Consider the following 69,239-nt stretch of genomic DNA (forward strand, 5'->3'; position numbering starts at 1 on the left):
ATGATGACCATTTTGACTCCACCCTTAAAGTGATCCCCAGCCTCCAAGACAGTGAAGACAACGATAGACTCCACAATATATTTGGCACCAGCATCACCCTATTTGGTGTTAGTTGGATCTCACTCCTGGACGATGGAGATGGGCCTTCCATTGATGATAAGCTTTGCATTCTCATCTTTCTGCCATTGAACTTGCCATGGTTGGAATCATACTGGAACATGTAGACCATGTAGTTGAGGTCAATGAAGGGGTCATTGATGGAGACATTATCCACTTTGCCAAAGGTAACAGTAGTCCTGGTGACCAGGCACGCAATACAGTCAAATCCATTTATTCCAGCCTTCCCCATCCTGTCTCAGGGACATGGCTGGCACTGCACAAGAAGATGCAGCTGTCTTGGAAACTCTCTGGTGGTCCAGTGGTTAGGACTCTGTGCTTTCACTGCTGAGGGCCTGGGTTCAATCCTTGGTCTCTCTTGAGATACGGCTTTCTGTTGGATGGGGAAGACCAGAGAGCTTGGTATAGTTTCTTTATGTTTATTGTGCTTGGGGTTAATTAAGTATCTTAGATCTATGGATTTATAGTTTTATCAAATTTAGAAATGTTTCAGTTGTTTTATTCCTTCAAATATTTTTTCCTCTCTTCTTTCCTTCAGTTACATATGTAGAAATATTAGGTCACTTGAAGTTTTTTCACAGCTCACTGATGCCATATTATTATTGTTTCTTTTGTTAGCCTTTTTTCTCTAGGTGTTTTATTTTGGATAGTTTCTATTACTATGTATTAAAATTCTCTAATTTTCTTCCATGTCTAATGTTCCATTAATACATCTAGTGTTTTGTTTTTTAAACAGTATCTCATTTTTTTTAAATAAATTTACTTATTTATTGGCTGCATTGGGTCTTTGTTGTGGCACACAGGCTTTCTCTAATTGTGGCAAGTGGGGCTACTCTTCGTTGCGGTTCTCCGGCTTCTCAGTGCAGTGGCTTCTCTTGTTGCAGAGCATGGGCTCTAGGCGTGCAGTAGTTGTGGCACACAGGCTCAGTTGCTCTGTGGAATCTTCCGGACCCGTGTCCTCTAACCCGTGTCCCCTGCATTGGCAGGCGGATTCTTAACCACTGCACCACCAGGGAAGTCCCTAGAATAACTTTTAATGTTTGTGATAGGGATTTCCCTGGTGGTCCAGTGGTTAAGACTCTGTGCTTCCACTGCAGGGGGTGCGGGTTTGATCCCTGGTTGCGGAACTAAGATCCTGCATGCTGCAGCAGCCAAAAAAAAAAAGTGATAATTCTATCACTTGGGTAATTTCTAGGTAGGTTTCAATTGATAGATTTTTCTTTTCATTATGGGTCATATTTTCCTGTTTCTTTGTATACCTGCTAATTTTTATTGGTTACCAGGCATTAAGAATTTTATTTTGTCAAGTGCTGGATATTTTTGTATTCCTTTTTTTTTTTTTTTAATTCATATAAATGTCCTTGAGCTTTGTCCTGGGGTGCAAACGTTACTTGGAAACAGTTTGGTCCTTTCGGATCTTACCTTTGTTAGATGCAGCCAGAGCAGCGTTTAGTTTTTTTCCTCCTTCTGAGCCAAAAACTCTCCTGATGCTGGCTCTACCCAATGTCCCATTAATTGTGCAGTTTCCACTCTGGCTTGCAGGAACCAGCACCATTTGCAGCAGCTCTGGGTGAGCTCCAAGGAATACTCTCTCATCCTTCTGGGTGGCGCTTACCATGCTTTCTGGTGGTTTCCTCGCATGCAGGCACTGAGCAGAATTAGTGCAGAGGTACCCTGTGTAGAGCTCTAGAGTCCTCTGTGTGCGGCTCTTGCCCTTTTTGTTCTCGGCCTTGTGTTCTATACTCCCAGCTTTTCAGTGTCTTCTCAGTGCAGGGAGGCTGCCAGACTTCACCTGCCCTCCTCTCCCTGCACTCTGGTCTGGAAATTTTCTTCAGGCAGTGAGGTGAGGCATTTATAGGGCTCACTTCATTTGTTTCCTTACTCCCAGAAGTCACTGTTTTTCCACCTGGCATCCAATGTCTTGAGAACCACCGTTTCATATATTTTGTGGGGTATTTTAGTTGTCTTAGGGGAGGATGTAAATCCAGTCCCTATTACTGCATCTCAGCTGGATGCCGAAATCCTTATGACCATTTTTTTCTTTAAATTGGGATATAGTTGTTTTACAATGTTGTGTTAGTTTCTACTGTACAGCGAAGTAGAGTTCCCTGTGCTATACAGCAGGTTCTGTTAGTCATCTATTTTATACATATAAGTGTATATATGTCAATCCCAATCTCCCAATTCATCCCGCCTCCTCTCCTATGATCATCTGTTGATCGATTTATTGATTGATTTGTTCAGCTGGCATTTACTGAGGGCAAGCTTGCTGTGTGCCCACCTCACATTGGCCTTGCTGATCTCCAAACACTCCAGATTTTCCTATCTCAGGGCCTTTGCATGGGCCCTTTTCTCTGTCCAGAATGCTCTTTCCAGCTGTACTTCCCTCCCTCAGCTCAAACGCCTTCTCCAACTAACCTGTGTAAAGCAAATTGCTGTCTTTTATTTCCGTCACACTTATGCTTTCCTTTACGGCTTCTTTTACTGGAATATAGTTTGCAGGAATTTTTGTCCGATTCCCCGCAGCCAGCTCAGGGCCAGGCACACTGTCAGTGTTCAATAAATATTTATTGAATGAGTGCAGTCTTTGCATATTTCAGGGTGCCTGTCATATAACAGGCTCAACTTGGAGGTGCTTGGCCCATGGGAACACAGCTCCCTGCCTGAAGGTGCCCAGCAGGGAAGGGATACTGGGCCCCTGAATTGAGGCCGCCCTCAACTCACCCTCAGCCGCGCTCTCCTTAGTGATAACCGAAGGCCCCGCGTGCTGCCAGGGGAGGGCTGACAGGTGGGGCTGATGAGTTGCAGACCCAGGCCTCCGCCCGGCACAGAACCAGATGCTGGGCAGGAGCCAGAGCCAAGCTTCCATGACACCATTGTCTTCAAGGGCCCTGTCCCACCCTAGGCCCTTGATGGGGCTTCCAGACCTCACCCACCCCCTCAGAGAGTCTGCCACCAGCCTCTGGGGAAAGATGGAGACATGCCCCTGGTTCGAGTCTCAGATCTCTAGTTGTGTGACCATTGACAACCACTAGAACGCTCACAGGATTAGAGGTTGGCTCTATAAAGTGAGTAGTACTTTGTAAAGTGCAGACCTTCTACAAGTACTCACTGAGCCTTAGGAAGTTTCTGTTCCAAACCCCTACTTTTGGAACTTCCCGGGTGGCACAGTGGATAAGACTCCGTGCTCCCCATGCAGGGGCCGGGGTTCGATCCCTGGTCAGGGAACTAAATTCCACGTGCATGCTGCAACTAAGGAGCCCGCCTGCCGCAACTAAGACCTGGAGCAACCAAATAAATAAGTAAAAATTAAAAACAACAACAAAAACAAACCCCTCCTTTGACAGAGGAAGGGACTGAGGTTTAAATGAGATGATGTAAGTAGACTGCTTGGCACCAGGCTTGGGACTTTGTGTTTGTATTCTAGCTGCTAACCAGCTGCCTCCCTCTGGCTAAGCAACTAACAGCCTGCACCTCCTTAGCTGAGGGCCTTGATCCATCTGTTCTCAATAAGGATTAGAGCTATCATTTTTTGAGCATTTACGAGGTGCCAGGCCATGAGCTCAGCACTTTGCCTGCATCATCTAATTCTCTCATCATACGATGAGATAGTTGTTATTATTCCCAATGAGGAAACTGAGGCTCAGAGACATTAGGTAACTTTCCCAAGGCCCTTCTCAAGTAAGTGGCTGAAGCAGTGTTCAGACCCCAGGGTGGGAGGTCTCCAAGCTTCTAGGTCCTGGCTTCTCTTTCCTTAGCAATCGCTTCTAATAAGTGGTATTTCCTGCCAGCTACTCCTTTCTGGGCCTTTGCAGAAGGTTGGTCAGTCCATTTGGCCTGTCAGGGCAAGACAGGGTCTAAAACCTCCAGCTGAGAGTCTGCCCCAAGGCCCAACTATGAGCTTGTGGAGTTGGCAGTGAGGATGTCTCTGAGGGTCAAAGAGAATCCCATGTTAAAAACACAGCCCTGGGGGAAGGAGAGGGGGTGAGCAGGAACCCAGGGACCCAGCCATTCTCTCAGCAAGTGTCCTACCAGCTGGTTCTCCAGGAGCAGCCAGGTGTACATTCCCCATAGGATGGCGGGAGCTGCAGATGCAGGCAGGTGAGTGAATTGGGACACGTGAGAGCTCCACATGGGCAAGGTCACCCTGATGGGGCTGCCCAGGGGGCCTGGCCTCTCCAGGATGGGGAGAGGCTTGAACCAGCCTTGGAGCACCTCGCCAATTTGGTTGAAAGAGTGGGGGTAGAGTGGGCAGCCTTTTCAGCACAGAGAAGTCCGGAGTGCCGCTCAGGCCATCCAGCCTTTCCCAGGCTCCTGGCCTGTGCCGCACGGTGTGCCCACACCACGGTCCATGAGTGAGGGGTTGTTTGTGCCTGGTAGATAAAGAAGAAACTGAGCCCAGGGTCCAAGACTGCAGGTGGGATGTGCTGAATGCCAAGTGATGAGTTGGATTATTCTGAGGGAGGCCATGGAGGGGCCATGGGAGGTTCCTAAGCATCAGGCGGTTCCCTGGGCAATGTCTGGGGTGGCTTATTGCAGGGGAGGAGCGTGGAGGCCAGAGACAGTGCAGAGGCTGTTGGAGCAATCTTTCGTTCCCCCCGCGACTGCGCTGCGCAGCATGCAGGATCTTAGTTCCCCAACTGGGGATCGAACCTGTGCCCCCTGCAGTAGACGTGCGGAGTCTTAACCGCTAGAATCCTAGGGAATTCCCCGTTGGAACAATCTTGAGGGGCTATGAGGCAGGCCTGGGCCAGCGCAAGAGCTGGAAACAGACCTGGGGGCTGGGGCTGGGCGGATGGGAGGTGCAGGAGATGTAAACAGGAAGGGATCTTAAAGACCATCCCATTTGTTCTACCCCACCCATTGACCCATTTGTTTTACACAAGGAAACTGAGGCCCAAAGAGGGAAAGGGGATTGCCAAAGGCACAAAGAGGTGAATGGTAGAGCCAAGCTAGAAAGACCTTGAAAGCTCAAGGACACCCGCATTAAACACTGAGCTGTTTCCTTCTATAATAGATCGTCCTTCCAATGGGATCAAGCCCCAGGTCACCAGGGGTCCCACTAAGACCCAGCTCAGCTCCTGTCTCACTGTGGGCCCCCCGGGGCCTCCCCTCCTATGCCTTGGGCCACAGTTGCTCATCTGTGAAATGACCAGCTGACCACTTTGGCCCCTGTCTGCTCTAAGTGCCCAGAGGAAGATGAGGCTAGGGCTTCTTCCTCACTCTGGTCCCCCACCCCCGAGTCCAGCCTGACACTGACACGGGGGTGGGGCGGGCTCGCATGCCTGAGGAGTGAGCACCTGGTCCCGAGGAGGCAACATGATCTGTAAAGGATCCCTGACCCTCTCCTTTTGAACCCCAGAGAGGGCGTCTCCATCATGTGAGGACCACAGGGGGATTAGCTGTGCTGAGATGGGAGGCTGGGGAGGCAGTCAGGGCACCTGGAGGAAAGAGGGAGAGAAGGAAGCAGGAGAGGGAAGGCCTCCGGGCCTCAAGGGGGAAGAACTGAGCAGCTAGGAAGGGTGGGCTCGCTCCTTCGAAGGAGTGTGGGACATGCCACTTTCTGGCTGTGAGTTTCTGCGTGTGTGAACCAGGTAACGGTGAGCTATGATGGGGGCTAGGCCAGCGTGGGGGGGATGCCTGGGCCGGGAACCCAGGAGGAGGGGAAAGAGAGGTGTGGTGGGCCTGGAGGAAAGAGGAGGGAGGCAGAAGGGAAGGCGTCAGGGTCCCTGCCTGGGAGCTATGCAGGCAGACGAAGGGTGTGTAGGCGACTCTGAGTGATGCCTGGTCCCTGATGAGTCACTGTCTGGTGTCACATACAGCCCCAGGCACAAGGAGACCTGGCATGGAGGGGCAGAAAGCATTAAATCTGGAGCGGGGCCGGGCCTGGATTTCGGACCTTTCCACTCACTAGCTGTGTGGCTCTGGGCAGGTCTCTTGGCCTCTCTGAGCTTCTGATTGTAGAACCGAATAGCAGTTGTTTCATCCTTGCTGGGCAGGCTGTCAGATCAGATGTTGGTCTTACCCCAGATCCTCCCACTGCCCTTGTTGGTCAAATGCTACTTCCTCACCAAAGCACACCACCCCCCAAGCCTTCTGGGAGTGCCTAGCCCCTCTAAAGGGGCTGGAGCCAATCCAGGGCCTGTGCAGTGAGGAGACCAAATGGGAGGCTGGGTAAGGGGTGCAAGGACCCTCCCATACCTGCTTCACCCCTGTATCTCCCTATCTCCCACTCTCGTATGGGATGTTTGCGACGCCCTCCCTTTTTTCTAAGCTCAGACCCTGCTTGTCTGCTCCACAACAAGGAGTGAATGTTATTTAAAAGGAGATCAGGAGATTTGCCTTAAATAGGCATGGAGTGCAGTGCCAGGGCCCAGGGTGCGGGGCGGGGGAGGAGGCCACCCTGGCTGTGGAGAGAAAGGAGTGGAGCTGAACAGAGAGGTGAACACCCTCCCTAAGTTTGCGCACAGCCCTTCAGTTTGTCCAGAGGAGTCCCAGGCTGTGGAGGATAGGTCACACAGGGCTTATTCCCACCCTACCCCCATTCTGAGGTTGGGGAAACTGAGGCCCAGCTCAGGGAACTGACAGGTGTGCTAGCTGCCGAGTGGCATCTAAGGGGGATGCCATGGTCTTTCTGCTTCAGCCCCCAGGAGCTGGGACCTCTTGCAGCAGGGATGGGGCTCCTGCAGGAGGCAGGGGTCTTCGGGCCTCCCCCTGAAACCTACCCCCACCACCAGGTCCCAGGCCTTTGGCTCCTGCCCCTGGGTTGCCCCTGCGTGCCCTCCCAGCCCCAGCTTGTAATTGGACGCCCTCCTCACTCGGCACCTTCCCAGGTGAGCTGAGGCTCTGCTTACTGAACCCAACACCAGCTGGGAGAGGGGAGTGAGGAGGCACCCTTGGGGCGGGCATCTGCCGGGAGGCTGCGAGGCTGTAGGCGGGAGCTGGAGGGGGTGGGAGTCCGAGGAGTGGAAGGTGGACGGGACTGTCAGCCTCCTCCTCACAGGGCTTGTCTTCACTGCTCCGTTCAGGGTCTCCTTCCAAGACCCTCCCCTTCCACCTCCCACCCATTTATTGTCTCAGCAGGTGATGCTCTTGGAATCCTAAAGAAATGGAGTCTTGAGTGTGGGGTTTCAGGGAGAAAGCTAGGGGCAAGGAAGTACCGCCTGCTTCTTCCGTTTTGCGAAGGAAGGCCCTGAATGCCAAGGTGAGGCCTCAGACTCCTGGGGCCCTCCCGGCTCTACCATTTACAGCCATGTGACCTTGGGCTGCCCACCTTCTGTGAGCCGCCTCATAGAGGCATCAAAGACGCTCAGATTAGAAGGTGGACAGAGGCAAGAAGCGGGGCAGTTATGAAACACACAGTCACTGACCAGGGCTGGGCCTCAAGTGTGTTTTGGGAAGGAGAGGGGACAAGACCTCATTCTCCCCTTCCCCTCAGAGGCGGGGCACAGCCTGTGTCCTCCAGGAGGGAAGCCTGAATGAGAGTCTTTACTCTGGGCTCTGGCTAATTCTCTTTGTTATTCTCTGGCCACCCTAGAGGCTGGGGGACAGTGGGAGGGAGAGATGAGGGGGATTGCAGGGTGGCCTCTTCAAGTAAGTGTAATAAAGGCCAATAGGAGCTGACCATGAGGGTGCCTGCCGCCACCCCGGCTCTTTACCTGTCCTAACTCCATGGCTAATGATGAAATTTGGGCTGAGGTTTCAGGCAGCATGTCCAAGGTTATACAGCCAGTGGTGGAGCCAGTATCTGGCTTCAGTGCCCTCGGCTGACCTTGCAAAACCCTCAGGATCCTGGGCCTTGGGTTCCAGACCCAGCTTGCAGTGTGACCTTGACGAAGTCACCTAACCTTACAAGAGGTTATTTCCTTTCCCCATAAGGTGGGGATAATGTCCCACTCTCCTCTCAGGGTTATTGTGGAAAAACAAGGGGGCTAATGAACTCAAACCATGAGACACTCAACAGATATCTCAACAAAGAAGCTTCCCTATGCCTACTGGCCGCCCCAGCTCCTGAGGTGGCCTACCCAGGCACAGAGACTGGAAGACAAAGGACAGGACGGGTCTCTGGGAAGAGACTGAATGACCACTTGGCGCCACCTAGTGGTCAAGAATGTGGCGCTTGGGGACCAGGAGGCCCGCTACCCTGTGATGGAGGGGTCTGAGCACCACCATTGGCCCTGTGGGGGTGGGCAAACTATGCCAGAACCTCACAAAGGAGGAGGTCATGTCTAGCTAAGCCCTCCCCGGCCCCCCGAGTGAGGGTAGGGTGAAGGTGGGCACTGCACCAGTCCCGCCGTCTCAGCCCCACCTCTTACTCCCCTTGGACAGCTCCTTGAACACCAAGTGGAGGGCACAGGGTTCCGGTTCCAGCTCTGCCGCTGCCCAGCTCCCCGGTCCTCAGCTACCTCCTCTGCAAAATGGAAGTAAAAATCCCCGCCTCTCAGGGGATGGCACTGTCTCTGAATTCTTTAAATATTAAACATTTTATGAAGTGTCTCCTCTCTAAAGTCATTGTGTTTAGTGCTTTGGTGCATGAAGACATCTAAGCCAGCACCTGGATAGATATTTGTGGAATGAATGAATGAATAAGTGAACACACAAGATGGGTGGGAAGGCTCCTTTATCCCAATGTGACAGGACATTACTGAATATATTTTCTTGGTTCTGTCTGTCCTTATCCCTCCACCCCTGCCCCCAAATTCTAAGTGGGGTCACCAGGCTCCTTTGTCTCAAATCGGAAGCTATCTGAGGACACACTGTTTCCTGGCTTTTGCATCCTAGGTCCACTTCCTTGAGGGGATTATGTTGGGGTGAGAAGAGTCAGAGAGGACGTCTCCAAGACCGGGGAGGGGAGAGTGATCGGAGGTCCCCTGCAAGTAGCACAGGGAGATGCAGGGTTCCAGAGGGCGTGGTGTGAGGACCTCAGAGAGGTTACGGTTGTTGGAGAGCCCTCCCCCACCCTGTCCCTGGGCCAGGGCAGAGTTACCACCTGTGGATGCTGGTCACCGCGGGTGTGAGCAGCCACCATGAGGTCCCAGAGGTGAGAGGCCTGCTCCTATAAGGCCCACTCCCTGCCTGTATGACCTTGCGGGTGGGCAGCCTCCAATCTTTTTTTTTTTTTAAGCTCTTTATTGGAATATAATTGCTTTACACTCTTGTACCAGTTTTTGAGGTATACCAAAGTGAATCAGCTGTATTTATACACATATCCCCATATGCCCCCTCCCTCCTGCAACTCCCTCCCTGTCCTGGCCCTCTAAAGCATCATCCATCATAGAGTTGATCTCTCTTTGTTATACAGCAACTTCCCACTAGCTATCTATTTTACATTTGGTAGTGTATCTATGTCTATGCTACTTTCTCACTTCGTCCCCGCTTCCTTTTTGGCCCCACCCCCGCAACTCTGTGTCCTCAAGTCCGTTCTCTACATCTGCATCTTTATTCTTGCCCTGTCACTGGGTTCATCAGTACCATTTTTTTAGGTTCTATATACATGAGTTAGCATACAGTATTTGTTTTTCTCTTTCTGGCTTACTTCACTCTGTATGACTGTCTCTAGGTCTATCCACCTCATTACATATAGCTCCATTTCATTCCTTTTTATGGCTGAGTAATATTCCATTGTATATATGTGCCACATCTTCTTTATCCATTCATTTGTTGATGGGCATTTAGGTTGCTTCCATGTCCTGGCTATTGTAAATAGTGCTGCAATAAACGTTATGGTACATGTTTCTTTTCGGATTATGGTTTTCTCTGGGTATACGCCCATTAGTGGGATTGCTGGATCATATGGTAGTTCCATTTTTAGTTTTTTAAGGAACCTCCAAACTGTTTTTCATAGTGGCTATACCAGCTTACATTCCCACCAACAGTGCAGGAGGGTTCCCTTTTCTCCACACCCTCTCCAACATTTATTGTTTCTAGATTTTTTGATGATGGCCATTCTGATTGGTGTGAGGTGACACCTCATTGTGGCTTTGACTTGCATTTCTCTGATGATGAGTGATATTGAGCATCTTTTCATGTGTTTGTTAGCCATCTGCATGTCTTCTTTGGAGAAATGTCTATTTAGGTCTTCTGCCCATTTGTGGATTGGATTATTTGCTTTTTTGGTATTAAGCTGCATGAGCTGCTTGTATATTTTGGAGACATCCTTTATCAGTTGCTTCATTGGCAAATATTTTCTCCCATTCTGAGGGTTGTTTTCTTGTCTTGTTTATGGTTTATTTCACTGTGCAAAAGCTTTTAAGTTTCATGAGGTCCCATTTGTTTGTTCTTGATTTTATTTCCATTATTCTAGGAGGTGGGTCAAACAGGATCTTGCTTCAATGTGTGTCATGGAGTGTTCTGCCTATGTTTTTCTCTAGGAGCTTTATAGTATCTGGCCTTACATTTAGGTCTTTAATCCATTTTGAGTTTATTTTTGTGTATGGTGTTCGGAAGTGTTCTAATTTCATTTTTTTTGCATGTAGCTGTCCGATTTTCCCAGCACCATTTATTGAAGAGGCTGTCTTTTTTTCCATTGTATATTCGTGCCTCCTTTGTCAAAGATAAGGTGCCCATATGTATGTGGGTTTACCTCTGGGTTCTCTATTCTGTTCTATTGATCTATCTTTCTATTTTTGTGCCAGTCCCATACTGTCTTGATCACTGTGGCCTTGTAGTATCGTTTGAAGTCAGGAAGCCTAATTCCACCAACTCTGTCTTTCCTTCTCAAGATTGCTTTGGCTATTCGGGGTCTTTTGCATTTCCATACAAATTGTAAGATTTCTTGTTCTAGTTCTGTGAAAAATGCCGTTGGTAATTTGATAGGGATTGCGTTGAATCTGTAAGTTGCTTTGGGTGGGATAGTCATTTCCACAATGTTGATTCTTCTAATCCAAGAACATGGTATGTCCCTCCATCTGTTTGTATCATCTTTGATTTCTTTCATCAATGTCCTATAGTTTTCTGCGTAGAGGTCTTTTGCCTCCTTAGGCAGGTTTATTCCTAGGTATTGTATTCTTTTTGTTGCAATGGTAAATGGGAGAGTTTCCTTAATTTCTCTTTCTGCTCTTCCGTTGTTCGTGTATAGGAATGCAAGAGATTTCTGTGCATTAATTTTGTATCCTGCTACTTTACTAAATTCATCGATTAGTGCTAGCAGTTTTCTGGTAGAGTCTTTAGGGTTTTCTATGTATAATATCATGTCATCTGCAAAGAGTGACACTTTTACTTCTTTTCCAATTTGGATTCCTTTTATTTCATTTTCTTCTCTGATTGCTGTGGCTAAAACTTCCAAAACTACGTTGAATAATAATGGTGAGAGTGGGTACCCTTGTCTTGTTCCTGTTCTTGGAGGGAATGCTTTCAGTTTTTCACCATTTAGAACGGTGTTGGCTGTTGGTTTATCATATATGGCTTTTATTATGTTGAGGTAATTTCCTTCTATGCCCATTTTCTGGAGAGTTTTTATCATAAATGGATGTTGAATTTTGTCAAAAGCTTTTTCTGTGTCTACTGAGATGATCATATGGTTTTTATCCTCCAATTTGTTTATATGATATATCACATTAATGGATTTGCATATATTGAAGAATCCTTGCATTCCAGGGATAAACCCCACTTGATCATGGTATATGATCTTTTTAATGTGCTGTGGGATTCTGTTAGCTAGTATTTTGTTGAGGATTTTTGCATCTATATTCATCAGTGATATTGGCCTGTAATGTTCTTTTTTTGTGACATCTTTGCCTGCTTTTGGTATCAGGGTGATAGTGGCCTCGTAAAATGAGTTTGGGAGTGTTCCTCCTTCTGCTATCTTTTGGAAGAGTTTGAGAAGGATAGGTGTTAGCTCTTCTCTAAATGTTTGATAGAATTCGCCTGTGAATCCATCTGGCCCTGGGCTTTTGTTTGTTGGGAGATTTTTAATCACAGTCTCAATTTCCATACTTGTGAGTGTTCTGTTCATATGTTCTGTTTCTTCCTGGCTCAGTCTTGGAAGATTGTACTTTTCTAAGAATTTATCCATTTCTTCCAGGTTATCCAATTTATTGGCATATAGTTGCTTGTAGCAGTCGCTCATGATCTTTTGTATTTCTGCAGTGTCAGTTGTTACTTCTCTTTTTTCATTTCTAATTCTGTTGATTTGCGTCTTCTCCCTTTTTTTCCTGATGAGTCTGGCTAATGGTTTATCAATTTTGTTAATCTTCTCAAAGAACCAGCTTTTAGTTTTATTGCTCTTTGCTACTGTTTCCTTCATTTCTTTTTCATTTATTTCTGATCTGATCTTTATGATTTCTTTCTTTCTGCTCACTTCGGGGTTTTTTTTGTTCTTTCTCTAATTGTTCTAGGTGTAAGGTTAGGTTGTTTATTCGATATTTTTCTTGTTTCTTGAGGTAGGACTGTATTGCTATAAACTTCCCTCTTAGAACTGCTTTTGCTGCATCCCATAAGTTTTGAGTTGTTGTGTTTTCATTGTCATTTGTTTCTAGATATTTTTTGATTTCCTCTTTGATATCTTGAGTGATTTCTTGGTTGTTTTATAGTGTATTGTTTAGCCTCCATGTGTTTGTATTTTTTACAGTTTTTTTCAGGTAATTGATATCTAATCTCATGGCACTGTGATCAGAGAAAATGCTTGATATGATTTCAGTTTTCTTGAATTTACCGAGGCTTGATTTGTGACCCAAGATGTGATGTATCCTGGAGAACGTTCCGTGTGCACTTGAGAAGAAAGTGTATTCTGTAGTTTTTGGATGGAATGTCCTATAAATATCAATTAAGTTGAGATGGTCTAATGTGTCATTTAAAGCTTGTGTTTCCTTATTTATTTTCTTTTTGGATGATCTGTCCATTGATGTAAGTGGGGTGTTCAGGTCTCCTACTATTATTGTGTTACTGTCGATGTCCCCTTTTATGGCTGTTAGCATTTGCCTTATGTATTGAGGTGCTCCTATGTTGGGTGCATAGATATTTACAATTGTTATGTGTTCTTCTTGGTCTGAGCCCTTGATCACTATGTAGTGTTCTTCCTTGTCTCTTGTAATAGTCTTTACTTTAAAGTCTAACTTGTCTGATATGAGTATTGCTACTCCAGCATTCTTTTGACTTCCATTTGCATGGAATATCTTTTTCCATCCCTTACTTTCAGTTTATATGTGTCCCTTGGTCTGAAGTGGGTTTCTTTTAGACAGCATATACATGGGTCTTGTTTTTGTATCCATTCAACCAGTCTGTGTCTTTTGGTTGGAGCATTTAATCCAGTTACATTTAAGGTGATTATTGATGTGTGTTCCTATTACCATTTTCTTAATTGTTTTCCGTTTGTTTTTGTAGGTCTTTTCCTTCTCTTGTGTTTCCTGCTTAGAAAAGTTCCTTTAGCAGTTGTTGTAAGGTTGGTTTGGTGGTGCTGAATTCTCTTAACTTTTGCTTGTCTGTAAAGCTTTTGATTTCTCCATTGAAGCTGAATGAGATTCTTGCTGTGTAGGGTATTCTTGGCTGTAGGTTTTTCTCTTTCAGGACTTTTACTATATCCTGCCACTCCATTCTGGCCTGCAGAGTTTCTGCAGAAAGATCAGCTGTTATCCTTATGGGTTTTCCCTTACATGTTATTTGTTGCTTTTCTCTTGCTGCTTTAATGTTTTTTCTTTGTGTTTAATTTTCATTAGTTTGATTAATATGTGCCTCGGTGTATTTTTCCTTGGGTTTATTCTGTATGGAACTCTCTGCGCTTCTTGGACTTGGTTAATTATTTCCTTTTCCATGTTGGGGAAGTTTTCCACTATAACCTCTTCAAATATTTTCTTAGACCCTTTCTTTTTTCCTTCTTCTTCTGGGATGCCTATGATTCGAATGTTGGTGTGCTTAATGTTGTCACCAAGGTCTCTGAGACTGTCTTCCATTCTTTTTATTCTTTTTTCTTTTTCCTGCTCTGTGGCAGTTATTTCCCCCATTCTGTCTTACAACTCACTTACTCATTCTTCTACCTCAGTTATTCTGCTATTTATACCATCTAGAGTATTTTTTTAATTAATTAATTAATTTATTTATTTATTTTATTGGCTGTGTTGGGTCTTTTTTGCTGTGCGCGGGCTTTCTTTTTTTTTTAGTTGTGGTGAGTGGGGGCTACTCTTCGTTGTGGTGCACGGGCTCCTCATTGCTGTGGCTTCTCTTGTTGCAGATCACGGGCTCTAGGCACGTGGGCTTCAGTAATTGCAGCACATGGGCTCAATAGTTGTGGCACACAGGCTTAGTTGTTCCGCAGCGTGTGGGATCTTCCTGGAGCAAAGATCGAACCTGTGTCCCCTGCATTGGCAGACAGATTCTCAACCACTGCGCCACCTAGGAATTTTTAATTTTGGTTATTTTGTTGTCCATTACTGTTTGTTTGCTCTTTAGTTCTTCTGAGTCCTTATTGACTGTTTCTTGTATTTTCTCTATTTTGTTATGAAGATTTTGGATCAGTTTGCCTATCATTACTCTGAATTATTTTTCACACAATTTTTCTATTTCCTCTTCATTTATTTGGTCTTGTGTATTTTTACCTTGCGCCTTCATCTGTGACATATTTTTTTGTCGTCTCATTTTCCACTCCCTTTGGATGGGCGGGATTGTGTTCCTGTCCCACTGGGTGTTTGGCCTGAGGTTTCAAGCACTGGAGTTTGTAGGCTGTTGAGTATAGCTGGGTGTTGGTGTTGAGGTGAGAACCTCTGGGAGACCTCAGTCTGATGAATATTCCCTGGGGATTGGGTTTCCCTGTTAGTCCAATGTTTTGGACTCAGAGCTCCCACCTCAGGAGCTCAGGCTGTGTGGAGCAGGAAAACGAAAAAAAAATTAAAAAAAACAAAACAAAACAGTAGGAGAACAACAGAACAACAGCAAGATAAAAAATACAATAAGAATAGGAAACTAACAGATGTGTTAGAAAAAATTTTAAAAAAATAGGTGGAGCAACAAATGGAAGGTAAGACAACTGCAATAGCCGAAGTGAGGAGGTGGGAAAAAGAAAAAAGAAAAAAGGAAAAAAGAAAAAAACAGGCCAGAAAAGGCCTTGGCTGTAGGGACAGGGCTTAGACAAGGGTGGGGGTAGGGGTGGGGTTAGGCAGTGGGCAGGGCCTACCCTTAGAAAAGGCCCTGGGGGTGGTGGGGAATGGGGCTTAGGCCCAATGAGGCAGAGGGGCCCAGGAATGCCTCTGGTCTTGGGGGCAAAGGACCAGGTCCAGGTACCCAGCAGGCTCCCTGGGCCCTGAGTTGGAGGGAGAAAAGCTAGAGCCTCCAATCTTGAGTGAGATAGGGTTTCCATTCACCCCCAGGGATACAGGTTTAAAGTTAGGTTAAATGAGATGCCAAGAAAATAAAGAACTGGGAGGTTCCTTGCACACCTCCTTCATGAGGCAGTCAACTCTCATGATCTGGCCTGAGGGGCAGGGATGTCTGGAGCACCCCCTCCTAGGGAACATGTTTGCCCTCCTCCAAGGGCCTTCTGGAGAACATCTTCACCATGAGAGAGGATTGCTAAGGACAGGACCTTCTGGTGCCTAGATGGTCTTGTGAGGAAGGCATCTTTAAGCAGGGTGAGTTCATGGGAGACCAGGGAAAGCGGAAATCAGTCCCTGGGGAAGGGAAAGGGATGGTGGGGGTGCCTCCACAGTGTGAGCTGAGGGTGGCGCCAGAGAGTCCCAGGAGAGGGTACGGAAGAAATAACCGCATCTCCAAGACACCTTCAGTAGCCTGGCTCTGGAGGATGATGGGAGATTCATCTCTGGAGAGAAACTCTGGTCCTTCTTGCAACGTGAGGGCATATTCAGCCTCTTGCCAGTGGCTGCAGGCCCTGTGAGGGAGACCAAGCTCAACCCACGACATGCCCACCTGTCACTCAGGACTTCTTCCCCGGTGGCTGTGCTCAGTATCCAGGGGTGTCCTTCTGGCCAGCTGCTCCCAGCTCCACTCTCAGTGATGAGTCTCTCTGGTGCCGACGCGTTCCCAAGCCTGGCTTCTGGGCTTCACGTCAGTTCTTCGAGCCAGCCTTCTGTTCTGCCACCTCCCTTTCCCGCTCAAGTTACCCTGACTTGGGAACACCCTGATCCTCGAATGGCACCACATTTAAAGGCCCCCATGGTTGCCCACTTGTGTGTGGGGGTCACCCTGCTGGGCTTGGCTTCTCCTAAGACTGTCTCCTATCTGGAGCAGAGGAAAGGGTTCCTGCCACAGAAAAACAATTGACTCCTCAAGGTCAGGAAGAGTGGTGGCAAGAGCAAGACAGGCAGGGGTCATCCAAGGGGTCAGGCTGGCACCCCTCTAAGCCCCCACAGCTTGTCTGCCAAAGGAGCCAGTGTAGGAACAGGAGGACTGTGCTCTACAGACACCATGGGATGAATCACTAGTCATCATAAATGCTAATAACAGCTACTGACTGACTTCCTGCCATTCTCCCAACAAACCTATGTGAATGTCACAGTTACCACTTGCACTTTATAGGTAAAGAAACCCTCTCAGAGAGGTTGTTTAACATGCCTAAAGATGCACAGCTGGTGAGTGGTAAAATCAGGACAGAAAGCCAGGTCTACCCCTTGATCTATAACCATCACTCAGATTCTCCGCAGGCTGTGCCTCCTCCACATAGCCCATCATGAAGGTCTGAGGCCCCGTAGCCCCTCTGAAACACCACAGCACTGAGCCCCCATTTAACGAGACTCTCCCTGAGCACCCAATCTCTGTATGCTGGAGCCTCTGCTGGCTTTGGGGAGACGAGGATAAACACCTTCAAGCACCCAAGATTTCATGGCCCCCAGCAACCAGCATGGTTGCCACTTTCTTGACACCTCCCACCATTGGCAATTTTACACTTAAGTAACCATTGCGGGACTTCCCTGGTGGTGCAGTGGTTAAGAATCCACCTGTCAGTGCAGGGGACACGGGTTCAATCCCTGGCCCGGGAAGATCCCACGCACCACAAACACTGAGCCTGTACTCTAGAGCTTGAGAGCCACAACTACTGAGCCCATGTGCCGCAATAACTGAAGCCCATGCACCTAGAACCTATGCTCTGCAACAAGAGAAGCCACCGCAATGAGAAGCCCACGCACCAGAGCAAAGAGTAGCCCCTGCTCATTGCAACTAGAGAACAGCCCGCACCCAGCAACAAAGACCCAACGTAGCCAATAAATAAATGAATAAATAAATGAGAAAAAAAAAGGAACCATTGCTCTCTAGAGCTGCCATTGCACGCTTCCACTATAGGCCGTATTTATCAGCCAGAATCAATATCTTGTCATTCATAAGCAGTGAACCTTAATAGTCTTTGCCAACCTATGAGGGCCCCTGAGCAATTTCCATCAGGCTTTTTGATCAGCTGAAGCTATGATGATCAGAACATCCAAGCTGGAGCCCCAGCAAGGCACAAAGTGAGAAAGTTTCAACCGAGGCCCCCAGCATTTGGACATTGTGACAGGCCTGTTTTTCACCGTGTGAATTCTCTAATGTGTCCTCGTCAGACTAAGTGATGGCGATTCACCTTGTCATTTCACTGTGAGTCACCAACCTCAGGTAACTCAGCTTTGCCAAATAACCAGTGATACTAACAAAACCTCACATAAGGGTGCTGTGAGCTCAGCCATCGGGGTGTAACAGACACCTCTGTGTGACCAGGTGTGCAGGGCGGGGCAGGGGGAGCCTCCCTGGAAAGGGTCAGCCAGTGCCCCAGGCAGGGGTTCTTAAAGGGAGCAGAAGACTCAAATCACAGTCGTTACACAGTTCACAGCTTTATTTGTCCTAAATAAATACCGTCTGAGAACATCCATTTCAATACTCCCACACACACTTTCTTCCCCGAAAGAGCAGCCTAAGATATAGGTGTGCACACTGCAGTGCATTTTCCCAGGTTAGGTTCAGGAGAGTGTTTGTCCTGGCTTGTGCTGGGCTGGGTCTAGCTGTGAAGATTCCCCCAGGTCCTCTTCTCTGCTTGGGGCCTGACTCCTGCTACAGCCTGTTCCTGCTTCTAGAGCACCTGCCGCCTCTGCCCTCCACAGCCCAAAGGGAGCGGCATTCACAGCCTTGTGGCCCTGTGGCCGGCCCCTCGAAGACAGCTCTGTCCTGTAACACCAGCTACCACCACAGGCTCACTGCCAACTACTGACCCCGGAAGCAGCTCACCGAGGGCAAGGGTAGAAACTGAGGCACAGTTGGCAAATGCACGGGAAGCACTCTCCCCTGAGCCATGCCAGGAGGCTGAGAGTCCCTAATGAAGGGAGAAAGGGACACTGACTACCCACCCTCTGGTATCCCCTGGGGGCTGGCCCACGAGGGAGCAGGAGGAGGGGGAGACCACCCTTGGTCTTCTCTTTGCAGATCAAAGGTTCGGGTCCATGTTCTCCTGGTCTGAGGCTGCCTCGTCGTCATTTGGGGACTCCTGTATCAGAGCCAGAGGAACCAGTCATAGGCTTGTACCATCCCCCAGAGCCGTAGCCTGGGGGCCAGCATCTCCTTCCTCTTGCCCCCGCCGCCAATGGAGCCAGAGGAGGCTATGCCACCCCCACCCCATGGTCCTTCGGCCTTTCCTCTGTCCCAGCTCTCAGGCTGCCCACGGCCACATGCCCCACCATTGGGTGACTCCCTCTTACCAGGCTGAGGCCCCGGTCCCGCTGCAGGGTAGCATAGAAGCTTAGCACACGGGGGTCACAGCGAACCACCACGGGGTCAAAGTCCATCACGCGTAGGCCCTGCAGGCTGCGGGCCCGGGAAAGGGCCACGTAGGCCTGGCCGCTGGCAAACACACGACCTAGAGAGATCTCCACACAATCCAGGGACATGCCCTGGGGGATGGAGGGACAGGGCTGGAGCCAGCTCAGCCTGAGTTCACTTGTGCCCGAGAACCGGACCCTACCTCCACCAGCCCAGCTGTTGCCCCTGATCTTCTTGCCCAGTCCAGAGATTCTGAGACAGAGAGACAGGATGATGGGTGTCTGAGTAGGGGGGGTGTCCAGGAAATACAGATCCAAGATAAGAGTAGGGGGCTAAGGGTGAAAGGAAAGAGCTCAGGTTGGGTCAGTAAGGCAGGGAAATGAATCTTGGCTCTGCCTGGCACGAGCTGTGTGACCTTGGACGAGTTACTTAACCTCTCTGGGCCTTGGTTTCCTCTTCTGTAAAACAGGAATGATTATTACAACTATACTGCATACAGTTGTAATATGTTAAAATTGAAATATCCAATAGTGGCTCAGAAAATGGCAAGGCAGGAGATGACAGAGGGGAAGTGTATGTGTCTAGGAAAGAGAGAGAAGGTGGGATGAGAAATGCACTAAAGAAAGGTTTATTCTACAGCTGGTCTGGAACTTTCCATCCAGGGCAAGTTCAACCTTCACAAAGCCTTTAGGACTCCCCCCACCCTTCAACATGCCCCAGGCCTATCCTGACCCCCTCCGCCCTGCCCTGCCCCCATGCCCCGCACTCACTTGGCTCTTGTGGATGGATATGGCCCAGGCCAGCTGCAGAGGCAGCTGCTGCCGGCTGAGAAGCTGGCCCCCAGTGGTCTGCACGGTCCAGCGGTCGGCGCGGATGACCTCAGTGACTCCACACAGGAACCGCACCTGGGGCAGCCCTGAAGGAGGTATGGAGAAGTCCCACCTTTTAGTCCTGCTTCAGGGCTCCAAGGTAAGGGCAGGCCTCACCTCCCCATGCTAGCCTTTCCCTCTGCACACTCAGCCCAGGGCCCTGCTGCCAGCCCGAGCCGTAGCACTGCTCCCCTATCACTTACCTCTCCCCTCTGCCTCAAACCCTACCACCACCCCTCGGGCACCATTCACCAGGCCCCGAGACACTGCCACGTTCTTCACCAGCATCACCTGCAAGAGAAGGAAAACTGGAGGCATCCAGAGGAGTGCAGCCCTACTCCTGGCCTCAGCTCCAGGGGTCACTGTGGCAGTTCTCTGAGGCTGGGGGCTGCCATGGAAGGGTGCTGAGTCTCCTGGAGCCCCTGCGACAAACTGCTTCATTTCCCTAGGTCTCAGTTTCCCCTTGTGTCAAAGGGGAATGACAGTCGCTCAGTTTGCCTCAGGAGGAGGGGGTAAAGAAAAACAGGGTGACCGAGCTCTGACAAGGACCACATCTATTACAGGGAACGTGCACGGACCTCAGTCTTGAGGGACAGCCCTCTTCCAACCACTGTACCTGCACTTCCCCCTGGGTGCCCTTTGGAAGCCGAGGAAAGGCTCTCATTTGACTCACCCTCACCAAAGTAGAAGGAAGGAGGATGCTCACAGGAGAGTGCACACTACAGAAGACAACTGTGCGTGGTAGGTATTTTACTCTGAATTTAGAGATGAGGAAACCCAGCTTCAGCAAAGGAAAGGGATTTGTCTAAAGCAACATTGCTTGGAGCCCCAGATGGGGGAGGTGGAGGGCAGTGGAAAGTGGAAAACAGGAAGGTGGGCGGGGAACAGGAGGGAAGGAGTGTGCTGTGGTCACAGCTGGGCCCTCTGGCTGAGAAGCGGCCTGTGTGAAGGGGCAAGGATCAGGGAGGCCCCGCTTCCCGCTTACCTGGGCCCCCAGCTTTAACTGAAGGAGCTGGCTAACAGGACACTGCGCATCCAGGGTCCGGGCTTGCTCAGGGTCACTGTCCATGGCCTCAAAGCTGTGTACCTCACCTGGGAAAAGAGAGTTGGGCAAACAGATCACAAGTCACTGACTTGTGGCTCAATTTCCGAAAAAACACATATTAGACGAGGGCATGGGGCAGGTAGTGAGGACAGCTCAGGCCTAGCTGGGGCTTTGGAATCAGAGGCCTGGGTGCAAGTCTCATTTTTAGTGTTTACTGGCTGAGTGACTTTGACTCAGGAAAGGTCACATCTCTCAAAGTCACAGTTACATCTACAAACATAAGGGACTTTATGGCCACAGAGGCTGGGGGCCTGAGATACCCTCATGATGCCAGGAGCCCAGGCTGCCTGTGGGGCCATGCCTGTCTGATGGCCTCTCCCAGCTGGCCTTGCCCAGTCCCAGCTCCATGCTCACCTGGTAGTTCCTGCAGCCTCCTCTCGTTGGTAAGTGCCACGTCATCCTGGTGGGTACAGAGCCTCGTGGCCACAATCCCATCTCGCCCCACCTTATGGGCAGCCGTGGCCCGGAGCTGGTGGGTGACCTCATCTGAGCACCTGCAGAGGCCAGACTATCAGGGCAGAGCCCACCTGAACACCAGGGAAGGTAGGGCAAGTGGGTGGTTGGCTCACTCAGCAGGCCATGGATCAGGCCTGGGGACTGGATGGGGCACCAAGGCAAGATCTGCTGGTTCCCCAGGCTGGCCAACTGGTTCCTTCCTCACTTGGACCCCAGATGTGGAGAATGAGCACGGGGGTGGTGCTTGGCTGTGATCATAGGCAGGCACCCTTCCCTGTGTCTGCCCCTGGGGTGGAGCTAGCTGCCCTACTGAGGAAGTTGGATATGATGAGTGAGCACAGGACAGAGATTTAGAGACCTAGACAAGGCTCTGAGGTTGATACCCTGTAATACTGGTACCCTGTAATCAAATTGACCTCCAAGCTACAATTTTCTAGCCCCTTGCCTGCTACCTTAGGGGGAAAAAAATCTAGCCTGTGTTTCTATTCTCCATGCTTCCCCCATTTCAAGCCTTCCTCCAGGGGAAGCCTGGGTGCTGCAGCAACTCAAGCGGGAGGAGGGGGAAGAACTTAGGACCACCTCTCACTGCTCTGCCACTCAGCCTTGCTCTTGTCCCCGACACTTGCTGGTGTATGCGGTGCACCTGCCTCCTGTCCCCAGGCATGGAAAGCCACCACCATCCCTTCCCTTCATCCCAGCCCAATCTGATCTGGGTCTCAAGGCCAGCCTGCGGTCCATATCTTCTGCCTTCCTGGCCTCCCTTCCACTTCCTTGTTAGAGTAGCTGTAGCATTTCAACCTTTTGTCCTAGCCAGGGTGGGATCATGTCTGCAATCTCCCCTCCCCCACCCAATGACCCCCATGGGCTCTAAGAGTAGAAGGAACTTGGGTTTTAGAGTCAGACCTGAGTTCAAATCCCAGCTCAGCCACTTACTAGCCATGACTTTGGGCAAGTCACTTCACCTCTCTGAACCCATTTCTGCATCTGTAAAATGGGAGTGTTAACATCTCTGAATAACTCTTGTGTCTTCATCTGCCCATAATTCCCTGAGATGTACTCTGTGTCAGGCCCTGTGCTGGGTCCCAGTGTTTACAGAGTGACCATCTCCAATGGGGCCGTGAAGCATTTCTCCTCCTTCTCTGGGTTCCTGTGCTCCTCTCTGACCCAAGTTTGGATCCCCATCCCATGGTCCCTTCTCTGTTCACCAGGGCCCACCTGCCCAGCCTCACAGCTTGCAGGAGAGAGATGAAGGTCTTGTCCGTCTGCCTCCACACCTCAGTCAGCTCCAGGGTCACTGGGACACACCTCCTCCAGCTCTTGGCCTGGTGGGGGCAAGGTGCAGGTGTTAGGAAACAGAGCAGACCCCCATGGGGGTTAGGGCCAGAGGGTGAGTGGTACCTGGAAGCAGAACTGTGGGGGCTGGGATCCCTTGGTTACAGGCGGCAGCTGCAGGAAGTCCCCACAGATGATGAGCTGGATCCCTCCGAATGGTTTGTTCTGCTGCCGGACAGCTCTGGAGAGGAACGTGGGGTGCTTTAGGGGCTGGGCTGAGTGGGTTCCACATGGAAGACCACCAGAACCCAGTCCTCACTGCATATACCGACCTGGCCACGGCCTCCAGCTTGTCAAACAGGTCTGCTTCCACCATGGAGATCTCATCGATGACGAGCCGCTGGCAGTTCAGCCAACCCTGCCGCACACCTGGCCGCTGGGCCAGGGCCACACATTGGGCCAGGGGAGCCTGGCCCGAGCCAATGCCTGTGAGTGATGCTATTCAGCCTGGGCTGAGATTCCAGCCCTGTCTCAACCCTGACCTCCCCCCCCTTCCCACCGGCCTGGCTTGCTCCCAGCTTAAGCCCCAGGGGCTCTCACTTACCTGCAAAGGCATGGAGGGTAGTACCCCCAATGTGGCAGGCTGCCACCCCAGTGCTGGCAGTGGCCACAGTGCCTGTGGGAGGCAGTGAGCCCAGGATACGCTTCAGTAGATAAGACTTCCCCGTCCCTGGATAGAGGGTAGAGTCAGAGCCACCTCTCCTCCATCCCATCACACCAGTGTTGCCCCCCCCACACCCAGTCTGCTCCCCACTACCTGCACTCCCAGTGAAGAAAACGCTCTGGCCTTTCAGGACAACCCTCAGCACAGCAGCCTGTTCCTTGGAAAGCTGTGATTTGGTGGGGGGCAAGCTCAGCCTCTTCACAGGCAAGGGCCACCTTGGAACTTCCTGGGGGGACAGGGCTGTCTCAGGGCCTCCCCACATTCTGTAGGCATTGCCTCCTCCCTTCTTGGCCTGCTAGCTCTTTGTGTCTCTGCTGGTTTCTCTCCTTGGAGCCCTTGGGCAGCCTTGGTTCACCTGGAGATCTTGCCAGTAACCAAAAGGGTCCAGGTCTCTCCTTGAGGAAGGACCAAGGCTGGATATCTACTGACTCCTGGTGCCCTGAAGACCCCAGTGTGCAGGTCCAGATTCTCCCTCAGCTTCCTCTCCTGTGTTCCCTAACTCTCCTGTTCCTCTCACCCACCCTTCCTTCTCACTATTCTTCCTGTCGCAAATGTTTCTCTCTTACCTCAAAACATCGAAGCAAAACCCTGCCTAGCCAGGGCCCCGTCTTGCCCCGTCTCCATCTTCTCACCAGCTTGTCTCAAACCCCTGTAGTCTGTGGTCTGTCTGTTCCAGTTCCCGAACACTGTCAAACCCAGCAGACTGCCCGCCCCCCACCCCCTCCATCGGATTGGACCTTCTGGCTGCCCCTACACAGCCGATCACTTTGTTCTCTCCAAGACCTCCTCTCCTCCTCCAGGGCGATCACATTCCCACTTTTCTTCTGAAGCACCTTCTCTCCTTTCTCTTTTAATGTGATCTAGATCCCCTTTTCCTATTCTCATTCAGCCTCGAGGATTGGACTGCGAGAAGCACATGCACAATTCCCATATTCCTGCCATGCTCAGAAGTCTGATGAGCACCTCCTCTGAGATAACCAGCAGCCACCTCGAATATCGCCAGCATCTTCCCCCCAAATCTGGGCTTCCTCGGTCTCTTCCATCTCAGTGGCACACCCACTCCCCAAGGCGTCCCCCCTTTCCTGTCCTCACGGCGCTGGGCTTGGCCCCCTCCCGGGGCTCCGCGGGCCGCTTCACCGGCGTGGTGTCCGTGACCCGGGTGGCTGCCACACGCCGCAGCTCCTCGGGCTGCACGGGGCTGATGGTGACGAAGTCGCGGGGCCGCGGGCCAAGGAGCTGCGTGCGGGCAGAGGCCGGCCCGGGACCCGGGGCTGCGGCCAGCTTGAGCCGCAGCGTGCGCAGGAAGCGGCGCAGGCGGTCCGGGGGGCAGTCGGAGAGCAGCAGCTGCACTGCGCCGGCCTGCGGAGCGCCGTCGGCGGGGAGCCGCAGTGTGCTCCGTCCCGCCGCGGCGAAGCGCGTGAAGAGGCGTGCGGCGCGCAGTGGGAAGCAGCGCGGCCGCCCCGCGGGCCCAGGCGCCTGCAGCCTCAGCATCAGCTCGCGGCGCTCGTTACGACCCAGGCTCAACTCCGCGGTGCGCAGGGCCTGGCGCCTTCGGGGCTGCCCGCCCGGGCTCAGCTCCTCCACCGCCACGCGGCACCGCAGCTCCGCGTCCTCGCATGCCGCTGCCGCTGCCTGGGTGCCAGACAGCATCGCCAGTGCCTCTGCAGGTCTGCAAAAAGACCGGAGCGCAGGTGTCACGGGGACTCAGGGGACATCATAGGTGGCATAGAGGTCAGGACGGCGAGCCCGTTCAAAGCCACGAAGCGTCCCGAGGGCTGTCACTGGTAACACGAAAGAGGTCACGGAGATGATAAAAGATTCCTGGGACAAACCGGAAATTCTCTTAGAACTTACTTTCCTACACAATTATTTCCAGAGCGGCGGATGCGCAGCGTCAAGTGAACCCAGGATTGGGGAACCTCAGCTGTCAGACAAGGGCCACAGAAGAAGGGAGTCCCTGAACAGAAAAGAAGCCTGCTCCCAAGAGACTCAGGGTGGGCACGGGAATCCTCAGAGTCCTCTCTCCAGGAAGCAAGGCACGCACGTGTGGAGGGAAGCAGGGGACTGACATGTAATCAGAGCCTTGTCTTCCAGGTACTTTTACTGGTTTATATACAGCCAAGCAGGTCTCACTATTCCCCGTGTACAGAAGTGGAAAACAGGCTGAAATAGGCCACAGGGCTGGTAGGAGTCAGAGCTCATGTGATTCTGAAGCCCTGGCCCTTCCCATCTCCAAGCTGGGGATGGGGTTGAAAGTATTTGGCTAGGGAAATCGTGGAGGGACCCTGGCGTCCAGAAATCCGTTCTCCCTCTATCTGATCTACTCGCGTGTACCCTCCCGGCAGGGACTCCTTGAAGAAGCAGGCTCTCTGCCTCCCACTTCTGGGATCGAGTGGACACTCACTTGCGCAGGCACTCGGACGAAGAAGCTGAGCAAAGTCGGCATGCAGGCCAAGGTAGGACACTAGATACTTTCAAATACTGGGGAATAGAGAATCACCCTATCACCGGCTGGATCTTTAAATTTTCTAGCCAATCAGAGACAGCGGGTGTGACAATGGGCGTGTCTTTCTTTAGGTTTCAATTTGCAGAGCTTGGGCTGTACCAATAGCACGCCCGAGGAAGGAGGCTCACTGTGGTGGCGGAGCATACCAAGTCGCGCGCATAAGGGGGTGTGGTGGGAGGGGACCGGGACTGCAGCTGCGCCGCGCGTGGTGTTGTGTCATCAATCGAATCTAAGATTTATTTTCGGAACCATGCCTCCAACACACACTCGCTCCTCTCCAGCCCTCACACAGCGGCTGAACTTGGCCTTGGGGAAGAGCTGCCTCTGATCCCGCGCATCTCTGTTTACACTCACAGGAACTTCGCCCATTTCTGGACTCCTCTCCCCTGCCCCCCACCCACCTCCGCCACAGCCTGCTGCTCCCGCCGCCGCTCTTTCCACTCTTATCTGTCTTTGTAACCGTCATTTTACTCATTTGTCTTTCCCATCCGTCTGAGACCTGTGGTCGGATGCTCAGAGGGTACAAGAGCAGTATGTGAGCATCTGTCTTCAGGGAATTCCTATTCCTCTCATTGCACTGAATGCTTAGGGAATTGATTATTAATTATCTTTTCCCTCCCTCATTAAATCTTGGAATGACATAGCTAGAAGGCTTATTACAGGTGAGTTAGCCCGATCATTTATTGAATTGCTCTCATTTTTCAAATGAGGAAACCAAGGCTTCAGGAAGTTTTACCAGATGTCACATAGCTTGTAGATAGCAAAACAAAGCCTTGAACCCAAATCTAAGCCTGCTAGTTTACTGCACCACACTGCTCCTAGGTGACTGGTTTAACCTGGTGAAGGCAGTCCAGGCCTGGACCAGAATCTCAGCTCCTGACAGCCATTGCATTGCCCCAGGCCGGCCAGTTAGATGTTACTCTAAGCAAATTTCCTTAATGTCTCAAGGCTTTGTTTCCTCATATTTAAAAATGGAGAAAGATGAAAATGTGATGACTGCACAGCTCTGTGACTATACTAAAAATCATTAAATCATTTGCTTTAAGTTGTTTGGTATGTGAATTATATCTCAGTAAAACTGTTAGGAAAAAATCATAAGAAATATATTTCCTACAAAGTGTTGTGTTGACATATGAGTATTAGTGGCACAGCAAAAATTTCAATGTCACTGTGGTAGGCAGGATAAGGACACCACCACCCCCAAGATGTCTACAATATGTATCCTTCTGTGTATTGGCTTCTTTCACTCAGCATAATTTTGAGATTCATCCATGTTGCTGCATGTATCAGTTGGTTCTTTTTTTACATATATATAACTTTTATATGGTTTATTTATTTATTTTTGGCTGCTTTGGGTCTTCGTTGCTGCGCCCAGGGTTTCTTTAGTTGCAGCCAGGGGGGCTACTCTTCACTGTGGTGCTCGGGCTTCTCAATGCAGTGGCTTCTCCTGTTGTGGAGCACAGGCTCTAGGCGCATGGGCTTCAGTAGTTGTGGGTCTCAGGTTCTAGAGCGCAGGTTTAGTAGTTGTGGCCCAAAGGCTTAGTTGCTCTGAGCATGTGGAATCTCCCCTGCCCAGGGATCAAACCCGTGTGCCCTGCATTGGCAGGCAGATTCTTAACCACTGCACCACCAGGGAAGTTCAGTAGTTGGTTCCTTTTTAATGCTGAGTATTATTGCATGGTTATACTACAGTTTATCCATTTTCCTATTGATGGAGAGCTGGGCTTTCTGGGATTTATGCTTTTATTTCCCTTGAATAAATACCTCGGTGAGAAACTGCTGGGTCGTGGAGTTTATATTTAATTTCATATGAAACTGCAAGAGCTTTTTCCAAAGTGATTGTCTGCCCACCAGGTTAACAGTGAGTCCTTGGAGGTAGAGGAACCGGAGGAAAGCTGGATACCTCCTGGCGATGGATTAACGGTCCTCAGGCTCCGCCCTCCCCCCCGCCCCAGCGCCACCGGCCGTCAGCTGGATCCTGATTGGCCGATGGAGGAGGTAGGCGGAGGCAGAGGGACTCCTCACATCTGGGGCCGCACTTCCTCCCTCTGGGTTTGGGCGGTCTTTGCATCCGCCGGTGTTCTACTCACTGCTGCCGCCGCGGGGTCAATTCCGAGTGAAGCGCGACACTGCTCCCCGATCTCCTCGCCTAACCCAAAGCCTGGTTTTAACGCAAGCTGTCAGGAGGAACGGGTTTTCTTTATTATGAAATTTCCTCCTCCAGAACTAACATCGTATCCGCTTTCTCCCAGTGGCGGTCTCAGTTCAGTACTAATCATAAAGACGACATCAGCACAGGACTGGGTGGTTTACTAATTGCCCTTTTGGCGTTTTCTCATTTGATACTTAAAAGAGCCAGCCCCTTCCTTCCCTTCCTTGTGGTCCTTTCTCGCAGTGCTTTTGCCCTCCCCACCTTTACAGCACTAAGCTTACAACAGTCTTGCAGAGGAGCTGAAAGAGCTGACACTCATTTTATTGAACCTCTGGTACAGGTGATTCTCCCCCCTTGAAATACTCTCTTAACTTCCAAAACACACGCCCCTCGTTTTTCCTACATATTGGCTGCTTCCTGTCGGTCTCCTTTGCTAATCCCTTTTCCTCAACCAGACTTCTCACTGTGGGAGGACTTTATCTTCTTTTTTCCTCCTATTTTTTCCAGTCTTATGGCTTGATTATCAGCTACATGCTGATGATCAATATTACAACCCCAGCCTGCACTTCTCCCCTGAACTCTAGGGTGTATGGCCATTTGTCCTCCTGATATCTCCACACAGATACCTAAATGGCATGTTAAACTCAGTCTCTTCAGAACAGTCTTTAGTCTCCTTCTCCAATACCATATAAACCTGTTTTCCTCCTGTTTTCATCATCTCTGTAAATGGTACCTCCATTTCTGGCTCAAGTAAAAAATCCACACCATATCCTTGATTTCTTCTTTACCTACTACATCCAATCCACATCAAAATCTGTTCTTTCCTCCTTCAAAATGTTTTTTTTTTTAATTAATAACTAACTGGCTGCATTGGGTCTTCGTTGCTGCACGCAGGCCTTCTGTAGTTTCGGAGAGTGGGGGTTATTCTTCATCGCAGTGTGCGGGCTTCTTATTGTGGTGGCTTCTCTTGCTGTGGAGCACGGGCTCTGGGCTCTAGGCCCTCGGGCTTCAGTAGTTGTGGCTTGCAGGCTCTAGAGCGCAAGCTCAGTAGTATGGCGCATGGGCTTAGTTGCTGCGTGGCATGTGGGATCTTCCCAGACCAGGGATCCAACCCATGTCCCCTGCAATGCCGGGTGGATTCTTAAGCACTTTGCCACCAGGGAAGCCCCAAAATGTTTTTTTTTTTTTTTAATTGAAGTACAGTTGACATAAAATGAAAAAACCTATGGACTGGGAGAAAATATTTGTAAACAATGCGACTGACAAGGGCTTAATTTCCAAAATATAGAAACAGCTCATAGAACTCGGTAACAACAACAACAACTACAAAGAACCCAATCAAAAAATGGACAGAAGACTTAAAGAGACATTTCTCCAAAGAAGACATATGGATGGCCAATAAGCACATGAAAATATGCTCAACATCGCTAATTATCAGAGAAATGCAAATCAAAACTACAGTGAGGTATCACCTCATAGCAGTTAGAACGACAATCATTAAAAATCCACAAACAACAAATGCTGGAGAGCGTGTGGAGAATGTACACTGTTGGTTGGAATGTAAATTGGTGCAGCCACTGTGGAAAACAGTATGGAGGTTCTCTAAAAAAAACCTAAAAATAGAGTTACCATATGATCCAGCAATCCCACTCCTGGGCATATATTGGAAGAAATCTCTGATTCAAAAAGGTAGGGACTTCCCTGGTGGCACAGTGGTTGAGAATCTGCCTGCCAATGCAGGGGACACAGGTTTGATCCCTGGTCCGGGAAGATCCCACATGCTGCGGAGCAACTAAGCCCATGCGCCACAACTACTGAGCCTGTGCTCTAGAGCCTGCGAGCCACAACTACTGAACCCACGTGCCACAACTACTGAAGCCCTCGTGCCTTAGAGCCCGTGCTCCCTAACAAGAGAAGTCACTGCAAAGAGAATGAAGAGTAACCGCAATGAAGAGTAGCTCCCGCTCACCACAACTAGAGAAAGCCCACGCAGCAATGAAGACCCAGCGCAGCCAATAAATAAATAAATATATTAAAATAAAAATGTACATGCATTCCATGTTCACAGCAGCACTATTTACAATAGCCAAGACATGCAAGCAACCTAAATGGCCATCCACAGATGAATGGATAAAGAAAAAAATTGAAGTATAGTTGATTTAAAATGTGTTTTAGGTGTACAGCAAAATCATATGTCAAATCATATCTTTTTTCAGATTCTTTTCCATTATAGGTTATCAAAATGTATTTTGAATCTATTCACTTCCCTCCACACCCACCCCACAACCTAGAGCTGGCAGCCTGTCAGCTCTCCCCTGAATTACAGTCATCTCATAATCTCACTGGATTCCTGGATTCCACTCCGGTCCCCCTACAATCCTTTCTTCAAACAGCAGCCGGTGGGATCCTTTCAAACACATACATCAGATTTTGCTACTGCTCTGGTTAAAAGCTCTCAATGCCTCCCTAGGCTATTCCTTTTAGAATAAAATCCACAGTCCTTACCATAGCCTGAGGTCAACTCCCTCCCTTCCACTGTGACCTCAGACCCACCACTTTCTTCTTTACTCACTACGCATCTGTCACACTGGTCTCCTTGGTGTTCCTTGAAGACCCCATGCCAGTCTTTGCATTTGCTCTTTCTTCTGCATGAAATACCTTCCGCATTTCACCCTGCCTCTTTTTGTGACTATCTCGTTCTCATCTTTCAGGTTTCAGCTGAAATTTCCACTCTGTGGAAAAGCTTCCCCCTACCACTCACACCATATCTAAAATTGGCTCCCCAATTACTATTTTATTACCTGTTTATTTTCCTAAGAGAACTTATCACATTCTGCTGTTATCATGGTCATTTGTTTATTTGCCTATCATCTTTCTCTTCCAGCTTCAAGAGGGCAGAGATCACCCCTGTCATGTTTATGGCTTTGTGCCCTGTGTTTATTTTATTTTATTTCTTTAAATTATTATTTTTTAAAATTTATCTATTTATTTTTGGCTGCTTTGGGTCTTCATTGCTATGCACGGGCTTTCTCTCTAGTTGCAGCGAGTGGGGGCTACTCTTCATTGCATGGGCTTCTCACTGAGGTGGCGTCTCTTGTGGAGCATGGGCTCTAGGTGCATGGGCTTCAGTAGTTGTGGCACATGGGCTCAGTAGTTGTGGCATATGGTCTTAGTTGCTCCATGGCATGTGGGATCTTCCCGGACCAGGGATCGAACTCATGTCCCCTGCATTGCCAGGTGGATTCTTAACCACTGCGCCACCAAGGAAGACCCTGCCCTGTGTTTAGAACAGTGCCTGAGACATGGTAGCCTCTCAACAGATATTTATTGAATGGATATTTATCAATGAATAATGAAACCATTCTTTCCAAGTCCTGACCCCTCTATCTCTACTATCTCTTGAATCTGCTCCTCCCATCCTTATGACCTGAACCTGGCCTGGTTCAGGCTCCATCACCTCCAACGTGGATTTCTGTAACAGTCTCTGACCCAATTGATCTCCATGTCTCTCCTGCCCTGTCACCATTATTCACATAGCAATTATGAAAATGAAGTTTTAAAATGAAAATCATGTCAGGCCCTGCTTCAATGCTTCAGTGGCCCCCAGCAACTTGCAGGAGGAATTTCAAATCTCTCAGGTCAGCACTCAAAGCACTTAGTGCACTAGTTCCTGCTGCCTCCATGGTAGCATCTTTCCAAACTACCAACACCATCCTACGTATATGACCACAGAAATCTGTCTACAATCCCCCAACAAGTCAGCGTGTTCTACAAGTTCTCACTTTTGTGAATTGATTCGACTTCCTAAATTCCCGCTGCTCCCCCTCTGCTCCCATCCATCTAACCCTGCTAGAATACAACTTAGTCACTCTAGCCCCTCTGGGAACCAACTCTCAGCACACCATGTACCCTTCTCAGGACTTGTCTCGCTCTTACTGGTTCATCAGCTCTCCAAGGCAGGGCCTGGGCCTTTGAGTGGCCTGGTCACACAATGCTGCCAAAACACATCATTTAGTAGAGAGCACAGGCTCTGGAGTCAGGCGAGGTTTGAATTCTTGGGCCACCGCTTACCAGTCAAGTGACCTTAAACAGGTCCAAGCCTCAGATTCTTGATCTGTAAAATGAGGATAAAAATTCTATTTCATGGATGGGTACATACTTTTGTGAGGCATTTAGTACAGTGAGCAGATAACAGAAGTGCCCCAAATTCTTTTGAGTGAACAGATAAATGCCAGGATGAAGTATTGGAAAACACCCCACTTCAGAGGCACTCAATAAACTTTGCTAATTCAATGGCGCAGAGGCAAAATAGACTCCATCCCTTCCACAGCCCCAAACTTTCAGTGACTTTCCATTGCCCTGAGGTTAAGATGCAGTCTCCTCAACACAGCTTCAAGGTCCTCTCTACACTGAGCTCTGTCTGCTTCTCCAGCCTGGCCTCCCTACACACACACACACACACACACACACACACACACACACTACTCTTTCATGCCTCCATGCTGTTGCTTACACTGTATCCTCTGCCTGGAATGCCTGTTCTGTCCCTCTGTCCCAGTTTTAGTGCCCTTCCTTCCTCTATGCCTTTATCCTCACATTTAACACATAGTTTTCTCTGTTTACATGCCTTTCTCTCCTGATAAAGCAGAGGGACCCTGCAGTCCTGTCCTTATCTTCCAGCCATTAGTGTAGGATCTGACAAATATTCAAAGCAAATAAAATATCTGTGTTGAAAAAATGCTTGTGGTGTGGAGGCGACAACCAGAGGGCCAGCATGGGCTGAATGGGGAAACTGAGACCAACGTGGTTATCAGTGGCTCACTCTCAGAAGCGACACAGCTGGCTGGATATCAAAGCTGACCTCACCCCCACCCCAGCCTCACCCCACCATGAGTTGGTTCTGTGCAACAACATGAGTTCCCCAGGGCCTCTGGTCTCCGGCAGGTGGAATCTGAGTTTCCAGATACAAGATCTTCTGAGTCCTCAGGCACAGGGTACAATGGCTGAACAGCTCTGCAGGTTGAGGGAACAGCTCTGCAGGTTGAGGGAACAGCTCTGCAGGTTGAGGGTGGTGGCTATAAGAGGTTGTAGCCATGTATACTGCCTTTCTCAGTTCCCCAGGCTGGATTTTCTTCATCTGTAAAGGATAAAGGAACCCAGGCCCAGGTATAAAGAAAAAGCATGACTCCACCATCTTCTTTCCCCTTGGCCCTGGAGCTCCAGGCTGCCCTTTTCCATGCTGGCTGGAAGTGACTTGGAAGCCTGAGGGCCAGCAGAAGTCAGTGAAAGGGGACCTGGGTCAACTGGTACAGCTGCTGCTATGGCAGCCAGAGCCAAAGGAGGTCACCATTGATTCCACACGCACCTAATTCTTCCTGCAGAGGCACCGGGCAGGGTTGACCCAGAGAGCTAAGAGGGAAGAGGGGTGTGTGTGTATGGAGGGAACAGAACGGTGCTGGAGGCTGGGATGTACCCAGTCACTTTCTCTCTCTAGGCCTCTGTTTCTCTAAGTGTAAAGTGAAGGCACAAGCTATAACTGACACCATTATCTGGTCCCTATATTTCACTCCCCAGCAAGGTTGTCAAGGCTGCAAGATTCACTGCTGGATAGGGCTGGGGGTGGGGCCCTCACATAGGGAACCAGAGAGGAGGACGGCTCTGAGCAACGCCCAACGAGGGCAGGAGAACACTGCATTTGGGGATCCCTGAGAGCCAGAGGCAGCCCTCCTCCCCCAAAAGGACCCCGGAGTCCAGACTCTCGGCCCCAGGTCTTCCCGTTATACGACTCTCCGAGCTCCAGGCGCCGCCCTGCCAGGAAGTTCCAGGGAGAAGAGGACCAGGTCGTCACCACTACCCTAGAGTCAGGGAGGAAAGAAGGAGTCTCCTGATGGTCCCATTTCTGGGCCGCCCAGGCAGGCTTAGCCCAGTCAGGCAACCCCAGCCCCCTCGGTCAGGAGACCTCACAGGCACAAGCCGCCAGCGCCTCGGGTGCTCGCTGGGTCCGGCCCCACCCCGGCCCCACCCTCGGACCCCGCCCGCTTCCCTCGCCTCCGCCTCTGGCCGGAAGCCCCCTCCCCCTCCCCCTGCCGATCCCCCGCCGTCTTTATGCCCTTCCAGTCCCTCTCCTTCCGCAAGTCAGGGAAACCTCTCTCCGTCCGGTCCCCCGGGTCCTCCTGCAGCTCTGGTTCCTCCATCCCGTCCCCAAGCCCCCGCCCGGCCCCGCCCAGGCTCCTCCCTCAGCCCGGCCCCCGCCCCCGTTTCCCGCCCCAGCCTTGGGCCTCGGGGCCCCGCTAGTCCCCTCCCCGGGCCCCGCCCCCGGCCCCCGGAAGCCTCTCCCCGCCCTCGGCCCCGCCCCCCCGAAGTTTCTTGGGCCCCCGGCAGCCAGCGGGACAGAACGCACTGAGCCGCCGCCCGGCCGGCGGTGGATGGAGGTAGCGGAGACCGCGCGGCGCCGGGAGTGAGCGGCCGAGCGGTCGAGCGGCCGGACCTCCGCGAGCTCGTCATGGAAGAGGAGGTGAGGGCCGGGCCAGTCGGGGGGCCTGGGCTGGGGTCTTCGAGACCCTCAAGGCGGTTGGGGTCCCTGGCTCAGGCCCTTGTTCCAGCCAGCCCCTCTCCCGCGGATCTCCGGACACCTCCCCCCTCCACTCCCACCCCCAGGCAAAGCCTAGGCAGATGAGATGAGGCAGGGGCGGAGGTAGGGATCTCAGACCCATCCTCTTGCGTTATTTCTGCCTTCTCTCACCAACTGTGGGCATAGTAGTTGTTATTGTTCCCATTGGATTGATGGGGAGACTGAGGCTACGCTCAGTTTGATGACTTGCTGAAAGTGGCTTGGGTTGCCAGGCTTCAACCCTGGTTACCATTGACTCCGTGTGTCGTCCATGTCGGATCCTAAAGGGGCACACTGTGTGTGTGTGTGTGTGTGTGTGTGTGTGTGTGTGTGTGTGTGTGTTTTGTGATGGGTCTGTGGGTTCTGGAGTCCCTGTCTCAAGGAATCGTGAGGCTGTGACCCTTTCTGGTGCCCAGAGGACTGGAGAAGTTGCATTTTTGTCCTCTCAGCCCCTGTGAGTCCCGTTTCCTCTGTGTGTCTACCTTCTCCCCTGCTTGGGTGTTAGGCCCTGGTAGGGGCTGATTCCTGCCCCTGCCTTCCCCACATCCCTGGAGGGCTGACTCCCTGGAAGAGCTGGGCAGCTGGACCAGCATTGTCCCTTGAACCTGCTTCTTCCCCCTCAGGACCCTCTGGGTCTGGGGTGGGCTTCAGGCACTTTGTGACCCCTGCCCTTTACTTGCAAACTCAGTTCTCTCAGTACCCCCCCTCCGCCCCATCCAGGCACACTGCCAGTACTTAATGTGTAACTGTGGAATGAATAAACTAGGGAGGGGCCTGCTGAGGCTAGAGGATTTTGCTTCTGGTCCCCCAAGGGGGTCTCAGCTGCTGCCCCTCCCAGACTGAGGGGAGGGGATGTGTCTCCCTGGATAGGTGGAGAGGAAAAATGAAACCTTCACTCTTGGGGCAACCCTGGCCAGCTGGGGACCAGGCTGCCTGTGTCCCCATCAGTGATCAAGTCCCTACTTCCTGGGACCACTGCCCAGGGGCAGCTAGGGTATCTGTCAGAGTTCCTTCCAGGCCAGGCCCTGCATTTCTGTGGGATGGTAGATAAGTCACTTCCCCTCTAAGCCTGCATTTCCTCTTCTATAAAATGTAGGGCCTGGTCTCCTCCCCGGATCATGATTGTAGCCCCTTCTCGCAGGGTGGGTGGAAATAGGGGCAAAGTCAGGCCACTATGGTTTCTTGCTGACAGGGGTGGGGCTCCCCACCCCTGTTGTGAGGCCCGGGCTGTCTGGCTGTGGCCCCTGCTCTTCTCCCAGAGGATGTGGGACAGGATTACTCCATCTCCTGATCTGCTCTGGCCCCCAATTAAGGGAAGTTCTCCTGGGGCCTCCTGGGCCAATGGCTTGTCTGGTGGTCAGCCCAGGCCTGTATTCCCTCTGGTCCTGAGTCTCTAACATCGCCACTTACTGACTCCCAGATGCCAAAAGCTCCCCGCATACCTGGGCTATCTAACGTCTTGCCCATCACCTCCCCACACAGTCAGGGGCTCCCTATTCCCTACCTCCCTTTTGGCATCCCTCTTTTCCTCCCATTTCTTCTCCCCATCACTTCCTCTTGTTTCTCTAGGCCTCAGTGCCCATCCTCCTTTCTCTAAAACACCTCTTAGATCATAGTCACCTGCTCTGCCCCATGACCCCAGGCTGGCCTCATTACCTCACTCCCAAATGGCTGCTTTTAGTCCTCCCCCTAGCTTTGAACTTCCTCCCCATGCCAAGCCCCCTCAGCCTCAGTGACCTCCTCCATGCAGTGGGTTAGTAGTCCCCATTAATAGTCCCCTCAGTAGTCTGAGGTTTGGTGCAGAAGTGCAGGTCTGGGCATGGGGCATCTATCCATTTGTGTTCTCAGGGCCTCAGTTTGCCCATCTGTAAAACGAGGAGGGTGGGCAGTCCAGAAGTGAGGTGGTTTGTGTGTGAAAGCTTTGAAAGCTGCAGTGATCAGTGTGAGGTATTTTTGCAACTGGACTCAGGCTTTTCTGTCTCCGCCCTGGGGTTCTGCCCCTCTTCCTCTCAGTCATGCCTTTCCCTGGCTTGGCCTCCAGTGGCAACAGGCTGCTCCTTTGCCATTACACATCTAGAGAGAGGCAGGGCAGTGTCTTGTCCCAGCACTGGTTTTGTGCTCATCTTTGACCCTTTCTGGACTGCACTTTTTCATCCTGTAGTGAAGGAGTTGAGAGTGTAGGGTCTTTATACCTTTTGTGCCTTTCCTTCTCCTCTGGGCCAAGATGTACGTCTCTTTCCCTCCTCCCAGTCCTACCAAAACCCTTCCTTCTGCAAGGGCTTTGCAAACTAACCCCAAGTCCTTACCCTACAGGAGAGCGAAGGCTGGGGTATCGTCTGGGTAGGTGCTAGAGCCCTCCCAATGGATTGGGACCCTCTCAAGCACGGGATGCCTACCCAACCCCCAGGCTGGGGATTTCCCTTGTGCAGGGTTTGTGTTGCCCCCATCAGACTGGATGTTCCCCAGGGCAGAGCCTCTGCGTCCTCTCTCTGATTGCCCCATCACAGGGCTCTGGCATGGTGGGTTCTTAGCAGAGTTTGGTCAGAGCATCATGGGGTTTAGTCAAAGGGCAAAGGTCATTATCCTAAGCTCCCTGTGATGTGAGGTGCCAACAAGTTCTCTTCTGCTGGTCTCTGTCTCCATGTTGTGGCCTGTGTTGTGGCTTTCCACATTCTCCTTTCTGTGCAGAGGGTTGAGCTGACCTGGTATCTTATTCCTTTTTTTTTTTTTTTTTTTTTAATTTTTATTTTTAATGAAGAACCCAGAGACCCTCCCATCTCAGGCAAAGCAGAGCCAGGCCGGTGCCCAGGGGTGCTTCAGGAGCTGCTCAGAGTGGGCAGGGGGAAGGCCTGGGTGAGGATGGGTGGGAGAGGAGAGGGCGAAACAGGAGGAACAGTGGTCAGCTGGTCAGTAAGAGGGGAGGAGGCCGAGAAACTGGGCTGAACAGGACAAAACCTCCCCTGTGAGCCCTGCCAAGGGGAGGGGCCGCTTATTAAAACTTACTGGAGCATAGCTGGCCCTCTGGTGGGAGAGTAACTGAGGGGCAGAGAGGGGCTGGGTGAAGGGTGGCAGGACGCTGACCTCCAGCCAGGCCTGTCTTCTGGGGGCTGTTGCTGTGGCTGATTCCTGGCAAGAAAACCCTTCCCCGGACTTTGGTTCATGCCACCTCCAGCTCCTCAGCGGTCGCTCCCCGCATCCCCAAGTGCCTTCCCTCTTCAGTCTCATCCCATTCCTAAAGGCTCCGGACCTGCTCCTCTAGCTGATCCAGCCGTGGTATTCACTGGGCACTGCTTTGCTGCCTGCAGAGAGGACGGTGGTCAGGGCACAGGTTCCAGCCTTGCCCCTGGGGGGCTTTCAGCTGGTAGGAAGTTTTCACGTCTCAGGCTTTGGGTGAGGCAAGTAGGGGAGGTCACAAGTAGAGGAGGGGATGAGATCCCATGGGGTCATGGGTGGGCCCCTGAAGACGGGAGGTGAGCTTGGAGCTCAGAGGTGGGAGATCTGGGCAGCACGCTTCGTGGTCTTAAGAGAAGCCTAGAGTCCGCAGGCCTAGGGGTTGGCCAGCTGCTGTAGTTGCTAATGGAGGGGTGTGACATGTTGAAAGTAGGGGTGAGGTTTCCCATTTCCCACTTCTTCCTCTCCAGCCTTGCCCTGGGCCAGTATGCAGGGGTCTCTGTGGATGAGGCCCCAGTTGGTCACACGGCCCATGGCACTGAACACAGGGTCTCTGGTAATGGGGGGGGGGTGGGGGCACTGGGTGCATGGTAGGATGCTAGAGCCTCCCCCTTCTTGTCAAAGGGACCTGAAGTCCCCTCTTCCCCTGATCAGGGTGGCTCATAACTGGCCTGTCGGCAAGCTTCGCACTTCCTCATTCCTCCATCCAGGAAGACCATTTGGGACCATTCCACTTCTCCATTTCTCTTGCCATCTGCAAGTTAGGGAGAGACCCTGAGGGGGCACCTCATATTCCTGGAGCTCCTGGAGGCATTGAGGCCCGGCAGCTAAGCCCAGAAAGGCCTTGTCCTGAATTCTGATCCAGGCCCAGCGAGAGGGCCCCTGAGAACCAGAGCGGAAGGTGGTGACGGCAGTAACAATAATGACAGCTGCCATTTACTGAGTTCAGGGTATCTTAGGCATTGCTTTATATGTCATATCTTTTTATTCAGCAACAAACATTTATTGAGCACCTATTGTGTGCCAGACACTGTCTAGACACTGTGGATACAGCAGTGAACAAAACAAAAATCCCTGCCCTCACAGAGTTATAATCCTTGCAACTTCTGTTAATATCATCATTTCACAGGTGAAGAAACTGAGGCTTAGAGAGATCAACTGACTTGCCTCTGGTCTGCATGGCTTGGGCTTCGAAGCTCAGATTCCTGACCACTGGAGTGTGCAGTGCAGAGGGGGCGGGGGCCACAGGAAGAACCAGACTGGGGATTCCCTTCCATGACGGAGCTCAGGGGGGCCGTGCCCTGTCCAGCCCCGACAGCTCACCACACTTCTGTCTGGACTCGTCCTCCCAAAGGCAGCTGTGGCCACAGGGCATCCCTGGGGAGAGGTATGCTCCTTTTAACTGGAGCCCCTTTTTTAAGCTTTATGTAAATGATAAAGTAGTCAAAATTAGTCAGTGCTGATTTCCTTCTAGCATCCTGTAGATTCTGTCACGCTCTTAGCCCCCTTTCCTCCACCCTCCCCTTCACACTCACCACCGTGGGTACCAGTCATTGAAGCAAAGTGGTTAGCAAATTGGGTGTATTTTTATTTTCATTTCACAGATATTTCTTGAGCACATTATGTGTAAAGGAACAGTACTGGGTTCTGGGGACTAAATGTGGCTCTGACCCCATCTAGTAGGCATAAACCTGGTGGCCAGCTACCCAAGCAGGTAATCAACAGGCACAAGATGTCACTGACTGGCCTGGAGGCTCCAGGGTGGCTGCCATGCCCTAAAGAAGGGTTTGAGTTTACCTCCTGCACCTGCCTGTGGTCGAAGGCAACGTCCTTGGAGCCCTCTCCAGAAGAGGTGTCTGCCGTAAAGTCCTGGTCTGGGACAGGGATGAGGGAGGTGGAGCCTCTTGCTTTGGAGCAGGATGCAGGGCTGCAGAGTGGGCTCTCTAGAAGGGCGGGGCAGGGAGGAAGATTACCCCTCTGCCTGCCTGCCTCCTCCCATCCTTCTGATCCTGCTTGAACATCCTTTCCTCTGGGAGGCCTTCCTGGGCAACCCTGACCTGAACCAGGTCCCCCGCTGTCCTCTCTCACTCCCGCCTCATCACTTCCCCTTCACCGATTCCGTCATTGCATTTCACGCTTGTTAATGTATTTATGTCTGGTGTTTATTTGTTCAGCTCCTTCCCCATATTGCCAGCTCTATGAGGGCAAAGATGCGTTATTTTTATTCTTCCCCACCTCCTCCAGCACCCGTGACAATGTATGTGCTCAGTACAACGTGCGTTGACGAGGTTGAATGAATACACGGGAGGCAGAATGGTGGAGGGGGAGAACATGGGGTCAGAGAGACCCAGTCTGAATTCTGGTTTTATCCTTCCAGCAGTGTGACTCTGGCAAGTCACCTCCCTCTCAGAGCTTCAGTCTGCTGTGACATGTGGGTAATGATGCTACCACGTGAGAGGGCAGTCGCATGGGTTAAATGAGGTGGGGTTTGTGTAAAACATAATACAGTGGCTCAATGTGACTGCGGCTGTTATCATTGTGGCTGCTGTTATTACTGTTATTTCTGATGTTGGATGGAGAACATCTGCCTTGGGGTTGTGTGGAAGCTCACATGGGTGATATCAGTAGGTATCCAGCAGAGGGACACATCCCTGTGTGGCCTCATGGCAGCAACCCTCACAGCATGTCTGGGTGCGATGTTACAGGGCGTGAAGGAGGGGGGCCAGAAGCCTCGAGGAGCGCAGACAGCGGACAAGGCTGGCTGGATCAAGAAGAGCAGCGGAGGCTTCCTGGGGCTCTGGAAAGACCGTTACCTGCTCCTCTGCCAGGCCCAGCTGCTGGTCTACGAGAATGAGGTAAGCACCTGCCTGGTCCTGAGTTTGGGGATGCCGGGTTAGGGAGCAGAGTGAGGGCAGCCCAGGCCAGAAGAGGATCCCAGAACTGGAACTGGAAGGCCTGTTTCACTTTTGACCTGCTATGCAAGCTTGGGCGATTGCCTGATCTTCTCTGGGTCTTTGCAATACAAGGACGACACCTCTAGGTGCGGGTGTAGGACTCCTGGATGAGGAGCGTGTGTGCACAGGGATGTGTGTGTCTCCTCAGCTGTCCACCTACACTGCAGCTGCCTGTCCTGGGGCTAGGTTCCACATATGTGAAGGTTCCAGAAAACTGAAGCTTGCTCCACTCAGTAATGCTAGTAGAAATAATACTTATTGCTCATGCTTGTTTGGAGGTCTTACATACCTCTAGGAGGATGCTCACGAGAGTCCCTTAAGGATGGTCATCACAGGGACTTCCCTGGTGGTCCAGTGGTTAAGACTCTGTGCTCCCAATGCAGGGGGGCCCAGGTTTGATCCCTGGTCAGGGAACTAGATCCCGCATGCTGCAACTAAAGATCCCATGTGCCGCAACTAAAGATCCCATGTACCACAACTAAAGATCCTGCACACAGCAATGAAGATCCTGTGTGCCACAACTAAGACCCTGCACAGCCAAATAAATAAATAAATAAATAATGTTTTTTAAAAAAGGAAATCATCGTGTCACATTCTACAGGGCAGGACCCTGAGGCCCAGGGTGGCCAAATCCTATTCAACATCGCAGTGAATGAAGGTCAGGTCTAGAACCAAAGTCAGGGATCTCTCTACCCACCTATGCCAGCAAGTAAACTCTAAAACGTATTTTTGGTGGAAATCCTCTAAAATATGTTGGATATTCTCTGCCCTTCAACAGAAGGTGCCGGCCTAACGGAGTCTTTCCTTGGTGGCTCAGCGTCACCGATGACCAGACCGTTCCTTTCTGCCAGACTGTACTTTTCAGCTTTTCTTTCTCCTTTAACATCAAGCTGCCAGTTGCCGCTTTTGCCGTCCTTGTGCCTCTCACAGTCCTCACATCTTCCCACTTCAGACTTGTGCGCTTTTTCATTTCAGCAGGCTTGGAACTTGGACAGCCCAGGATGTGCAAGTTGTGTGTTAAATAAGTGTCGATAAAGTTCTGGGTGAAGACCTGAAGCAAAAAGGTGGCCTTTACTTGGAGATGCTGTTTGTGTTCTGGGGCTGAGGCTCTCAGAGGACCTGTCCACTGTAAATGGGCCATCGCTGTACGCCTCTGACAGATGGAGTACAAGGGGAAGAACTGGCCTGGGGGCAGAGGGACGGGGATCCTGCCTGTTCCCCGTCAGCCTCTGTCAGCGTGCCTTAGGCTGTCTTGGCAAATGCATAATTGTTGAGGGCCAAGAAAGAGCTAGATGTTTAAAGGAACTGCCTTTGAGAAGCACCTCACCTTTCGTGACTGAGTCCCCAGGCTCACGGAGTTGGGGTGTCAGAGAAGCAGCCAGAGGAGGCCAAGGGGGTGAATGGTGCAGACGGCCCCCAGATGTTCTCTACTGCTGCTGTCACCAAATTTGGATGTTCTCTGGCGGCAGCAGGGGGCTATTTTTATAAATAAAGGGGGCTGTCGCAGCTTCCTCCAGTCCCAGCTGCCATAAGAGTTGAGTGACAGGCCCCCCAGCTGTCAGCCCGTCAGGCGCTGCCAGACTTGTCCTGGGTCACCTCTCTACATCTGGCCCATGTCTAGGAAGCAGGAAGGATTTCACATCCCCTAAACACTAAAAGTCTAAATCACGCTTAAAAAAAAAAATCACTATTAAAAACCTCAAGGCAGTTTCGAGAACTTAGCACTCGGGGGTGGGGGAGCTTGGCGCAGGAGAAGGAATTGAGAAGTGCTTATTAGTTCAATTCCTCTTTCTGATGTAAGGAACTAGGCGAGTGCGAATGACTCTTGGCTGTTTCTTTGCCGTCAGGGAGGCTGACATTCCAAAAATGCTGCCCCCGCCCAGTGCCTGCTGGTGTATCCGATTTTTGATTTTTCGGAGCTGCAGAAGGGCCCAGTGATTCCACGTTTCAGGTTGAGAGAGGGTGGAGATGGACTGACTTTTGTTTCCAGACGGAGGAGGGTATGTTTGGGCCAGTAGCTGCCCAGTCAGGGGAGGCCTGTGCACATGGGGTAGGTGAGCCTCTCTCTGGGATAGGCGTGGGGGTGGGGGTGGGGGAGGGTGGTCCTTTCTGGAGTCTCACTCTGAGTCAGGCATTCAATTCAGCAAACTTTTCCCCTTGAGGGCTGCCCTGTGTAGGGGGAACAGAAAGGAGAGCAGATGCATGCAGCAGAAGGTAGAGAGAGATGGCTCAGCAGGGAGTTAGGACAGTTCTTCCCCATAATAGGGTGTCCCTAGCACCTAGTAAGATGCCGGCAGAGCTGCCTTCTGATGGGGAACCTCAGAGGAGAGAGAGAGCACTGAGGCTCAGGCTCACGTGGGTGAGTTTCCTGGAGCAGGTGGATTTTACCAGCCCTTGTGTTGAGTGCCGGAACCCAGAAGGGATTGGAGACTAAGAATTGGAAAGAGATGTGTGAAGGCAAAAATGGGAAAAGACACTTGTTTGAATCTAGATGGGGAAGATCGAGTCACCCTGGCCACCTGTTCCCCTTTCCCTGAAGGGCTGAAGTCTGGGCTCTGTCCCCCAGGGATCCTGATGTAATAGGTCTAAGATGTTGCCTGGGCATTGGGGTTTTTTAAAGCTACGAGGTGCCACCAAGGTTGAGAATCTCTGGTGTAGAGGAGAGGTTCGCAAACTTTTGCATACATCACAGTCACCTGAAGGGCTTGTCAAAACTCAGATTGCAAGGCCCATTCCCCCCAAGATTATGATTCAGTAGGGATGGCGCTTGAGAATTTGCTTTTCTAACAAGTCCTCAGGTGATGCTGCTGTTGCTGGTGGAGGCACCACACCTGGAGGACCACCGGTGCAGGGCAGCCTGCTGCTGGGGCACTGTCCACCCTCTGGCTCTGGCTGGAAGGAGTGTGGTATGCTACAAAGGGCTGTGGCCTGGGAGTTAGAGGATGTGTGTTTGCGTTTGGCCCTGCTCCTTTTATTTGGGTCTGTGCCCTAGGGCAAATCCCTTCGCCTCCAGGTCTCATTCTCTTCCTCTGTAAAATGAGGCAAGGGACTTCCTAGGTGGTTCAGTGGTTAAGAATCCGCCTGCCAATGCAGGGGACATGGGTTCGAGCCCTGCTCTGGGTAGATTCCACATGCCACGGAGCAACTAAGCCCGTGAGCCACAACTGTTGAGCCCGTGTGCTACAACTACTGAAGCCCACACACCTAGGGCCCGTGCTCCGCAACAAGAGAAGCCACTACAGTGAGGAGCCCACGCACCACAATGAAGAGTAGCCCCCGCTCGCAGCAACCAAGGAAAGCCTGTGTGCAGCAACAAAGACCCAACGCAGCCAATAAATAAATAAAATAAATAAATAAATTTATATTTAAAAAATGAGGTAAATAGTGGGGCTCTAGGATTTCAGAGTGCTTGAGGGACTCCGGAGAATCAGGAATGCAAAAGTGCTTGCTAAGTGTCAGGGTTTCTTACTATATGCAAATTATCATGGAGGGAAATTGGGGCATTTCCTCTGCAAATAATCGAGTCACTGCCTCCCAGATATTCCACCCCAAACTGTGGAGCACTGACACGGTCCCTGATTGGATGCTCTGAGTTTGTTTAACTTGCTGGCCAGTCTCCAGGGCCTGCATCTACTTCCCTGGAGTCTCCAGGGGGAGAGTGTGCCGCACCCACAAAGCCGTTCCAGCTGGGTCTCCCCTGGAAGAGGAACCAACGAATCACCATTGAGGGAGGAGTGTGTCCCAGGCAGCTTGCTGGAGAGGCACCTGGTGGGTAGAGCCCACGAGGAGAAAACACTCAAGGACTAGGGCGGGTGGGCAGGAAGGTAGCCCAGCCAGAGTCCAGGGGTGGCCGAGAAGAGCCTGGCCACCAGCCCTACTAGTGATGAGGCCTCACGGTGGCAGACTCAGGGGTTACTCTTGAAGGAACCCTTGTCCTCCCCATTGCTCAGGCTGTGGAGAGTGGCCTCTCACCCCAAGCCAAGGGTCACTGGAGGAAGATGCCAAGTGGCAAAGTCAGCTCGGGATCATTGTGGTGAAGGCAGGTTGTGTAACCCCAAACAGTGTATTCACGCTTCTCTCTGTGGCTCAGAGGGAAAAGGCTCTGTGGCCTTTTTTTCCGCTTATTTTGTGACAACTTGCTCCTCCTTCCCCAGGCTACCCCTTTCACAGATCTCTGTCTGGCTTCTGGGCCTGCGTGGACTCCCAGGCACACTTTCCTAAGCTTCCCCTGTTTCCTCCTTTGACCTGAGGCACATTTGAGTCAGCTCTGCTACCCACCTTTGGGCTGTGAGCCCCATTGCTCCTACGGATGGTGAGCCTTGAGGGCCTTCCTCCAGCTAGCGTGGACGGAACACTGTCTCCTTGCCAGGGTCTGAATGCCGCATCATGGTGGTTGACTGGCGCCTGAGGGCCCCCTCTGACCGAGTGATGCCTTCACTGAGTGGGATCAGGGTCTGGGGCAGGGCCTGGGTGTTTGAGGGTCTAGGGGCATCTAGCTCTCACCGTGTCCCCTCTGTCTCCCTCCCCAGGACGAGCAGAAGTGTGTGGAGACAGTGGAGCTGGGCAGCTATGAGAAGTGCCAGGACCTTCGTGCCCTCCTCAAGAGGAAACACCGCTTTATCCTGCTGCGGTCCCCAGGGAATAAGGTAGGGCTAGGCCTGCTGCTGGCCGACCTCCCTCCAGGCCAGGGTCTGCTGGGGAAGGTCACCTCTGGAAGGCTCCCTAAGACAGGCTGGCCTGCTGGATGCAAGTCGCCGGTTTTCTGTCGAATGTGGCTGCGGCTCAGACCCAGGGGCTGCCACAGGCGGGACCTTTGGCTTGTTTTTGTCTTGGAGTCGCCCAGCCCCTGGTTGATACGAGGTGCATTTAGGGCTCTGCTGAGAGCTCTGCTCTATTCTCCCCTTCTAGGCCCTGGGGCCTCCTTCCCAGGCTGTAGTTGGAAAGTAGCCTTTGGGAGGTGGGGCCCTTGGCCTTCTCTCATACCCTGGACACAGGAGCCCCAGGGCTGAGGCAAGAAAGCTGGGGATGAGGCCTCTGACACCCTGACGTGGTCAGGCGGCCACACCCTCCCCTCATCCCAGGGCTTCCTGTGTGGACCACCCCTCCTACCTTCCATCCTAGACTCAGTGCTCGGACCCACAGCCCCCCAGCTTTCCTCCCTTTGCACTGTTCTTTCTTGGCTGAAGCTGGAGGAAGTCTCTTGCCTGAGAGGTTCTTTCCCTGGGACGTGTTGTGTGTGTGGATGAAGTTCGCTGTGTGCATCCCGCATCCCTGGCAGGGAGTCTGGGTGGGTGTCGATACGTGGCGGAGTTTCACAGATGTCAGGAGGGAGATCAGATTGGAGGCTGGTGTGTACAGCGCCTCTCGCCAGCTCGCACCATCTGCAGCTGGGCTGCGCCTTGCCCAAAATGCACGTCATGAGGGGCCTCGCAGAGCGGGGCTGAGTCACGGAGGCTGGGGGTTGGACAGTGGGCCTGGTCTGGGCTTGCCCGAGGCCATTCTGTTTCTTTCGTAGCTTTAAGGGCCAGGGGACCCGTCCTCTGTGGTCCCTGGAGCTCTGGGCCCTGGATGACACCGCTTTACTCAGTAACCCTCTGTCCCACTTGGTGGTGGGTTGGGGCAAGGAAGCCACTGCGGAGCTCTGATCCTGGGGATGGTGGCGTGCCCGGGGTAGAGGCAGGTTTCACTGACCTCTGATGCTGAGGGCTCTGTGAGGAAGGGGAGAGCCACATTTTGGTCTTTCAGGCCCGGGAGCCCCCACCCTGTCCTGGAGACCCGCTTCCTTGCTGAGTGGCGCTGTGTGTGTGTGGAGGGGGGTGGGGAGGTGTAGAGTCCGCTATGTGTGAAGGTCTGCCTGTGTGCCCGATGAGCGTGTGTGCGCCTCTTCACGTGCAGCTGAGGGTTTGCCTGGCCCAGGGGATGTCTGGGTCTTTGTATGTCCCTTAGTGAGCTTATTTGGATGTGGGGCAGAGGGGACCTTGCTTCTCTGTCCTCTGCAAGCGCCATTCTGTGGGCCACCTGCTTCCCCAGCTCTGGGGATCTGCTGGGTGGGCTGGGTGGGTCGGGCCCCCGTCAGGGTGGGACATCACCTTCTGAGAGGTCTGCTTGTGCAGCTGCGTTCTCAGCTGCTTCGGCCAACACCCTCCCTTTCAGACCCCAGTCGTGCCAAGAGTTCAGGTTGGCTCCGGGTGACTCTAGGAACAGGGCTGTGCGTCAAGGAGGTGGGCCGCGGAGTGATGGGTAGGGGCTGCCGGGCAGCGGGAGCAGAGCCCACTCTGGTTCCAGCTCAAGGGCCCCGACCCACGGCACCCCAGGAGCTCGCACAGAGAGTGGGGGCTCTCCAGAGGTCAGATGGTGGACTGCCCAGAGCACGGAGCCCCTCCTCCCCCCGCATCCTCTCACCCTCCTTTCCTATCGCCTTGGGTGTTCGCGTCCTCAGTGAGTCTGCAGGCTGGCCGGGAGGTCACATGACCCCGGCTGTCTGGTCCTGAGGCCGCCTTTTTTTCCCTCTAATCAAATAAACAAAGACTCCAGTGTCTTGCATGCCCCTCTCCCTCCTGCCTCCCCGTCCCCACGCCCCTGCCATGAGGTCACAGGCAGACGCTGCCAGGAAGCAGGGTGGCCTCTGCTGGGCCTTGCTGCCCTGCTGGTTTCAGCCAGCTTGGCCCTTTCCTCTTTCCTGCCTCCTCCCTCCCCCTCCCACTTCTTTCCTCTCTGCCATTTTGTCCCCCCACCCCCTTTCCCAGCCATGTGGGCCTTCTCTGTGTCCAGTCCTGTTAGCTTCTAAACTCCTGGCAGGGCCTGTGACCCCCGGGGCTTCTTGGAAGGGCTTGAGGAGGGACCTGTGCAGCCCGTGGCCCTTCAGGATGTGGGGGTGGGGGTGGGGCAAGAGGAGCAACTTCTTGGTCTTCTGTTTGTCTCTATTCTGATCACCCTTATGGGATGCCTGGCTCATTCAGCCAGGATTACATGGTTTCTTAGGGTGGGGCTGGGTCCCATTTAACCTCGTATTCCCTCTCCTAGGGGAGCCCCTGGGCTGACACCCGCCCCTCAGCCTGCCTAGGTGGGCTGGCGAATGGAAAAGGACCACAGTTTGGGTTGGGTCCTGTGGTTGTGTTTTTGTCCCATTGAAGCCCTGAGTAGTAGAGAGACCCGTGCAGGTCTCGCTGCAGGTGGGTGGGACTAGAACTCTGTGATCTCGACTTCCAGGCCAGTGCTTTTTCTCTGCTCCACTCTTGCTGCATCTGTTGTGGAGTTCGAGTGTATGCCCCTCAGGCTCTCTGGGATAAGTGCTGCACCAGGCAGGGGCCCCATCAACCCAGGGCCTATGAGCAGGAGCCGTGTAGCTGGGCTCATGGGCTGCCCTGGGCCACCTTACCCGCAGCCCACATCCAGGGTTGGGTGGGCCCCTTCGGAGCCCAGATGCAGCGCTGTCCCTTCCTGAGCCCCCAGCAGCCCCGATGGCTGGGCCGCGGCAGTTGCCAAGGTGCCCTGGGGTTTCCGACTTAGCTGCCTATCTGCTGCCAGGATCGAATTTACCCTGGTCATGCAAATGAGCATTTGGCTGTGCCTGGCTTGGGGAGGTGGGTGGGACCAGGGCCCTGTATGAGGAGAAGGCAGAGGCAGCCGGGAGGAAGTTATATAACGAGGATGCTGAGGGGCCCGGCGGGCTGTGTGTTATATAACCGGGAGAGCAGCAGGAGGGAAGGCGCGCTCTAACACCCGGGCGGGCAGCTGGTGACCCGCCCGACAGAGAGCTAGGGCATCTTGAGGTCAGAGGGTGGACAGCGGCCCCAGAATGGGGACCTTGGGCCAGTTCATTCACTGATTAGCTATTCATTCAGTAACCATTTACTGAGTACCTACTATGTGCCAGGCTGTGGCTTTGGTCATGTTTAATTCCCTCAGCATTGCTTGGTGGTAGACGGTGTCATCCCTTTTTCCAGATGAGGAAACGAGGACTGTTTTGTCCAGAAGGAGAGAAATGGTGATAATTCCTATTACTGAGCACCCCTGCTATGCCCACTTCCGCATTTAACACTTTGCTACATCATTGATCTTCATAGCTCTCCAAGGCTCGGGCTCAGCCAGCTGTGAGTGCTGGTCTGTCCAGCTCAGAGGCCCTACTGCTGTGTCCACCATGGGGGACCGCTCCTCGGTTTGTGTGGCCTCACTCCTTCCACCATTTCCTGTCTGACCTTGGGGCCTGGCAGGGTGGGGCCTCTCTGATCTGCCTTCTGATTCTAATGTAGGAGCTCTGAGCTCCTGCCTGAGGTGGGAAGGGGCGCATGGGGTGGGGTGGGGTGAGGTGCGGTGTGAGGTCGAGTCATGGGATTACTTTAGGTCACCTTGGCCAAGTCCCATCGCATCTGATGAGCCTCTTCTTCCTCATCTATATGATGAGGGGGCTGGAGTTGACCCCCTAATGCCCTTTCTCTCTTGCAGTCTGTGATTCAAGGCCAGAAAGGAGACCCTAGGACTTCTTCGCTTGGTTAGGACTGGGTGTGGGGCCCACTGGCAGCTGCAGGTCGCCCTGGTTCCAGTAGGCCTTCACCAGTGGACACCCCTTATGCCTGTCACCTCTGTCATCATACTCAGTCTGGTGGATGTAGAGTAGGACGACTCCTACTTTACAGGATACACTCAGAGGTCAGGCAGCTGATCTGGGGGAGTCACATGGAGTGGGACCAGATCTGGGCAAGGCTGATTCAAAGCCGAACATCTGGCAGCTGTATACATGGAGAGGGCCCCTCCTCTGCTGGATCTGTGCCCTCCCTTGCTCTGAAGTTCCAGTGTCAGACCTCACGTGGGGGTCATTTTGGTTTGCTCCTGACCAGCTGTGTGGGGGCAGACTTCAATCTGGGGTGGGAAGCTTCCTTAAGACCCCAAATGTGAACCTTTGAAACATCTACTGTTCACCCTACCCATGCCCCTTGCAGGTCAGCGACATCAAGTTCCAGGCACCCAGCGGGGAGGAGAAGGAATCCTGGATCAAAGCCCTCAACGAAGGGATCAACCGGGGCAAGAACAAGGCTTTTGATGAGGTGTGATGCAGTCCTGTGGACGGTTCTGGGTTTCCTTTCCCATCATTTGTGATCTCAGAGTGGACCCTGCCTGACCCCACCCCAGACAACCCCTTGATTATGTCACTGCTACAAACACTGGAGCATTTACAGTTGTTACCTCTTTTAATCCTCATAACACCCCTCAAAGTAGATGGTTGTGGTTCCATATTACAGATGAGGAAACTGAGGTGTAAGGAAATTAAGTAACTTATTTTAAATTAAAATGTGGGTAAGTGGTGGGATAGAATTTAACTGGTTGCAGTCATGCATCTTTTCCAACGCATTCCCAGCCGGAAACAGCAGGAAACAACAGAGAGGTCTGGAGCTGAGCTGAGAGCCTGACAGCTCACTCTTCAGTTGGGTGGTGAAGTCCAAGCCTGGCTGGCTCTAGCCCTGGGCCTCCTTATCTGTCTACAGTGGCCACCCAGCCCCCTGTGCTGTAGTGGTGATGGCAACAGGGTCGTGATCAGACTTTAGGCAGGCAGGGTGTCCCATGCAGCCAGATCTCCTAGGGAGGGTCTGTGTTTGACATCATGGATTTGTAGCTGTTTGGGCTAAAATGGACTTGGGGGCCACCTAGCATGACCCCTTGGGTTGCATAAGACTGAGGCCCAAGGGGCAGGGATTTTCCCATGCAAGTTCCCTCTTAGCACCCAGTTTCCCTGACTTGCAGTCATAGCTCCTAGATCATGTCTTATGTGACTGTGTCATGCTCAGCCCTTCGCTAGCTTGGGAAAGTGTCCCCATTTCATGGGAGAGGGCGTTGGAGGCCACAGGAGCATGGGCTGGGCCTAGGCCCAAAGGCTCGGTGGAGCAGGACCAGCTCCTCCACCACAGAGACCCTCAGGTGGACCTGAGCCTCACCTGGGGGCGGAAGAGTCTCAGTCCACGCCCCTCACAGGGACAGGCTGCTCTGGGATCCAGAGTCTGGATTTCCCACGTGACTCTCACTGAGGCTTCCCAGCTACTCCTCGCCCCCATTCCTTCCCCTCGGAGAGGAGATGCTGCCCTCCAGACTCCCCGACCCCTGGGGGCAGACGCTCTGCTCTTTCTTGAGCTATCCCCGAGGGTCCTGGGAGAGGGCGTGGGGCCAGGGAAGGCCTTTTCTGGAAGCCAGGTGCTAGGGGATCACGGGCTGCCTTCTCCCTGTTCCCCCAAGCTGAGCACAGAAGCAGCCTCAGGGCCGCTTGTATATTGCAGTAGACTGACGGGTGAGGGCTGATAACCCACATTTGGGCAGGAAGACTGAGGCAAAGGGGGCGGCTGCAGAGGAGGGAGAGCCTGACGGCAGCGGGATGACAAAGGCCATGCAGAGACAGGGAGAAAAGCAGGGCGATGCCTCAGAGAGAGGGACAGCGTGGGGCCCTTGACCCTGTCAGCAAGGATGCACGTGCAGACCCCGCCTCTGAGTCAGGTTCATGCCTTGTCATCTGCTCCTGTCCCCGAGGCCTGGTGGGGACTGACGTGGTTCCCTGTCCTTCCCAGGTAAAGGTGGACAAGAGCTGTGCCCTGGAGCATGTGACACGTGACCGCGTCCGTGGGGGTCAGCGGCGCCGGCCCCCTACAAGGGTCCACCTGAAGGAGGTGAGGCCTTGCCCCAGCTTGGAAAGGTTGGGGGTCAGTTGAGCCTGGGAGGGCAGCGGCTTGGGGCCACCTTGTCCCTGAGCGCCCTTGGCACCGGCCTTGCTGAGTGGCATGCGGGGTGTCGGTGTGGAGGCACGTGTGCTGTGCGCGCTCAGGCAGCGGGTGTGCCTGCTTCCTGCGTTGAGTCCACACACTGGCCTGAACCCAAGCCGGTGCCTGAGGGAAACTGAGCGCCTGAGGCCCGTCCCTGCCTCTCAGAGCTCAGCTTCCTGCTGGAGACCTGTGCACGGACGGCTCCAAGAAGCGCTGTGTCTAATGTTGATACGGAGGGCGGCTCAGGGAGGCTGAGCAGGAGGGCCCACAGAGGACCAACAGGCACCTAAGCTGGCCCTTGAAGCACAGGAAGGCTTTCAGCGGGCAGACTTGAAGTGAGGGAGGTCCTGGGTGGAGGAAATGGTGCGAGCTTGAGGCCTGGGGCAGGGGAATTTGAGGTGTGCCTGGTCCCTTTGACTGGGAGATGGGTCTGGGAGGGTTGGGTTGGGGGAGGAAATTGTGGAGGTCTTGAAAGCAGGAGTTGGGAGCAGGATGGATAGGAGGGTGCATTCCAGAGGTCAGTTGGAGGCCCTGGGTAGGATGGGTTGGGTTGATGGAGGGAAAGGCAGGGGGCCAGGAAACAGAGGCAGAGGTGGGGCCTTCAGGCTCCAGGAGGGGGTGAAAAGGGAGGGGCCCGCGGGAGAGACACTGGCAAGCAAGAGCCACCTGGGCTTGTGATTAAATTCAGGGCTCGGGGAGGCGGACTGGAGAAAGAGGGAGGGTGGTGAGGAGTGCCCCCAAGCCTGGAGACCTGGGGAGTGGAGGCCATGGAATTTGGGAGAAGTTATGGGTGGCGGGGGGCGGAAAGGAGGAACCCTTCTTTAGACCCATGTTACTGATGGGGGTAGATGGTTGGGGGAGAGATCTTGGAGGCCAGGAAAGAACCTCAGCAGATGCTGCCTTTGGGGAATGGGGGGCAGTAGGGAGCCAAGGAAGAGGGAGCCAGAGAGTGGCGCCTCTGGAGAGAAGGGCACAGGACTGGGGATCACCAGCCAGGCTGGCAGCCACAAGTCACCAGGCGCGACTGAGGAAAAGGCAGATGGTGACGTCTGCAGCACATTTTCTCAGAGAAGGAGTCCGTTTAGGGCTGTCATGGGGTGCAGAGCTGGGGGTGCTGGAGAGAAGGAGACCACGGCATGGTGAGAGTGAGACAGAAAGGGGCCAAGGTCATTGGAGGGTTTGCTGTTGAGATGAGACAGCCTGTTCATGTCTGTCAGCGGAGGGAAAAAAGCCTGCAGAGGGAGTGACTGAAGTAGCCAGGGAGGAAAGGCATGTCTGGGGAAGGAGGCCCAGGAGGTGTGGGGAGGGCCAGCCTTGGAGAGGGGGACCCTCTGAGAAGAATTCAGGGAGGGACTCGTGTCTAGTGACTGAGCGCATGTGTAGGCCAGGTCACCCTGTGCGTGTGAAAGGGAGTGAGGGGCCTTGGGGGACCTTGGGAGGGTCCTCCTGCCCAGCCCTGCTCCAGGCCCTCTGAGGCGCCCTGGGCGTTGTCCCCATGACCGTGGGGCTGCTGGGTGTCCCTGCGGGCCCCCGGGGCCAGGTGGGGACAGCTGCCTGCGGGGTGCAGCTGTTCTCCTCTGGTGGGCAGCTGTGGTCTGGGGCTGCCCGTGTCCAGTGCCACGTGTGACAGCCTGAGGAGGGTGGGCACTGGCTGCTGAGCAGCTGGGCAGCAGAAGGCTGGAGCGCTCTGGCCCGGAGGGCTGGCCGTGCGGCTGGCAGACCCGACAGGTCTCCAGGGCGAGTGAGCTCAGGGTGATGCGGGAGAGTTCTGCTGGCTGTGGGGACCCTGGGTGGGTGGTTGCAGAGAAGGGACCCTCCCAAGGCCTACAGCCAAGTAGGGGCCTGAAACAGGGCTAGACCCAGGTCCCCTGCCACCCAGGCCAGCACAGTTGCCATTCAGAAGAGTGGCCTAGTACACAGGCTGGAAGGAACCAGGCTGAGACACCAAGAGGACACCCCAGCTCTGGCTTCCTGGCCTGTGATTCCAAAACCAGGAATTCTGTGGACGTGAGAGAGAAGAGATTCATCAGAGAATCACTTTAGCTTCTAATCAGGTGGCTTTGGAAGCCAGAGCAGAGGGCATGGAGGGTAGGGGACAGGGGCCTGGGCAGCGTGGATGGGAGGGCTTGAATACCCCTGTAGGTGGGCACACTAGACCCAATGGTTGGTCATCCAAGTGATGCCCATATCCTGCCCCCTCAGGTAGCCAGTGCAGCATCTGACGGGCTTTCGCGCCTGGACCTTGATGTTCCGGACAGCGGGCCTCCAGTGTTTTCCTCCAGCAATGACGTCAGTGCAGCCCAGCCCCGGGAGGCACCCAGGCCACCCATGCCTCCTACCAAGCCTTCCCCAGTGCTGGAGACGACCAGTCTTGGTGACAGAGTGGAGACCTCTGTGGGGGAGAGAGCCCCAACCCCTGTCCCAGCAAGCTCTGAGGCCCACCCTGAAAGCCAAGAAGACTCAGAGACTCCAGTGGGGGAGGACAGTGGCTCTGAGCAGTCCCCCAACAAGGTCCTGCCTGACACACTGAAGGTGAGCTGGGAGAACCCCAGCCTTGAGGGGCCCCTTGACCCAGAGAATGCAGAACTGCCCCAGGTGCCCAGTGCTGAGACCTCTGAGCCTGTGCCTAGGGAGGGTGGGAAGCCGCCTACACCCCCACCCAAGATCTTATCCGAGAAACTGAGAGCCTCCATGAGTGGTGTGCAGGCTTCCGGGCCAGCCCAGAGTCCTGGGACCTCTGAGACCTCTGCCCCAGGCCCAGCACAGGTCTCAGTGAATGGTATGGATGACAGTCCTGAGCCCATCAAGCCATCCCAGGCTGCAGGCACCCCAGACACTCCCCCAACGGATGCAACAACGTCCACGGCCCTGCCCCCCTGGGACCCGCAACCTCCGTTCCATCCCCGCTGCTCCTCACTGGGGGACCTGCTTGGGGAAGGCCCCCGACGTCCGCGGCAGCCTGGGGAACGGCTGTATCGGGCTCAGTTGGAGGTGAAGGTGGCCTCGGAACAGACGGAGAAACTGTTGAACAAGGTGCTGAGCAGTGATGCGCCTGCAGTGGACGCCGAGACATTGCTCAGCCAGGCTGTGGAGCAGCTGCGGCAGGCCACCCAGGTCCTGCAGGAGATGAGAGATCTGGGAGAGCTGAGCCAGGAAGCCCCTGGGCTCCAGGAGAAGCGGAAGGAGCTGGTGACCCTCTACAGGAGAAGCGCACCCTAGGGCCTGCCGGGCCAGAGCATGGTCCCTGCTGGCTGGCTCACCCATCGGAGCCCAGCCCTGCCGAGGAATGTGCTTCTTTTCAGGCTGTAGAGGGGCTATCAGGCATGTCGGGGTTCGGCCAGGACCTGCAGAGACTCCTGGCATCCTTCTCGCCATGCCCTGGCCAGAGGTGGCAGGTGCCACCCAGGGCTGCTGTCTGGCCGGGCTCCGGCTCTGAGCTGGGGCTGGGAGCACACGCGCGAGGCCTCTGCTCTTATGTGGTTGTTCCGAACGGCCCCAGAGCCTTGGCACAGCACTCGGGGTTTCTAGGGGTGGCCTCATCTCTGCTTCCTGCCCTCCATAGTTTACATTCCTGACTTCTGAACACAGCACAGCTGAGCCCCCCTGCAGCCTCCATGTCCAGAGGTTCCCAGGCAGAGCCTGATGGCAGAGGCAGCTTCAAGCCATAACCAACCTTCCCCACCCACCTATTCCTAGTAGCTTCTGGGGCTTTGGGTCTAGACTAGAGGTTCATCCTTCAGGTGAGTGAGACCTGGAACCCAGCTAGGGTCTCTGAAGGCAGGTGGGAGGCGTTTGTGTGAGAAAGCCATTAGCTGTGTGGCCCCTCCCTGGCCTGTTTCCTATTCTGCAGGCCTTCCCCTCTGGTGAGCGGTGATTGGAGGACTCCAGAGTGGAGGAGGAACTCTGAAGGGTCTCGTAGTCTAGTCCCTGGTCCTGGATCAGCTTGTGTCCAGCCTTGTGCATTCCTGCACAGGTGAACCCAAGGTCAACATCAGAAAATCCTGTATGTAATTCGTTATAAATCAACCTTCAGAAGAGAAGCTGCCCCAATGTCTATGCCTCCCAGATGAGATTTCTGTCTGGGTCTCTGTGGTTCCTTCTTCACCCAAACAGATCCAATATCCCAGTTATTTCTGTGAATGCTGATGGGAGTGTGTTGGGACCTGAAACCGCTTCCATCTCCCCTTTCCCTCACCCCTCTGACTCAGGCTCCACATGGACTGCTCCTCCTGAACTTCCTTGTGGAAGGAGTATTATCTCCTGTCCCTTTCCTGGTCCGTGCCTGCACCCTGGGCCTCTCCCTAGCCCCTCCCCACCATCATCTCTGGCTCCAGGAGCACATCTGGTCTCCATCCTGCTGCAGTGGCTCGACTGAGGGCAGAGTCTATAGGTGCAGAGGCCCTGAGGGCCGCAGCCACTCTCCCTGGGGCCTGTGGGAGTAGGAACAGCTTCTGACAGGCCCGCTCAGGCGTTTCTGCAAGTGCACTTTTGTCTACTGAAAGAGAAGGAGGGTCACAGCTGTGTGCTCTGGCCTTCCTGCCCACTGCCCCACCCCCAGCTACCCGTCGTGCCCGCTGAGGCCTGCCAGCGCAGGTCGCTGTCTTCCTTAACTCTACTTCTACTTGGTCCTTGAGGATGGTGGCCAGGGGTTGGGAGGGGCACGCGTCCACTCCGTGGCCTACCCTGGGCAGGGGTGGGGGCGGGCAGCAGTGTCATGGCTCGTGAGCCCCCACGGGCCTCCCTAAACCACATTCCTCGAGCAGACTAGGCTCCCACTCCTGTCTGCCTGTCCCTCCGTTTGTCTCCAGTATGAGAGCAAGAATGTCACCAGGGGCCCACAGTCATGTGCCCCCCTGCAGTCTCCCTTTGGGGAACAGCCTCCCACCAGCAGCCTGGGCTGCCTGGGGCATTAGCCTCGTCACCTCCTTCCTGGGACAAGAGCCTTAGTTTCCTCCTCTGATAAAGGACCAGGCTGAGCAGGTAGCTCTCGGGTCACCTCAGTGGCCTAATGCCATTGGTTCTTATGGGGTTCCTGTGCCTTGGCAGCCTGGACCCAAGTGGCATGCCAGCTTCCGGGGGAAGGGAGGAGGATTGGAAATATGCAGGGGCTGCTGGCCTGTGTCCTTGAGGATGCCATTCCATGTCTTCTGCTTATGAAGCGCCTTTCTTGAAGTCTGGCAATAAATCCCTTTTTAAGGAACTTCTCTGCCACAAGCCTGTTTGTTGGTTTGGGGACCAGCTCCAGGGCTCATGGAAGTAGAGGGTAGGCAGTGGTTGACCAGGGCATCACTAGTCCTCCAAGCTCTGTTCAAGGGCCCTCTTCTCGTAGGCCAGGCTGGGGGCCTTGCCCTCCCTCAGTGCTCCCTCTTCACTAAACTGGGCCAGGCCCTCCAGACTCTCCGCCTCCCCCCAACACGTTTCTACAGCCCGGGAGCTAAGTGTCATAAGGAACAATGCTTTTCAATTTTTAAAACTTTATTTGGAAATAATTTCAAACATAGAGAAAAGTTGCAAGAGTAAGTATAGCACAAAGAACAGCCATATACTCTACTCAGATTGACCTGTTGGCTTATCTTTTGAGTGCCTTCTCTCTAATAATGCACACAATTTTTTTTGAGTCTCTAGAGTTAGTTATCATGGCCCTTTTCCTCTAAATACTTCAGTGTGTATATCCTAAAAATAAGTATATTCTCTCATTCATTGTAGTTATCAACTTCAGTCATTTTAACACTGATTGCACACTTATCATTCATATTCCGATTTTGTCGCCAGACCCAATAATATCCTTTAATCATATGTTGCCTCCAGTGTAGGGTTGAATATTATGTACATGTCTCTTCAAGTTTCTTTTAATCTGAAATGTTTCCACAGCCTTTATCTTTCATGATGTGGGTATTTTTGAAGAATACAGTCCTCCCCAGCTTTTTAATAGAATATTGTTCGTTTGGGGTTTGTCTGCGGTTACCTCATAATTAGATCAAGGTTATAGAGTTTCAGCCAGAGAACTGCATAGGCGATACTAGGTCTTTCTCAAGGCATCACATCTGGAGACCCAACCGCCACCCGCCTTTTTACTAGCGGTGTTGGTTTTGATCACCCAAAGTGTCCGATTTTTCTGTTGTATGGTTACATATGTTTCTCGTGTAACTAATAAGCAATCTGGGAGAGGTTTAAAGACCATGCACAAATATGTTGCACCTCATCAGAATTTCCCCCTAATCCCCATTGATGAGTCTTGCCTGAACAGGTGTTTCCTATGATGGTTCAAAGTGATTCCAGCTGTCATTTTAACCTCAGAGCCTGGTCCTGATTGGGGTGAGCCTGGGCCCTGCCTTATGCCGGTGGCACCCCTAATGCATCTCAGCAGGCCCCCAGGGCTTTGCTGAGTGCTCTTTGGAAGGCCCTGGGCCAGCAGACAGAGCTCCAAGTCAAGCTACCAAGTCAATCAAGCTGCTGGGAAGGTGTCAAGTCCCACCTAGTGACCTCAGTGAATCTCAGCCTCTGGAGGCCTCAGCTTCCTCACCCGTGAAGGGGGGATTGCAGTGCCACCCGCTCCCCATGTGGGAAAGCACCGCAGTGCTTCCCAGAGGCCGGCTCCCTTATCCGTGAGGGCTGCTGGACAGGCCTGGTGGCCAGCGCAACAGGAAGCACCTGACCTGGGGCTTATTGACGGTTCTGGGACCTTCGTGTCTCTCCTGAGTTCCCCTGCCACTGGCCTGACGTGTGCCCACCATACCCAGCGGGCGGCCTGAAGGAGCTGGGGGGCCGCGGCCAAACCATTTCATCATTTCACCTCATCTGTGAGGAGGAGCCAAGGTGAGGGAGAGAAGTCCCCTTATTGATGGGGCCCGGGCCCCCACTCCGGCCCAGGAACGAGGTTTCCTCCTGAGGGCCGCCTTGGAAGGGAGTAGCTGCTGGGAAGGTGTCAGTGGCCAGCCAGCCTCAAGACTGAGGAAGGATGTGGTGAGAACTTTCTTTCCTTCTGGCCCTGGGGACGGGAGGCCTGTGCAGAGAAGCGGAGCCTTTTTCTTTTGAATACGCGTCCCTGATACCTCAGTGGCCTGAAGTCCTGTGGGGTTTTGCAAACCACAGGTGGCTGCCTTCAGGCAGGACTCAGGACAGAGGAGGCGGGTCTGGTGGGGAAGGGGACATCCAGACAGCCCCTTCCTCTGCCCTCACCTGAGCCTGTGCCCTCCAAGTCCTGTGGTCCTACCTTCCCGCCTCCCTGACCCCTACTCTCATGTCCCAGACATGAGACATGTCAGAGACCTGGGGCAGGGCTGTCAGAAAAGACCTCATGAACTCACTCCAGTGGGGGTTTCTGTGATGTTATGAGGAGGCTCTGTGGGGGTGCATGGAGGGTGGAGAGGTGATGGTGGAAATTCTACCCTGTGGTCATAATTGTATTACAGGAACAAAGTAGCAGGGTGTAACTAGAAAAACATGACTTTAAGTTTGGAGGCAGACACATTTAGATTCCAACCCAGCCATGAATGAGTGACCTTAGGTAAGATGTGCCTCAGTTTTTCCTGTCTGTCAAATGGGCTAATTCTCCCTTCACAGGGTTGCTGTGGAACACCTAGCCCATGGTTTACCTCACAGAAAATGAGGTTCATGAACCCCACCAGCCCAGCCTCACAGAGCACTTACTGTTTGGCAGGCCTGTTTTGGTCTCTCACTGTCACCAGTGGTCTCATGAGGGCCAGAAGAGGTATTTCTGTTCACTCCATTTACAGGTTAGGAAACTGAGGCTTAACTCGCCTAGGAGGCCGCAAGTTAGGATTTGACACTCTGGGTTCCTGGCCTGGGTGACAATTGACTGCTTCCTGTTTCTTCTCTGGAGAGTCTGTGACTTCAGATGGACACTCAGCCCAGGGGAATTCTGGCTGACTTGGGGTATCCCCACCTTTCCTGGCCTCTGAAGGACACCCCGAGGCTGGCCTGGCTCTCCATCAGCCAGCCAGGGCCCAAGGGAAAGGCTTGGGAGGCCCTGCCCTTATAAGGACAACAACTAACTTGGCAGTGATGAAACTTCTCGGCCTCCCAGCTGGGTGGGCGGGGGAAGGGAAATGACAGGCTCCAACGGCTACAGCTGAGAGCCTGAGCCTCCACAGGAACTCGCCCACGAGCCTCCCCTCTCCCCTTCCTGTTGCCTCTTGAGTGGGGCTTTCCAGAGGGTCCCACTGGCAGGAGTGGGGAGGAGGAGCCAGGGCCTGGGAGGCCAGAGTGGGTGGTGGCCCATGGAGGGAAGGTAGGTAAACAGGCCAAGAGAGGGGCCAGGACTCTTGTAGGCCCTGCAGGAAGCATGCAGCCTGGACTCCAAGCTGTAGTCCTATCTGGCCCAGCCCATCCCTCAGGCTGGTCAGGCAGGACCATTCGAGAGAGTTGGAGAGGAGGCAGGAGGAGGCTCTTGGGCAAGTCTCTTTCTCCCTTCGGCCCTCTAAGCTCAAGTCATAAAGGGGAGGGAATCTGGGTGGGGTCTGGTCGGCTCGTAGCAGGACCCTACCCTCCTCCTTCCTTAGCTGTGCCCCTAGTGTCCTGTCCTCCCCAACAAAACCTACCAGCCCACAGTCCATCTGAGAAACTAATTGAGGAACCACAGGATATCAGGACTGATAAGGGTCTTTGAGACCATCTAGTCCCTCCTGCTGGTTTTAGAGTGGGGGAAGTAACAGCTCAGTGGGAAGACCTCAACTTGCCCGTCAGTTTTGTTTAAAAAAAAAAAAGAATATATATATACATATATATATGTATATATATATATATTTGGGGATGCTTTTTCTTGGTTTCCTACATAAGTTTCCTTTTCAACAAATCTCAACTTGTTAGTTGAAGAAAAAGACAAAGGGCTTTTTCCACATCCAGGTCTGATAAGCTCTGAGATTTGGTGATTCCCTGGAGACCCTCTGGGGTTGGCAGTGGGGGTGAGGCCAGATCCTAAGGGAGAACCAAGTGTAGCAGATGGAGAATCAGTCTCTGACACTGCTGTGCACAAGCTGTGTGACCTGAAGCAGCTGCTCAACCTCTCTGAATCTCAGTCTCATCTCTCCCGGCAGCATGATCTTGAGGATAAAATGAGATAATTTCGATAAAGCATCTAGCTCAGGGCCTGGCACAGAGTAAGGGCTTAGTAAATGGGTAACAGTACCAGGTACTGGACACCTACGCCTTGCCAACATTACATTCGGGGCTGTGGATTCCAAGTACGACAAAATGAGACAGGCACCCTGACACAGTGAACACTGTAGGATCAGCCCTGAGTTAGAGGGGCATGCAGCAGCACAGAGGAGAGACCAACAGGCTGCTTTTGCTGGGGGAATCAGGCAAGGCCTCCTGGAGGAGGTAAGCGTTGCCGGGGCCTTGAAGGAGGAGTAAGAGTTTACCAAATAGCAGCTGGGGAGACCATTTGAGAGAGGGAACAACGTGTGCAGAAACAGAGAATCACAGCATATTACTGGATCTGGGGCAAATTCTGTGCGGTATCCTGTAGAAGGAAGTGCTGAGGGAAGGGTGAAGGGATGGGAAATAAGGTGGCAGAAGGCAGGGCAGAAGTTCCCCAGAAAACTTGGACTTTGTCCTAGAGACCAAAGGGAGTCATGGGAGGGTTTAAAGAGGGCAGAGACAGGCTGTAGGGTGGGAACTGGAGGCAGGGAGACCAGTTAGGAGGTGGTTGCAATGGACCTGGTGTGGAGTGGTGAGGGGCTGAGCTGGGGCACTGACATTGGAGGTGGAATGGAAGAACAGATCCTTTTTAGGAGGCAGAATAGGGGATTTGTGACAGATGGAGTGGGAGGAGGGGAATCAGACATGGCTCACGAGGCGGGTATGGAGGTGCCCTTTCCTGAGATGGGGAGCAGCTGGGGAGGGGCAGGTTGGGGAGAGGACGGCAACTGTGTGGAACAGTCCGGTGAACTACCAGAATGGGCTAGGGCAAATCTGAAGGTCATGGACATGTAGACGGTGAGTGGTTGAAGCCACAAGTATAGCAGAGTTACATCTTCTATGTTACTCAGGGTTAGATTTGACTATGACTGGCAAGAGGCCATGGTGTCAGGAGAGTTCATCAGAGGGTAAAATCAGCTCTGGAGCAGATAGCCAAGATACCAGTGACTCAAGTGCATTTCTCTGATGTGAGTTAAGTCCAGCGGTAGAGTCCATCTCTACCACAGCAGCTCTGTGGTCATCCGGGACCCAGCCTCTTTCTCTCTTAGCATGCGTTCTGTCATCTTAGCAGCTGACACCCACTTCACGACCTGTGAGTGACTGGGCTCGGGTCACCACACTTGTATTCTAACCAGTGGAAACAGAGAAGAAAGAGGTCATAAGGACACACAACTTCCCCTCAAAGACACTTCCTGGAAGCTGCACGTCTGCCTACCTCTTCTTGGTCAGATCTTAGTTACACGGCCACACCTAGCTGCAAGGGTGGTCTTGCTCCTTGGTCTCTGATCCTGGTGACTATGTGTCCGCTGAACATCAAAGTCTGATTGCCGAAGAAGGGAAGAATGGATTCAGAGCAGTGGTTCTCAGCTGGGGACCGTGTTGCCCTCCACGGGACATTTGGCAGAGCCTGGAGATATTTTTGTTTGTCACCCCTGGGAGGGGCCTCCGGCGGGGAGACAGGGATGCTGCTAAATGTGCTGCAACGCACAGGACAGCCCCCCACAACGTCTGGCTCAGAAAAGTAGTCCGTGATGCTGAGGTTGAGAAACCCTGACCTTGGCAGACAATTTATAGTCCCATTGCCGCCACCAGGAACGTGTGTGCCGAGGGAGTGGTCACGTCATTTGTGGGCCGGCAAGATACCTGTCCCCCATAGACCACGTGTCGGGGGGTTCAGGAGCTCAGATCTAGGCTCGGGGGTTTTGTCAGATTTGCCCCAGCTTGGAGGGGCTTCTGCCCTCTTACAAAAGGAAAGAGCCTTTGTTTGTTTGTTTCATTTGTTTCTCTTTGCTTTATTCATTTCTTGATGTTGGGCTCAGAAGTGCAGCTTCCCAGGCTGGACTCTCAGGGAAGGGGCTTGTTTAAGCTCCCACCCCCTGCCCCTGGCTGCTGGTGAAGGAAAAATCCCCATAGTCTGGGCAGCCAGGGCCAGGCTTGGGCTCAGCCCCTCATTTACAGTGTGACCTAATCAGGACCCTTCCCCCAGCCTCCTGGCCACAAGCCAGGGCCTGGTGGTCCAGGTGAGGCCCCTGTGGCCCTGAATCTGCAGAGACACCAGGGCAGCTTTGCTGGCTTTGCCCACAGCCCTGGGCCTGGCCTTTCTGTGCTTCCTCCCAGGCAGCCATCCAGCCAAGTCAGCGTTTCTGGGCCCCTCCCACCTTCATTTCCTTCCCGGCCTGCGGCCTTGGGTCTGAAGGGAAGCAGGCCTGCCCAGCTGTGGCCAGTATCAGGCCATGCTGGGCTTGGCCTGTGGGTCCCCAGAGTCCCCAGGACGTGATGTGGCCAAGAGTGTGCCTGTGCATGAGTGGGGAGTATGTGAACAGCTCTGCACCTGGGAAGGGCTAGAGAGAGAAATAGCCCCCAGGCCATTCTGAACTGTCTGGGGTCCCTGCTGTGGGTGAGCAAAGGTCTCCCCTGGCCAAATAGCCCCCCCACTCTTCTCTGGCTATGAAAAGGCCTCCTGAAACAAACTGATCTCAGAATCACCTGTTGGGCCTGGGCCAGGATCAGTCTCTGCAGTGGGTCTGGGAGGCAGGGTCTCTGCAAGCTCAGGAAGGGTGACCTCCTGCCTCCCAACCTCTTTCTGGAGGCCCAGAGGGACCCTGGAGTTCTTCGGCATCTTCAAATATCCAAGTTCTTCCAGAGGACTAGTGATGGATTGGATTGGTGGCATAGACCTTCTGGCCTTGTGACCTCTGACAAGTTGCCTAACCTCTCTGATCCTCAGTTTCTTCACCTATTAAATGAGGAGACTTATGCCCGTCTGAGAGTTATAAGCATCGCATAAGGTCAGGCAAGTGAACTGTCTGGACAGTGCCTGGCCCGTGGGAGGCACTCAGGAAACAGCAGCTGTTCTTATTGTCACTGTATTAGTATATTGTCTCTCAGGAGAGCCTTTTCTGCCCTTCATCAGAAGGTCTCCTCAGAGCCACCACTGTGATCTTATCTCGGAAAGTCCATGGTGGGCGGGATCTCGGGAGGGATCTCAGTAACCTGCATTTTACAGATGGGGAGACAGGGAAGGGACTTGCCCAAGGTCACACGGGGAGCCTGCGGCAGGGTATCTATTGGCCTGGATTCACTTGCAACATTCTTGTTCTGCCCTCTCCCGGGGCTCTCCACCCCCAACTCAGGAAACAGGCCTCCTCCTTTCATTTGCACCATTGTTGGAAAGAGCCCCAGACAGCAACAGGCTGTTTTCCTTCTGTCCAGCTCAGCGTGGATGCCTGGAATCAGGAAGCAGGGTGATGGGAAGTGTCTTGTCTGACGTCCTCCTGCCAGGGGTGGGGGTGGGGGTGGGAACCTCACAGGGCTGGGCTTCCTGAAATACAGCTGTGGCAACAACTGCATGAGTTGACATAACATTTAGCATTCATTAAAAAAAAAAATCACTGCAGATCAAGAGGTCCCCAGTTCGGATCCGGGTGCCCCCTCCAAAAAAAAAAAAAAAAAAAAAAAAAATCAAGTAATGAGAACAGGGTGAGAAGGGAGGAGAGATGGGGTAGATGTAAGGAAACTAACTTTTCCAGCAGAGAATAACTAGAGTTGATAAATCAAGAAATAGAGGCATCAAGCATATTATTTGCAGTCAGGGAGAGAATTCACGAGAGCTAAAAATCATTACTAAGCCACTACTGAAGAGATTACCTCTGGGCAGGAGTTCTGGAGGTGGGAAAATTTAACTTCATTTGATCTTTTGAGCACTATTTGAATTATTGTTATCATTATTTGCCTTATATGTGTGTGTTACATCTTTAATAAAACAGTTAATGCTACGCTCAGATGAAGGCAGGGGCTGCTTGGGCAAAGCTGCAATGTGGCCTCCTTGCACGTGACCCCCCTCCGGAAGTCCTCGTCAGGTGTAGAGGGAATTCTGTGTCAGTCAGACTTCATCTGGGCCCTCCCTTCCTGTCCCCTCAAGATCTGTTAAGATTGGCTCCAGGGAAGATAAAAAAAAAAAGGTTGGTTGCAGGACTGTCCCACCAATGGAGCTAGAAATTTTTATTATCCCCATGGAGAAGATAAAAACCCCACCTCACACCATACACCAAAAATCAACTCTAGATGGATCAAGAACTTAAAAATTAAACATCAAAACCTTTAGAAAAAAATTGGGTGAATATCTTTCTGATATGCTCCTTCATTAAAATTAAGAACTTCTGCTCATCAAAAGACACCTTAGGGCTTCCTAGGTGGCACAGTGGTTAAGAATCTGCCTGCCAATGCAGGGGACGTGGGTTCGATCCCTGCTCCAGGAAGATCCCATATGCCGCGGAGCAACTAAGCCCGTGAGCCACAACTATTGAGTCTCCACTTCAGAGCCCGTGAGCCACAACTACTGAGCCCATGTGCTGCAACTACTGAAGCCCACGTGCCTAGAACCCATGCTCCGCGACAAAAGAAACCACGGCAATGAGGAACCCGTGCACCACAACGAAGAGTAGCCCCCACTCACTGCAACTAAAGAAAGCCCTCACACAGCAAAAAAAGACCCAACACAGCCAATAAAATAAATAAATAAATTAATTAAAAAAAAAGACACCTTGAATAAAATGAAAGACAAGGCTACAAACTGGGAGAAAATTATTTTATATAATTTTAATTATATCCAATAAAGCATTCGTGTTAAGAATATATAGAAAAAACCCCAGAACTCCTACAAATCAATGAACAAAAAGATAAACAATACAATAGAAAAATGAATAGAAGATATGAATAGGCTTTTCCCTGAAGGGAAAATGTGTCTGTCTTGTAAACATGAAGAGGTACGCAACCTCATTAGCATTCAGGGATATGCAAACACACGCCATAATGAATACCATTTTACATCCATTTGACTGGCCAAAGTTTGACAATACAAAGGTAGCAGAGGATATGGACAATGAGATCGGTCTCTTAAACACAGCTGCGGGGAAAATGCACTGGCACAACCACTTTAGAAAACAATTTGAGGGACCTCCCTGGCGGTCCAGTGGTTAGGACTCCGTGCTTTCACTTCAGGGGGCGCGGATCTGATCCCTGGTCAGGGAACTAAGATCCCGCTGCACGGCATGGCCAAAAAGAAAGAAAAGAATTTGACATTTTCTTATCAAGCTGAATATACATCTACCCAGCAGTACGTTGAATTATTCTTACCAAATGAGGAAACTGAGGCACAGAGGGGTTAAATGACTTTCCCAAGGTCATAGCTAGTAAGTATCAGAGCTGGGATCTGAGCCAGACTGTCTGGCCCCAAAGAAGGAAGAGAGGGCATTGATGAAACTCTCCTAGACATTGGGGAACTACCAGCTGGTGCTGAGGTTTTCTGTGACCCCAGAGGGGAAATCTAAATGAACGATCTGAAAACAGTACAAATATAGACATGTGATCGTAGCCTCACAGGGAGGTAAGGGGCCTTCCTGGGCTTTGGACCCTATGGCAATGTGAGTTCTGGAATAATAATTACAGGTGCCCCGCGAATGTGTACCAGGTGCCCTGTATTGTGACTGTAAGTCGAGAAACACTGCTCTCTCTTGCAGGAATCAGCCCAGTGAGGAGATCACCACATAGGAGGCCTAGACAAGTGCTGTGCTGGGTGGCAGCATGGGGGCTGGCACCCTGGGAGGCGGGGTGGGTGGGCACTTTGCGCTTCAACCCAACTGCAGGCATTTCTTTTTTTTTTAATGAATTAATTTATTTATTGGCCGCATTGGGTCTTTGCTGCTGCATGTGGGCTTTCTCTAGTTGTGCCAAGCAGAGTCTACTCTTTGTTGCAGTGCATGGGCTTCTCACTGCAGTGGCTTCTCTTGTTGTGGAGCACAGGCTCTAAGCACGTGAGCTTAGTAGTTGTGGCTCGCAGGCTCTAGAGCACAGGCTCAGTAGCTGTGGCTCACAGGCTTAGTTGCTCCACGGCATGTGGGATCTTCCTGGACCAGGGCTCGAACCCGCGTCCCCTGCATCAGCAGGTGAATTCTTAACCACTGCGTCACCAGGGAAGTCCCTCCCTGCAGGCATTTCTGTGTCTCATGAAGTAAACACATGAATCCTAGGAAGACCCTGCTGACTTGGGCCTTTTACAAACAAGGTGTGTAAGCTCAGAGATGGCCAGTGACCTGCGCACAGACACACAGCTTGGGCATGCCAGAGCAGGGTCTGGAATACAGGCCTTCTGCTGCTAAACCCCAAGTGATTCCCAGAAGGTCATCCTCCAGGCCCCCACACCAACAAATGTGCTCCTCAGCTCCCGGCGTGCAGCACCTCTCTGGCTTCCCTCCTCAGAAACATGCTCCATCCTTTCATCTCCCTCTTGGCTTGACAGCGGTTGAGACACACTGGGTGAATCACATCTAAAGAAGAAGCAAATCGGCATCTCCCCCAGCATGTACTTGGCCAATTTCCTGATCCAAGACCAGAATCTGCCTACAAGGGCACGTCTTGCTTGGGGTATGATTTAGGGGTGGGTTGGGGCTGCGTGGCAGGGTCCTCTAGTTAAATGGGCCTCACCCCTCCGCAAACACCACCACTGTCACTGCTCCAGAAGGACCCTGGGAATCGAAACACACCAGACCACTTGTCAGTCATGATGAGTCCCACGTTATAGCTCTGAAAATGCTTTAGAGTTTATGAAGTGATTTCACATCTAAAAATGGTCTTGGTCCTCATGACAGCCATGACAGGTAGGGCAGCAATACACGTCACGTAATAGATGAGGACACTGAACAAGGCTCACAGAGGCAGAGGAGTTCATAGCTCGTCAGAGCCAACACGTGAATGCAGGTCTTTAACTCCAGATTCCGGGGACATCCGATAACTGGGAACTGCCTTAGAGCAGAGGCTGACGGGACCCAGAACGGGAGGGTTTTGATAGGAACGTGGAAGGGATGAGGGGAAAAGGTTCTGGAACAGGGGCAGTTGGATGGCAGACGTGGGCTAGAGGGAAGGACGTGGTCCCCAGGGCACTCACAACTGGGGCAGGGGGAAGGGTGGCCTGGCCCTGGGGGGAGGCTGAAAGGAGAAGCAGGGGATGAACTCTGGGGAGTCAGAGCCTGAAGGCCTGGAGTCAGCCTCTGCTCTAGGCCTCTGTCCGCCCTCCGGGCTCCGAGGGCCTTGCGGCTCACCCGCCATGTCTGCTGCCTGATTCTCAGCCGCGTGTCTTGTGAGCCTGTCAGCACCGACCCCGTCCCACTGGCTCATGACTGTGTTCCTCATGTGACCACAAATGAGTCAACAAGGGAAGCAGGCACCTAAGGGCTCCCGGGGAATTCCCGGGATGCAGGCAGCGAGGGGCTCTGGGCGAGGGAGGCCTCAGGGTGCCTCGGAGGCTGGGGCTCCTCAGGGCTGGTGGGGAAGCCACCCTCCTCCCAGGGTTGAGGGCCAGTCAAAATTTTCCCAGACCCAAGGCAATTCTTCTCCTGCCAAGTGGCATCGGTGTGAGGAGGAAGGCCCGGTTCGGTGTCAAGCGGTCTGCGGGCACCTGGGGCACAGAGTCTTGATGTAGCCTTGAGAGCACCCCTTTGTGGGTGAGCAAACAGAGGCTCTGTTTTCCCTAGAAGAATGAATGGAATAACCTTAGCAGGGGCTCCGGGCCCTGGGCACAGAGATTCTCATGTATAGAGATCTATCTGCCAGGCACTTTATTTATTTGTAAATTTAATCAAAAATTGCATTTGATACAATTACATATATGTGCTATAAAAGATAGATCTAGGGCTTCCTAGGTGGCGCAGTGGTTAAGAATCCGCCTGCCAATGCAGAGGACATGGGTTCGATCCCTGCTCCAGGAAGATCCCACATGCCATGGAGCAACTAAGCCTGTGTGCCAAAAGAAAAAAAAAAAAAAAAAAAGATAGATCTAGACCAGGAGTTCTTAATCTGGGGTCTGAGGGATCCCTGGAGATCAAAGGATAGAATTCAGGAGTCTGAAAATCGGGAAGAGGAAAAAAAATACATCTTTATTTTCACTGACCTCTACCTGAGTTTGTTTCCCTCTTCAACGATGTGGTAACAAACCGCAGCAGTATTAACAGGACCCTTGATGGTGTCACTGATAGAATTACAGATACTTTCAAATTACATTTTTCAGATATTTCAAAATATGGTTTCCATTCATCACTGTTTTAAAACTACAGTGGTTATTAGACCTATGGCTAGATCTGGATAGTTCATGCATTAATTAGGAGGCACCATCTACATCAAAAGAATGTTTTTAATGTTTGATAACTACATTTTAATATCGTTGGTTTCCTCTGTAGGCCTATGCTATGCATTTTATACATTTAAGAACACTAGTCTGAGGAGGGCCTCACAGGCTTCACTGCATGACAACGGGAGCTACAGCGCAGACACACGAGCTTACGAGCCCCTGATCTGGGCCTGCCCTGATTTTTGAGAGGATCCTGATTCAAACAAACAACAACTATTTTCCAGTTATATCAGAAAGGTGAATGCTGATCTGGTTATTTTACTTAATCGAGTGAAATTCAACTCCCTGCCATGCCTGGACGGTAAGCCACCCACTTCTCTCTAGGTGGGCACTTCTAACAGCCCATTAGCAGAGAAATCTCCCCCAGACAGGCACTGACATCATTTAACGTAACTGAAGAACAACTTTGAGTCGTCCGTGTGTTTTTCTCATACTGTCTGTAATTAGGCAACATCCTAAGAGGAATGGTTAAGAACGGAGGTCTTGTGGCTAGAAAAGAGGATGGCAGTGGCGGGCTGTTGGGGAGAGGATGCAGAACAGCTGTCTTGCTTTCA

The 69,239-nt window shown here is 52.5% G+C and overlaps 2 protein-coding genes and 1 pseudogene across 4 annotated transcripts; 1 reads left to right on the forward strand and 2 right to left on the reverse strand.

Moving 5' to 3' along the window:
• Window positions 1–373, reverse strand: part of LOC130845391 (glyceraldehyde-3-phosphate dehydrogenase-like) — a 1,030-nt pseudogene extending 657 nt beyond the window's left edge.
• Window positions 374–17,915: 17,542 nt separating this feature from the next.
• Window positions 17,916–32,841, reverse strand: PIF1 (PIF1 5'-to-3' DNA helicase). 3 transcript variants are annotated; one of them, XM_057722956.1, is made up of 13 exons: window positions 32,753–32,841; window positions 31,801–31,978; window positions 24,299–24,875; window positions 23,087–23,432; window positions 22,815–22,968; window positions 22,609–22,723; window positions 22,426–22,532; window positions 21,109–21,248; window positions 20,635–20,741; window positions 19,853–19,940; window positions 19,551–19,696; window positions 18,720–18,911; window positions 17,916–18,508 (listed from the first exon to the last, which is right to left on the reverse strand). In XM_057722956.1, the coding sequence occupies exons 2-13, from the start codon at window positions 31,806–31,808 to the stop codon at window positions 18,449–18,451; spliced, it is 2,040 nt and encodes a 679-aa protein (XP_057578939.1). In that variant the 5' UTR covers window positions 31,809–31,978; window positions 32,753–32,841; the 3' UTR covers window positions 17,916–18,448. The 3 variants fall into 3 exon arrangements, with proteins under 3 accessions (XP_057578939.1, XP_057578938.1, XP_057578940.1); XM_057722955.1 differs by having other exon boundaries at window positions 32,748–32,769; XM_057722957.1 differs by lacking the exons at window positions 31,801–31,978; window positions 32,753–32,841 and adding an exon at window positions 25,611–25,629.
• Window positions 32,842–34,271: 1,430 nt separating this feature from the next.
• Window positions 34,272–56,541, forward strand: PLEKHO2 (pleckstrin homology domain containing O2). Its single transcript, XM_057725336.1, has 6 exons — window positions 34,272–34,378; window positions 40,351–40,500; window positions 45,129–45,245; window positions 49,539–49,643; window positions 51,150–51,248; window positions 53,544–56,541. Exons 1-6 carry the CDS (start codon window positions 34,367–34,369, stop codon window positions 54,558–54,560), a joined length of 1,500 nt encoding a protein of 499 aa, XP_057581319.1. The 5' UTR covers window positions 34,272–34,366; the 3' UTR covers window positions 54,561–56,541.
• Window positions 56,542–69,239: the final 12,698 nt, after the last annotated feature.

This window comes from Hippopotamus amphibius, chromosome 2, assembly GCF_030028045.1.
Source record: "Hippopotamus amphibius kiboko isolate mHipAmp2 chromosome 2, mHipAmp2.hap2, whole genome shotgun sequence".
Classification (NCBI taxonomy): Eukaryota; Metazoa; Chordata; class Mammalia; order Artiodactyla; family Hippopotamidae; genus Hippopotamus; species Hippopotamus amphibius.

Excerpts from the sequence above, each read along its gene's own strand:
- PIF1 (XM_057722956.1), bottom strand. Across the intron at positions 19,941-20,634 it reads AGTTAAAGCTGGGGGCCCAG|GTGATGCTGGTGAAGAACGT; the intron begins GTAAGCGGGAAG and ends CTTCTCTTGCAG. Across the intron at positions 18,912-19,550 it reads TATCCATCCACAAGAGCCAA|GGCATGTCCCTGGATTGTGT; the intron begins GTGAGTGCGGGG and ends TCCATCCCCCAG.
- PLEKHO2 (XM_057725336.1), top strand. Across the intron at positions 45,246-49,538 it reads TGCGGTCCCCAGGGAATAAG|GTCAGCGACATCAAGTTCCA; the intron begins GTAGGGCTAGGC and ends TGCCCCTTGCAG. Across the intron at positions 49,644-51,149 it reads AGAACAAGGCTTTTGATGAG|GTAAAGGTGGACAAGAGCTG; the intron begins GTGTGATGCAGT and ends TGTCCTTCCCAG.